The sequence below is a fragment of the Amblyomma mixtum genome, chromosome 2 (genome assembly GCF_055824585.1).
Source record: "Amblyomma mixtum isolate Tamu chromosome 2, ASM5582458v1, whole genome shotgun sequence".
In the NCBI taxonomy this organism is placed as follows: Eukaryota; Metazoa; Arthropoda; class Arachnida; order Ixodida; family Ixodidae; genus Amblyomma; species Amblyomma mixtum.
The window spans coordinates 287290754-287354192 of record NC_143013.1 but is presented as its reverse complement, the minus strand read 5'-3'; the positions used below and the strand labels follow the sequence as shown (position 1 = coordinate 287354192).

At 47.6% G+C, this 63439-nt stretch overlaps 2 protein-coding genes across 2 annotated transcripts; both read left to right on the top strand.

Annotated features, from left to right (window-relative positions):
- The first annotated feature begins 4462 nt into the window (after positions 1–4462).
- LOC149364380 (uncharacterized) lies at positions 4463–30484 on the top strand. Its single transcript, XM_089568674.1, has 12 exons — positions 4463–4470; positions 9896–9970; positions 12631–12729; positions 13629–13727; positions 17374–17483; positions 19771–19962; positions 21702–21916; positions 23452–23546; positions 24190–24301; positions 26415–26579; positions 29272–29391; positions 30329–30484. Exons 1-12 carry the CDS (start codon positions 4463–4465, stop codon positions 30482–30484), a joined length of 1446 nt encoding a protein of 481 aa, XP_089424800.1.
- A 13814-nt stretch (positions 30485–44298) lies between these two features.
- On the top strand, positions 44299–52942 carry LOC149364379 (uncharacterized). The gene is made up of 7 exons (XM_089570099.1): positions 44299–44462; positions 46062–46276; positions 47401–47495; positions 48173–48284; positions 50332–50496; positions 51761–51880; positions 52811–52942. Exons 1-7 carry the CDS (start codon positions 44327–44329, stop codon positions 52940–52942), a joined length of 975 nt encoding a protein of 324 aa, XP_089426225.1. The 5' UTR covers positions 44299–44326.
- Positions 52943–63439: the final 10497 nt, after the last annotated feature.

The window sequence follows — 63439 nt, the reverse complement described above, 5'->3', positions numbered from 1 at the left end:
AATTTCGTGCAGAAGCCAGAATGTTGTTGCGCGCGAGCTCTTAGATGTTCATCACTAGAGGCCGGATTTTAGGCACTAAAAAGAACGTTTTAGGCGTCATAAATAGGCGGCTAAAATTGCATTTTAGGCACCTAACGGAGAAATATAGGCCCTATAAACTTTATCAAAAGTGCACACAGTTCCGAACTTCAGCGCGCAATATCTGCCGTAAAATAAAACAAAAACACAGCAGGAATGATTTGGGACCTTAAGCAAGGTGCGAACATTAGAAGTCGTTTTTTTTTAAGGCTGTCGCGCAACTTTTCGTACAATACACATGCCTCAGCAGAGCAAAAGGGACGCTTACCAGCCCTTTTAAAACACTTTGGTATACCTCGAAACAAACAATTCGCTTGTCGTGTACAAAAGTAGAAACAATGAATACCTTAACAGGAGGCCATGTATTTAGAAATTGATAGAAACATTGTCAATTCAAAGCATCTGACAAATGAGTTCAGTCTTCGCTCACACAGGAATTGAACTTATTTACTGCAGGAATACGCAATGCTTCAACATTAATAAATATGTTGACATTTGTGTAAACAGTGTTTTATAGTTTGTGGCTTCACGTGTCTGGAGCCACGCGACTATCAAATGGTGCTTGCCATTAGAAGGGTCTGGAAACCATAAATACGAGATGCTAGAAAATGAAACACACAGTGCTGCTTGATGCGGAATATGCCGAAAAGAATCATAGTTCTGCACGGGCCTACGTACATCCACGAGGATTCATGGTAAAATAAACAACATCCATCTATAAATCACAGTTAAAGCTATGGAAGCAGTAGCAGACAAGCACCATCTCCAGGTTGATGGACTCAGATTTATGCCTCTTATCAGTAAGAACAAGCTTGTATGCTGAAACGGAACGCTCAGCATCAACGGATGTTACAGGAGCGTGCTTGTACTTAGGAACATTTGATGGCTTTACACTGTTCGGATCATAGAATGTTCACCGGTAAGTACTCCTGAAATTTGCTTGAGGACTGAGAACCCCCCGTTTTTGTCCAAGACTGACTGCAAAAAATAAGGCAGGTTACACAGGTGGAAATTTTAATCAATTAAACTGTTTCCAGCAGGTTTATCGAATATTTTACAGTTGGTTTCAATTTGAACCAACTGGGAATTATTTGGACGAACCTATAACTTACTCCGTATACTTTCCGAAATGTGGTGCCATCTGGCCAACTACCACTTTAACAGCCAAAGTCATCAACAAGCTGCCACGATAAAATGGCAGAAATTAGGTAAAAGGTTGCTTCGATATTTTCGGCTGACGTGGTTGGTATTGTGTACACAGCCGACGTAGGTGCAGTGTTCACCACAGCCAACTGACGAGGTCATCTAATGTTGCCACGTGTGTGTTCTACTCAAAACCGAAATGGATTCGAAAGCAAACTGAATCTGAAAGCAAAACCACAGCGTATTTCAGGCCCCTTTTCTCTAAAATAGGGCTTTTTTAGACACCGACGTCGGAAATAGGCATTTATAGGCACTGACACCCAAAATAGGCATTTATAGGCACTATAAAAAGAGTGTTAAACATATTGTCAACACCTAATTCATGCTCATATGTAAAAATGGTGCGCCTACGAAGCGTTGAAAAAAATAGGCATTTGCCTAAAATCCGGTCTCTATTCATCACATAACAAAAAAAAAGGATGCAGTGTGTTAGCTACACACCTGTATTGCTGGGCGGCAAACACGTCGAGCTCTTTAGGAAAGCTCTTTAGTGATCCTGCTTCTTGACCGCACACTTTTCATTTTGTTTTTGTCTTGTTTCTTTTGCGCATGCGTTGTTGCTCTTGGCCTGTCTCTTTATTCCCATATCTTAAGTATAGCTTTCAACATATGTTACAAGAAGCAGTCAACCAACTAGCACAACAACCCACCCTGTTGAAGTTCTTTCACCGGTACACCACGAAACTGCATCGCCGCAATGCATGTAAATATTTCAGTTTGTTTACAGGAGGCCAGCGCTTGAGCTGAGTATATATTTTACAGAAGTCCTCGATTGACGCCATTGCACTCTCGGGAACCTGAGACACTCGTGGAATCCTATTTTCCCAATTTTTCGGTTCGGCAGCTAAGAACTGGATGCTGCGAGAAAAAAATCTCGCTTTTAAGAAGGCCGCAACCTAACTTGCCTCCTCTTATTGTTGTAGCTGTAGGGATAGCAAGCATTTGTGGTTGCCGACCACTTCAGAGCCTCCCGGCAAAATCTTCACTTGAAAACACACTGAGGCATGTATACGGGCGCCTGTGACAGGTGAAGGGGCTCTAAGAGGTTCTGCAGAAATTTTAAAGAAAATTTTAAGCAGCAAGTGCAGCCGCTGGTGTCACCTGTTTACCTCTAAAATGGGGAGGATCCGTGTGTTCTTTTTTTTTCAAGCCACAGACGCGGGATCCATCCCAGCCGCGGCGGTCGAATTTCGATGGAGGCAAAATTCTAGAGGCCCATGTACTGTGCGATGTCAGTGCACGTTAAAGAACCTTAGGTGGTCGAAATTTGCGATGGTCTTCGCTACGGCGTCCCTCATAGCCTTAGTCGCTTTGGGACGTTAAACCCATAAACCATAAACCATCTTTGTTTTACTTCTTCTGATTCTTCTCTTCCTGAGAGATGGAAATTTGCATCAAAACAACCGAAGCTGCACTCCAATTGGCTCAACGTATGTTGTCAACACGATGAACCACTCCGACCATGCCACTGCTCAGCAAGGCGAGGAATAGATGCAAGCGGTACTCTTTTCCTCAATATTAAAGGCACTCCAATTTCTATTACGCGGCCAGCCTTTCACGCAAAGGCGTATTGAGGAGCAACCACAATCGCTCATTTTTTGACGGTATGCGCCGACAAAGCATGCGATTCGAAACTGCAGATAAAGGTCCCCGTTAATGGCCGACACCCTAAGGTGTTTCTTTTCTAGCAGTCAATCAATATGAGAAATACGATGACTGCTGCCTAAGACCGCCCATACACTACTGTGCACAGCTCGACGCCAACACTGCACTAAAGCCTGGCCTGCATGAAGCGTTTCTTTTTTTTTAAGGCGAAAGCCTTTAAAAGCTCATACTCGCGACCATGACTCTGTTCGTCCGTCCGTTACATATGAAGTGAAGTCGTAACTCGTTATTGCTAGTCACAAGTCATGACTAACTAGTCTTTAACTAGTCATGACTGGTTAGTCATGAGTGGTCGTGAATGATCAGTCACGACTGGTAATGACTAATTGATCATGACTAGTTAGTCATGACTAGTTAGTCGTTAACCAGTCACAGGTCATGACTAACTAGTTAAGCCATGACTGGTTAGTCATGGTTAGTTAGTCCTTAGCCAATCATGACTGGTTAGTCATGACGAGTTAGTCACTAACCAGTCATGACCAGTTATTCATTAAACAATCATGACTAGTTAGTCATTAACGAATCAGGACTAGTTAATAATCAACTAATTAGTCATGAAGAGTTTGTAATTACACAATCATAATTAGTTAGTCAATAACCAATCATGACTAGTCATTAACCACTCATGACTAGTTAGTCACAGGTCATGAGTCATGACTACCCAATCTAGGTCGCCCCACAGCCGCCTCGTGTGTGCCTGTGGCCGTGCAGCCAAAGTCGCGTGGAAAGGCTTTCGCCTCGCGCACTTTATATCGTCGAAGTTCCCCTGAATTTTTTTTCGCGCTAGAACTCGCCGCATGTTAAACACACGCGGCCGCGCCGCCGAACTTGCGCTGTCATGGGCATTTATCGCGCCCCTTTCTTGCGCCCGTGATGGTGCAGGTTTGGCGGAACAAGCGCGTGCGTTTCATAGGCGGCGCGTTTTCGGTTGAAAAATGAAATGCCCCTCGCGGGCCAGGCTTACGCCACAGCTGCGTCGGCGTCGAGAGACATCGAAAGTGAAACGCTTCGGTTCGTCAAGGTCTGCATCGATTTTGACAGCAGTAGCCGCTAAAGCGCAACGGAAGTGATCTATTTCATGGGACGCGTGATATCTCAGCGAACGACATGTATAAGCCGGCGAAAAAAGCATAAACAACAATGTTGTCTCAGCGAGTGACTTACTGGCCGGCCCATTGCTAGCTACGTCAACCCCAGAAAAGTTTCCACAGAGTCCTCAACCCAGTGTAATTTTAAAGGTCAGCGAGCCCACGCGAGAAGCGGAAGTTGGCCAACCACTCCGAATTCAGAACTGGGCCACTGTTTTTCTTCCATAGATATTGTGCGGGCACACATCCAGCATTTACTAAAGGAAATTTCTCGCGCTAAATTCTTCGGGCGCGCCAGATTTTCGCCGCAAGCTAAATTGTTTGTTTGCTCTGAAAACACGCATGCATGGGGCGTAAATGCCCGTCGAACTTCGTGAAAACAGCCCGCAGGTGAGACTATTCCCGGCGTCAGAGCGCAATTCGAAGCAATGGACGGGTGAGTGGACGAAACCATCGTGGAGGATGTGAACTGGAATGAGGCTAGGATATGAGATTGAAATGTCTAGTGGGGATACCGTTTATTTACTTTCCCACTCAGATATAGATGTCGAAAGTTCACTTCCGATGTGTCAACGCCAAGCTATCTCCGCGCTCAGAATAGCATCTCAATATAGGCTGTCGTCTATTTGCGGTTTCATTGCAGATTTAGTAGAGGACAGGGGCACTACACTAGCATCGCAATGTTTGGGTTCACAGGAAGGTCAGGTTACACCGGGCGCTGACAACCGTCGGCCAGCCATGCAGCGCCTAGTACCCTCTTGTGCTGGGCACGTGTGTATTTCTTTCCCTATCTGATCTCTCGCAGCTATTCTTCCACATCGTGAACCAACTCGCCCAGTTGAAAGTACGTCGCTTCGCAGCTGCATACGTCACGAAAAAAATTCTGGATCACTGCAGTAACCCTCACTGAAGTAATGCGGAAGCAATGACGCCTCCTGATTTCAAGTTGCTTTTTGTTTTTAATTGGTTCCTTAATTACCCACTGCATTCACAATTAATTCATTTTAATTCACCATTAATTATCCTAATGTGCCTATAATTCACATTTATATCACATTAATTCACCTTAATTCATAACTAAATCTCCTTTATTCATATTTAATGCATCTTATTTCACCTTAATTCACTCGACACTTTCTATAATCATTAATTATTGATTGGATTTCGATTAACTGCACATTTTCCCTCGTTTCATCTCAGTATTCATTCTGGACTTTCAAATTTGGCGCCACGCGTTGGCTCCGCCCACGCTTCCTGTCACATGGTCCAACACTTTCGGTATTTGCAAATTTGGCGCTACTTTTGCTCTGCCCCGCGCACTGGCCCGCCCGCCACGAAGTTCCAGAGGCACGTGTATTGTGCGATGTCAGTGCACGTTAAAGAAACCCAGGTGGTCGAAATTTCCGGAGCCCTTCACTAAGGCGTCCCTAGTAGCATGAGTCACTTTGGGACGTTAAACCCCTATAAACCATAAATCAAACCAAAAGCCACCTGCCACGGTGCGCAGTTCTCTCACAATCCGCTGGGTAGGTTGTGATGACGCCACAAGGTTGCCTGACCTGGGTGGCCCACTTGCCTCCTAGATATTCTCTCGGTATGTTTCGTGGATTCTTCGCTCACGGTCAACAACCCCGACGCCGACGAGGCCGATGTCGACATCGGATTTTCTTCAACACGAGCTCCTTAAAACTAGCATGTTAAAACATCAAACACCGAAATGGGTCCGCACTCTGCTCTATTATTCCACTTTCATAGTAATTCTATGCAACACCGTCGCTGCCGTTTCAATCCTAGAGGACTTCATGAGATATTTCCCTACTTTCTTCTTTTATATCAGGCTCTACAGCTTTACGTTCGCTGCAGCGTTCTCCAATGTCTCCAGTTATAAGTATGTGCTTCTTCCGGCTTTACATCCCGTGGCTTTAGATGGTGATGTTTTTCACTTGTGGCTGTCTCCTTTGTAACGGGCGGTTGAGGCATAATTACCCTAGCCGGTATATTAGCATATAGTCAAGGCATTACAGTATTAGATTGCTTGCGATGCCTCGATGCAGCATTCCTTGCGTCGGTGCACCCCAAAGTTGGCAAAGGAAGCTGCATCCAGACAGCCTAAGTTTACTGGGAGCGTCCCACCATCTGGTGGCCGCACTGAGAACTAAAAGGTTTCGTTTCCTGTGAGGCTTTATTTTATTATATGGCTTGTCCTAGGCGCCAATTTTTCGAAATGCCTCCCATCAGATACTGTAGAAGCTTGGGCAAGTTGGTGTGACATTATTTTTCGCAGCGCAAGGGGCGCTGCGAAAAATAACGCCTCCCATCAAGCCTGCAAAGAGAGCAGTCAGCTGTTGTTGTTCGTGAATAAAATCGCATTCTCACTGTGTTCAGTGCTCTGGGTACTCCACTACGACCAAACTGCAACCACGGCTGCGTTCCAAGTGCCCGAATGAGAACCGCCGATGGGCTCCACATCTCCAGCAGGGGCATGGTGCTCCAGTGTGATGGCTCCACTATGTGGTCACGGTTATGCTCCAAAGATGTATTGAGATGACAATATTTGCCCGGAGTTTATGCATGAGCAAACGCATTAAGCCTTCAAAGTAAACACAAGGGCAAATCGCACGGGACCAAGCTCTGAGCAATCGAAAAATGCTTTATCACTAAACAAGTATTTGATCGCGTAATGAAGGGAAAGCAGTTTACGGGATCAGTTTCACCATTGGACTCATGTTGTCACACCCTCACGAGAAAGCAGGTGAGCGTTTATTTCTTTGTCTTTACGATGGTAGCAGTATCGGCATCTTTATCCACGCTCTAAACCCGAATGCACCCATATGGGAGTAAAAAGGGTGTAAACTGTCCTCTAGCGCTCACCGTTTCAGGAGAAGGGTATCCTGCCCGAGTACCCGACTGTATTTCGGTCACTAAATATCCGGAATGCTCACTCTCAATGCACTGCTCCCACTGCAAAGCATATTAGCTTGCTGCAGTTAGCAGTGGGTGGAGGCTTTTAAACACGTCACCGGAGGTCCTGAGGTTAGCAAACAGAGGAGGTTGCAACCTCGGTTAAAATCTTTGTAGCTGCCAGAACTTCGCATGTTTTAAAGAGGGGATTTGTTTCTGTTGCCAACCTTAGGTATTCTTTGGAAGCCTATAACTATGGAAGCCTATAACTGGGCTTGGGCAGCATATCCTGCTCCTTAAAGGGCAGCTGCATCACTTTTTTGAGAATTTCGCGATATTCAAGGATTGAAATCTATATAGGCTGCGGGTAAAGCATGCCAAGTGTTTTTGCACTAGCATTTAAAATAGTGACGTAATCAACAGTTGAATTTCGCGCTTCTCCTCAATGCACCGGAGGGGCGCGGGGAAATTCAGCGTGACGTCACGGAAGGTATGATTTTAAATTACTGCTGCCGTCAGCCACACCTTGCCCTGACTCATTAGACGCTGCCAAACAACTCTCGGCAGGGTTTGCCTTCGGTGGCGTTGGTTTTTTTCCTTCAAAGCAGGCGTATGGGCGTTGGAAATGTACCGATACCTTCGATGACGTCATCATGCGCCCCCCCCCCCCCCCCCCACTTGGCGTTGTGCGCTGCGGAGAAGCTTGAAGGGCGTCCGGATTTTAATCGGCGGTTACTTCACTATTTCATGTGCTAGCCCAAAAAGACTTCGGATGCTTTACCCGCAAGTTTCACATATTCGACCCTCTCAAGCTTTTTGATTTATAAAACATATGCAGTTTCCCTTTAAAGGGGGTAATCTAGAGGACAGCTTACTCCCGTGTTACTCCTTTCGTGTTTAGAGAGCAGAGTGAACAGGGCTGCTCAGATCCGCATTTCCAAGTAGTTTGTAGTCAAAGGCAACGATGGGTCGAAATCACATGAAAGCAGTATCACAAGAGAATTTGCTCATATGGGGGCAGGAATGAGATACAGCGATACAATGACTGCCAAGAAAAAAAGGCTTTTGAGGGCAGGAAATTACGCAGTAACTGTCTCACATATATCGGCCGACACCTTAACCGCGCCGTAAAGGAAGGGATGGAGGAGGGAGTGAAAAAGAAAGGAAGAATGAGGTGCCGTAGTGTAGGTCTCGCGAATAATTTTGACTACCTGGGGATTTTTAACATGCACTAACATTGCACAGCACATACTCGCATATTGCGTTTCGCCTCCATCGGAACGCGGCCGCCGCGGTAGGGTTCGAACCCAGATAGTCCGGTAACACTTCTTCATTCCGTGGAAGAGTTATAAGTGTTCTTTTTTTCTCCTGAATTGAACTTTAACTGAGAGTAATCACACAGTCATTTATTGCCCATGAAGCACGGACTCAATTAACCCTTTCGGACATGAATTATGTTCTAATGTCTAGAAAAATCTGAAAATTTCCGCGTGTTTATTTAGAGCACCCCATTCAGACAAAAAACACAGTAATCCCTCGAAAAGTTCAGGAATTCACGCATTTCCTACGGTAGCGGAATTTCAGCCTTATTCTTCTATCAAACACATTTATGTCCGATCAATTATTTTAATTAGTTTCTTTACCATCCGAAGTTTTTGCCGCCACGAAAACTCAGCTGCCAGTGTCCTTTAGTAGAACAGTCCACCGCGTCAGAGAAAGAAGTCATAGCATAACACTACTTTTTGTTTTCCGCGTTTTTTATTTTATACAAATTCTAGCTCTAACTCAAAAAATTATCAAATTACTCCACTCCTTGTACATGAGTGCGTCTGTATCCGCTACGCACCATTACAATTCACCCGGAGTGGGTATGTGCTATTAAGCCTGAAAACATCACCATCATCATCATCATCATCATCATCATCACCACCACCATCAGTGCACCTCTTGAGCGCACCAAACAACTTCGAGACATCCATCTCTATTTCTTGTCTTTGAAAAACGATTGTTTTCGTAGAAAGAAAAAAAAATTACCGACGATTACGTTACTTCCTAATGCGAAATTTGAGCGCAGCAAATAAGCTGTTTCACCTTTTCGATAGATTGAGGCAAAGAAATCGAGCAACACATGTATGCGCTATCACAGAATTTTTTTTTTATTTTTCACACGTATTCGCAATTTCGGCTCGGGCGGTGCACATATATACATATCCGCCGCCACCGATCTGGCTCTCTGATTGCCACCGCACAGGGGTTGCATTGGAGGAGGAGCGAAGAAAGGAATTAAGTTCGAGCCGGCGCTTTGACAACCGGATACTCGCAGGAAGAGGGGGGAGGGGGGCGGCGTGTACACCCAGCGGCAAACGATGGGGGCAGAAGCGCGCGCAGCAAGCGGACAACACGATAAAGGGAGGAGGGAAGAGATAGCAGCGACTGACTGATGCCGCTGACGCCGATAGCGCTGGGGGGATGAAAGGGGGGCGGAGCTGGTTACGAGGCCGACGCCGACGACGACGCGAAACCCAGGAACGGACGCCAAAGAGCTGCGCTCTAAAAAATGAACCTTTTATTCAGTTCAGCGGGGATTTTAAATGTAGCCGCTTCGAAAAAGAAAAACACTTAGAAAAGCCACGCGCACAATCGTAGGCGCCGTGCCGACAGCAAAAGTATAAATCAAAATAAAATGCTAGCAATCTCTCTTAATACCCATTGATAAAATTCCGCCCTTTTTTTTTCCTCAGCCAAGAAGCTATCGTCAACGTCACAACGACCATCATCAGGAGCACACATCCTTGAGCGCAGGGGCGTGGCCGCGAGGCGATTCCGCGCAGAAGAAGAATGGAGAAGATTCTGAGCAGCCCGATTACGACTCAGGCGGTGCAAGTACCCTTATAAGCTATTTACTTATTACGCCAAAATACTGCGCACTGTTCACGTGACTGTGATTCTGGTTTTTACAGATGTACTGCACCGCCCAGCCAGATTACTGCACCGCCAGACGGGGAGGCAGAAGACTGGGATGAAGACCAACCAAAGTGAGCGTTTGTCCCAAATGCTGGCAGAACTGGGGAGGGATGCTTCGTGTTTTGCGAAAGCAAGCGCTTACAGGGCCTGATGAAACTCAGCCGGCGGCTTCTCACTTGACGTGATTTGCGCTGTATTCTTCGTCCTTCGTTGTCGGAGATGATTGGTGCAGCAGAGGTGTTCGTCGTCCCCACGAATAGATCGCAGCAGGCTTGCAGTGATGCGTCGGAAAGAGCCTAATCACAAGTGAATCTTTGTTGAAAGGGACGGGAAAAGCTACCGCCACCCCTAACTTGCATCAGAAGGTGTGTAAGGCAAATACGCAAGCCGGTTTCTGAGCGAGAGCTCTACTCCTGGGGTGCAAGTTCCAGTTTCGATGTGGATGACGCAATGACCTTCAGTGCTTGACAAGATCAAACCGAACTTAACCTCCTGGGGTATGGCCCAAGCTATGGTGGTATGCAGAAGAACTGAGGATTGGGCGAGTTGGTGGTGATCCATCGTAAAAAAAGCCAGCGCTTAAGAACACGGATCAGCGCCGTCAGTCTGTTTCACCTTGTCCTCTGTCCGTGTTCTTAAGCGCTGGTTTTTTTTTTTACTATGGTGGTATGACCACGTGATCATGTGGTTATGACCTTTGGGTACCTTACCGTGACCTTTGACCCTTGACCTTGACATTTATTTCAAAACAGTTGAGGGTGTGCTTAACAGAGCTTTCGCTCGCATAGCTAGCTTCAAGTTACGCTGAACCCAAGCCATTTCTGACATTACACAAACGCACACGCAAAAACGGATGTGACAATCGCCGCGCGCTCTGTTTAGTGAGGATAGGTGAGGGTATACTTTAAGAACAACTTCAAGAACTCAATCCGAGTAAAATTCTATAGCAGGGCCTTTCTTACTCTGTGAACGTTTACTCGGCACGTAAAAACGCTCCTATTTCTGAGAAATTCAAAGTGATGATTACAATTTTTCCCGTAACTCCGATTTAAAATTATGAAAACTGTTATAATGTCTGTGGTGATTGTTGACACCTTAACCCGTTTAGTATGTCCAGTGCGGTGAGTTTTCAGGCGCTTAATTTAGCATGTGCAAACGTGCACTAGTATATCGTATCTACCCAAAACTTGCCTTAATACTCGGACACGTAATTTTTTGTGTTCTATTATATTCAACAAAACAATTCGCTTCACATTACCGTATATTGGACATGTGGAAGCGGTCGGTAATGGCAACATCTGCCTTTCATTTATCGCTCCTGTCTCTCTTATAAGAGGTTCGTCTCTTTAGACCCCTTCCGTCGTGAGAAAGCGTTAGCGCTTTAAACCAAAGCCAGCATCAATTTTCTCTTAACGTCTCTTTAACGAAGGTGCGGGTACGAAATCTGCGTCAGAAAAGCGCTAATATTTCTCAGGTCCAAAATCAAGCTCGTAAAGTACGTCCGTGGAATAGGCTCCTAGTTCGTGGCCACTACCTCGAGACGTTCCAGCGGCCATTGCAGGCCGGCGGCCTCAGGGTCTGTGAGGCGGGGCTTGGGAGACGCGGTGCGAATCGCCTGGAAGTGCCAGACCGTACGGAAAAGATAACGTGGTCGCCGCCTACTGTGGGCCACCCACCCACCAAGGCGGAGTTACATTGCATGAGGACGCCCATGCCCGTTTTTAAAGGCGCGGATATGGTGATCAGATTTAGTTCCGCTCGCAACGAAGACAGATGATTTAATTTCAAAAGAATCAAAACATCACCGCCGTATAGGTTCGGGGCATCGGCCACGGTATAGAGTTTTGTTCGTCGGGATGGGTCGAAAGGCGCAGGCTATGTCACCGAGGAGGAGCAGGAGGAGGAGAAAAATTTATAGCTTCAGAGGAAGCGGTGAGATTCCCCCGGGAGAGATACTCAGTCCAGGAGTCCACCGACCGACCCTTCCAGTGCGGCGCGCCTACTAAGACGAAGCTGCCCCATATGGCCAGAAGGGCGACCTCCCACGAGAAACTTTTGCGGTTAGGTAATGGGAACACTCGTGGGGGGTAGGGGGCATTCCCCCCACCCCACCCTCGACATCTCGTGATTGCTGTCGCCTGCATGAGGCAGCGTCATCACATACTGAGATCACATAAACTAACTAAAAGGGCCGCGTGACCTGCTATTGTCAAGCGCAAGCTGCACCTGTCTTTCTGTTATTGTACGAGGAAGCCATTTTTAAAGAAATATAGACACCAAATCTTGGTGGCACGTGGCGGAAGACACCACTATGCATGAATCACCACGTGATTCCCCTACGACCATTAAATAATTTATAGTGGAATTTTTCTGCATGCTGTTTCGATTTCGGTTTCAACAGCCAAACGATGGCTGTGACGTCAAAGTGTGGTTATATATCACGTGAGGTACGGAAAAAGGCCGATATAATCGCTGCTTCATCGTTTTAATTCACTACAGTGCTGAAGCCAGCCCTCCTCAAGAGCTGGAAAGACAACGAATGTCGAAGCAGCGACTGTATTATAGTTTTTTCGTTTCCTCACGTCACCTATAACCACACTTTGACGGCACAGTCATCGTACGGCTGTTGAAACCGGAGAAGCACGAGAAATAAATTCCACTATGAAGTATTTCCTGCTGATCCTGCTGATCCTGCCGTGCTCTTTCATGGAAGCATCTCGTTCGCACGCAGGCCACCTCCGAAGCCGGACCTAGCAAAATCCAGGAAGAGCAAAAGCACGTCCCCTACGACTACGACGAGGCTGACTCCAGCAGAGGCCGTCCTAGCCGGGTATGTGCGTGTGGCCCGTCTTCCTTGCGTTTCTAGATGCGTGGTCCGAGTGAAGGCCGTGTCGAGTAATCCTTTCAGCGTCGAACCATATTTCAGCCGGAGCAGCATCGCTCATTATGCGTGCGTTTGAGCGGATAGCCTGCGTTCGGGTCAAACGCATGCGGACGAGCATTGCCGCAAGAAGCCCTGACTTTAAGGTTCTTCATCTTCGGTCCCGAATAGACAATTTGGTAAGATCCCTATTTTGAAAAGGGTCTAACGTGTATGTATACTGGCAAGATTTCTGTAGACGGTCATTCTAATTAATGCACCGAGACCCCTATTTTACTTCTCTGGTTTGGTTTATTGGAGTTTAACGTCCCGAAGCAAGTCAGACCATGAGGGACACCGTAGTGAAGGGCTCCGGAAATTTCGACCACCCCAGGTTCTTTAACGTGCACTGACATCGCAGAGCACGCGGGCCTCTAGAATTTCGCCTTCATTGAAATTCGGCCGCCGCGGCCGGGATCGAAACGGCGTCTTTCGGGTCAGCAGCCAAGCGCCGTAACCACTCAGCCACCGCGGCGGGCTCTCTATAACGAAATATCCAAAAGAACTCTTTAAAACCCATTTCGTTCACTTTAAATTTTCGGTCTCATTAAAAGTTAATGCATGGTTCTGATGAAAGATGCGCTGTCAGTAATCCAAGCAATTGCCCTTGTGACAATAACTGTCACTCGCCATGTGCCCCAGGATCAAAAACTTTAGCAGTCCCCTGAGGGAGTGTTGGCGTCGTGACTGCTGCATTGAGATCGGTGCATAACTGTAAACTGCGTCAGCTCTGCTACTTGCTTTGTTGTGGCATTACGGCTGCGCACAGACGCCTGCATTGTTCCTCACCAAACAAATGTCACTTTCAGTGCTGTCATATTCCCGGACTCTGAGGAGCAGGCATGGTTCGAGAAGACGATCAGCCTCCCCAAACAGTTCGAAGGGGTGACGCCGCCAGCAGTCGAAGTGTGAGTGGATCGGCAGATGGTCGAAAGGGCATCTTTTGTTGCGAAAGCAACACTACGGTAGTCGCCGAGCCATTTCGCGGAGCAGAGGAAAAGCCATACTGCGCATGCGCGAGGAGAAGAAACGTCACACGGCGCACAGCTGGTGCGCCGCCGCTGTCGCTGCGCGGGTGACTCAGAGGTGCCGCCGCCGCGCTCGCCAGTTGCGCATACGCAGTAGCTGCGCATAGATAGCGTGCCGGGGCCGCCGCTACTGCCGCGCTCTCCATCGCCTCTCTCTCCTCGTTGCTTTTGCAATCCTCCACGTTTAACCAGAGCTAAACCACAGCCAATGTTTTTCTTGTTCCTCTGGCTTATGATTTGTGATGCCCGTATCGTTTCGTATGTCGACTTCTTACGCGGTTGTAGAGTTTACTCCGCACTCTAAACATAAAGGAGCTAAAAGGAAATAAGCTGTCCTAGTGCCTGTTATAAGAGAGGTAAAAGGGAGTATGACCCCCAGGGGGCGGGGGGGGGGGGGGGGTCGAACATTTCCAGCGACATAAAAGGATGTGCGCTAGAGGGCACCTTACTCCATTTTACTCCCATATAGGCATATTCTTGTTTAGAGTGTGCAAGGAGGGAGCCTCGGATCCTTGTGCAGAGAAGAGAGGGAGAGAGGGATAAAAAATTTATTGCTGAAAATGTTCGAGACCCTCCAGGGAGTCTCTTCACGTTCGGTTTTCCTACCTCCCAGGTGGGGCCCTCATACCAGGGCTCCTAGGGTTCCTTGATGTCCGCGCGCCATACGAGGCACCCTAAGGGCTCTAGTGTCTGCACACATCCGGGCGGCCCTTTCAGTCAGTTTCCGCTGATCTTCTGACCGGTAGATGGACAGAGCAGACTCCCAGGAGGCAGGGATGGCATTTTCTATCGGTAGCGCCTTTGGTGAGGTGCAACCAAGTTCTGGTTTTGAGAAAAAGGGAAAAAAAGAAATTCAGAAATTTTTATCTCGTCCTTATATGTGAAAGTAACAACTGTCAGTTTAATCGTCTAATATAATTGTCACATCAAAAAATTGAATGCATGTTTAGCATATTTCGTGTAACGAAAAAGTACTGCGAGAAAACCTTTTCTTAGTTCCTTTTTTGTTATGCAGCGAGAACAGTAAGGGTGGCACTCGGCAAAAATGCCGATGTTATCTGTGTAAAGACAAGACATTCCCGTTGTGTGAAACCTCGATGGGTGAAGCCTCTTCCCTCCAAAAGCGCAACACCCCCCCCCCCCCCAACCCACCTATTTCTACCCTCAACAAGGCCTCCACACACCAGAAGCCCACGCAGCAGAGGAAACGAAAAAGCGAAAGCGAAATCGTATTCAAAGACGCAGTGAGATGGCCAGTTGCCCTCCAGAAGCAGCACCCACCAGCCAACTTCCCCCGTCACCTCCAACCACTCAGTAAAAGCACCCATTTGAGTAAAACTTCCAAAGTAATCATCGAGGGTAATTCAAGCTCTTGTCTTAGCTTTCTCGCATTAGGATTCGTGATCGTCCTGTCAATTCTTGTAGCGAACGCCACACTAGGCTAGCCAGCGGCGCGTTTCGGGCGGTCGTCGCAGGCCAGTACTGCGCATGCGCCGTAACCATGGCAACCATAGCAACCGGTTGCCATAGTTGTTAGGCGCCGAGCATGTTATGCTTGGCGCCTAACGTATCTTTCGCTATGTATGTCCTGGCCTAGCTGAGCTAAGCCACAGCATTTCTTTTAGAGCGCAGCTCTTTGGCGTCCGTTCCTGGGTTTCGCGTCGTCGTCGGCGTCGGCGTCGGCGTCGGCCTCGTAACCAGCTCCGCCCCCAATGTCACGCTTTTCAATTGGTCGAAATGCTCGTGACGTCACAGTGCGCGAATTTCAAATGGGGCCAATTGTACTTTGGCTAGTAACCATGCAACCAATCAAAGGGATCGTATAGTGATGCTGCAACTAAGTTGGACTGAGTTTAGTTAATTGCTTAATTAATCAATTAGCCTAATTAATATAGAGGAGAATGAAGAGGTCAGAAGAAAAGAAAAGAAAGACGCGCGCCGCATAGACAACAGCGTCCGCGGAAGGAGACGCTGCTGAAAAAAAACAGATAAGTACGAAGCCGCGTTCCCTCCACCACCACGCACTTCCCCACTCAGTAAGACGTTGCTCGTTTCATATACGTTGTGTCGAACATCCTAGACAGTTCCAACAATTGACAGGTTAATGACAGAACACGATGGATAGAAATACAATAATATAAATATGAAAAGCCTAATTAACCTTTCTAGTTAGACCGCATAAATCAATAAAACCGAGAACGAAATTGGTCGAGTTGGGGAATCGAACCAGGGTCTCCGGAGTGCGATACGAGCACGCTAGCCACTCCGTAATGCGAGCTGAATGGTTTGGAATGAACAAAGGCGCGTCTAGCTAATACGGCGTCTTCGTTCACTCCCATCTTCCCCCTTTCCCTTACGGCGAGGTGCAGGTGTCCACCCAGATATGCGAGAGAGATACATTTCCTTTCCTCAAAAAATAAATTTACCGTCCAGCAAGGCGTACAGCCGAATTGGCGATGGCGTTCTGTGGACTCCCTGGCAGCGTTGCAAGACGCTGTCGCGTTCCACTCTTACAGGCGAAGCTTAACATGTTAACCACACATCAGTAACACACGCAGACAGCCAATGGACGCGTCATTCGCTGGCAGCACTTGATTCATCATTCACAACCACATTCTTAACGTACGCTCCCTTGCCGCACATGCCAAGGACGTACACCACGATCACATTCTGCGCCATTCCTCTGTACTTTGCTTTGCTGAAACCTGGATGGATCCCGAAGAGCCTCTCGAAATCATAGATTTCCTATACTGCTGTGGTGCTCGCAGAGACCACAACAGAGCGGCGGGAGTCGCTATCTACTTGCGCACAGGTCTCTCTGCAATACCAGTCGAAATGTTTGGCACGTCACATGAAGTTGGCGAACTGTGCGCCGCAAAGTTGCCCAACGGCTTGCTGGTAGTAGCTGCCTACTTCGCCCCTACCGCACTCACGAAAGACGTCGTGCACTTCCTGCAACTCGCATTAACCGTCCATCGATCCACACCGATGTTAGTAGTGGGGGACTTTAATGTTGACATAAAGACAAACAGCAATTTCCTAACACTTATGCGGGAGAACATACCGTTCCTCTCGCTCGTAACGCGTCCCACGGCTGTGACAACCTCGCGAGGCACTTGTATAGATCTCGTCTTTGAGAATCAAGCATTGGTGTACCAAGTCGAACATATATCAGTCTATTTCTCCGACCACAAAGCTTCCTTCATGACTGTCAAGAACTGTTAGTGGAGTCTTTGTTAAAGGAATACGTGTGAAAAATAAAAAAAAAATTCTGTGATAGCGCATACATGTGTTGCTCGATTTCTTTGCCTGAATCTATCGAAAAGGTGAAACAGCTTATTTGCTGCGCTCAAATTTCGCATTAGGAAGTAACGTAATCGTCGGTAATTTTTTCTTCTTCCCTCAAGAAGTACGATGTCCAGATTAGCGAAAAGCGCAGCCGAAGTAGACCCCAATGCAAACTGACATTTTGCTGTGGGAAAAAGAACAACAGAGGTGGAAAGTTAAGCTGCGTCCGTCGATGCAGGGAGGACGGCTCCGTGACTCCATTCTCGTACATTGTGTACGTCATCTTCAGCGGCTTCCTCGTGCTGCTCGTGCTCATCGCTATCCTCGCCTACCTCATCTCTTTCGCGCGTAAGTGCCTGTTCTCCTCACTTCCTTTCTTTGCAAGTTTATTTAAATGTCCCAATGTTATATTGTTTGTCCCTGGGTGTGCGATGATGGCATGATACGGTATGGTATGGTATGGCAACGTATGGTATTGTATGATATAGTGTAGTGTAGAGGCTTAGCGCGTCTTTCATCATGTCGTAAATTTTTGCCTCCAGTTCGTTAAGTCTGCCGCAATCAGTATTTGAATCCTGTTATAGGGTATCTCTAAGGTATATTAGCAATTCAAATAAAAGACGAGACTGCATGGCGTATCATTCTTCATTTACGCTGTTAATTGACCCCTGGATGACATGAACCAACTGCAGCAGCTTGTTTTATTGTCACCTGTCTATCGTTTCTCAAGTGCCGATCACCAAGAAAAACCGCTCTTGCTAACTGCCGCACCTTATAAAAATCGTTCTTTCAAGTATGTGCACATCAATCAGCTGGATGCACATTCTCACAATTAAGGCGTATTATGCGCTTTTTCTCAGGCGTTGTTCGCGCTCCTTTCTGATGGTGTTATTTTAATACATTGGTACTTTCAATTCTGCCGCTGTGATATTTTACACCCTATTTACTTTTGAGTGTATTTTCTATAATTTATTTTTGCAACTTCTATGCCGTATATTCCCTCTTATAGTTCATTGTCCTCTCCAATGCTTGGGCGGCTGAGCGAATGTGAAATAAATGCACTATCGAGACTTTTTCTCCTTCTCTTTTATTGGCAGCTGCTCCACCACGTAAGCATGCACTGTCCCTTTATTTTTAACTAGCACTTTTTATTTGATGATCGTCGCTTGCTTCTGGGAAGCAGGCATTTAAATATAGGCTTTGCACCTATTGCTCGTTCTTATGGCTTGCCAAAATAATACGTGAGTAGATAGTTAGGGGTGCCTTATTTATTTTTAATTTATTCTTTCCTTCCTACTTTAAAAAACTCTCATTTCCATCTTTTGAGGGCATTCTACGAGAGGGTAATGCAGGTAGCGCATTCCTAAAATAAAGTTGACATTACAGCCGAGTAGGATATTCAAATGCAACAAAACTACAAAATTCATGAACCTAAATCTGTGGGACGACAAAAATCGCCTAATAAAGTAAAAAATAACCCCGGGAAGTACGTCATTGGGGCTAACTAAATATATTTATAACAGGGAGAAAGAAGAGCATTACTTTCGGTTCTCCATCTTTTACTATCCGCAATACAAGGAATCGGCCACTAGGATGCTAGTGATGATGATGATCAAGACTATTTGATCCTAATGTCGCAAGAACCCCTTGGCCAAAGCGCGCCATCCCTAACGTGTTTTGGTCTGCACGAGTTGTCAAAGACCCATTTTTCGGAACATTTTGCACGACAGAAGCCGAGTGCCAGATCAAAGGGAACCTTTGTAGCCATTTAGAACCTCTCAATACTCTGCACGGGAATGACACAATATGCCGCTCGGAAAGACGATAAGTATGAGATAGATCCGGAAGAACACAATCCTTATCATACAGCTGTCCAGGTAGAGCATGTTTCTCAGCACGTACCTATAGAAGGCCGTAGGCAAAGTACAAGTGGCGAATGAATATTGCATTTTCGTTGCTGTCGAGTCCAAGAAGTTTGAACAAACGCTTCTGTTTTGCGCGCCCACCACCACGTGTTGCAGGGTACGGAACATCAAAAATTATCGCAGGAATTTTTGGATGTTTGGTACAAATGATTCATTTCTTATGGCCGATTGAATTAGCCGATGCGAGCGCGGAAAGCATTTTAGAAGTGGTATTGTGCAGCACATAGGTAGAGAAGGTCATCAACCTCTTCGGGCCCCATTTCATCGTACTCTTTAGTCAAACACAAGAGAAACATACCCATCAAGTTACGCGGTTTTCGCTACTGGCAGCCGACAGGTGGCGGTAGTTGGTGATGTATTGGTATCCATCCGTATTTCAATGCAGGCACAGCCACTCTTCCTGAGGACCTGGGGTTTAGAGATAGCAATGCTTGTGTGAATGAATCTTATGTGGGAGTTAACAAAAAGCGATCGGAAGATTTGTGGCTCAAAAGCAGCGACGTGACATAAGGTTAGAAGTGTAGCATTAAAAATGTATCTAAAGAAAATGGAGAACTTATAGACCGATTGAGAAAACCTGCGAAGGAATATAAAAAAAAGGCAAAGGATGATAGCAACTGCCGCCACCACGTTTTAAAGGGGACGCTCCTATCTTCCATTCATCCATCGAGCATGTCCCGGAGAGCTGGCCGTGTTCTTTGCTGACGCAGCGGCGAATAACGCGACGAGCACGAGTCCTGCGGCTCTCTGCTACTACGACCCCACCATGAGCACCAAGCACAAGTTTCCCTTCACTCGGACTCAGCTGTGCGTCGAGTGTTGTTCCTACGTCGTCTACGACGGCCTCGACATCGACGCCACGGGGAGCATCCAGGAGCGGACAGGAGCCGCAACGCCGCCCGGTGAGCGCCGCGATTTCAAGACTTAAGACTTTAATGGCTCACACACGCGGCCACAACTCTGGGCGTTCGTTCATACGTCCGTTACACGTTTGTGATTTGTGGCGTTTGCAATAAATGGCGCCACACATCCACATGCTACGTCGACTTCTTGTCAACTCATATGCAATGCTCCTTGTCTAGCGTAAGGACGCTGGAGAGCGTTGCGGGATAGGCTTTCCCATCACCGCACTTTAGTCACTTTAGATCACCAAAGCGCCCCCTCGAAATTTTTGTGCTTCCGTATCAGAAACCTCACTCGAAGCGCCGGCAGCTACCAGCAGCGCTCAACATATTACATAACACTTTCATTGTTTAATTTTTTAACGTTTTGAATTTTAAGGAAATAGCTGTAACGGAGACTCCCTCCTCGGTGAGCCGAGTCACCATCTACTTAGGCTCTCGGAATTAACCTCTCCCTCGTTCACCTTCTGGTCAGTGAGTTATCCAGAATTTACTGAGACGAATGGGACATGTCAGAGCTCTTTGATCATAGCTGTTGCGAAATGGCCCTAGATCCGCTACAAATAAATCCGGCAGTCCTACTGGGCCAAACCTAGGCGGTTAACAGACTATCACGACGCCTATGGACAGTAAAATGGACTGCGTACAAGTACGGTTGATAACCTGATAACTGCGGTACGGTTGATAACCGCTGTGGTGTCTGGCAACAAAATCGGTGGAACAGACGCAGTAACGAAAAGTCTCGATACATCATCACCATCATATGTAGATGTATCATCATCATGATCCATCTGACTACGCCCAGTGAAGCCCAAAGGCCTTTCCCATATCTATCCAATTAATAAGACCCTGTGCCAGCTGCGGCCGTCGAATCCCCGGCGGCATTTTTACCTCAACCTCCACCTCCGCTAACTTCTTGCCACCCCCTCTGTTTGCCTCCTCTTGAAATGCAGTCCGCTACCCTTACTAAATGAGCATCGGTTATTTTGCTATCGCAGTTCATGCTCTGCCAACGCCCAATTCTTTTTTTTATATTTATTGTACCCCAACATACAAATTAAAAGCTAAAACAAGCAGCCCATAGTAGCGTTTTTAAAGTTAACGAAAACGAACAATTATAATTCTTGTTTGACGTTCCGAACTGGTCTGTCTGTCCGCTAACCTCCGCGATGTGCTCGTAGGCCACCGGTTGCGCAGAAATAAAGGCCTCAAGAAGGTGAGTACTTTAGGAAGTTGAACCCGCGGCCACTAATTAGGAAGACCACTTTATGTGGATGACGCGTAGAAACAACGCCGGCGCCTGGCTCGTTTTCTGCACGAAAATAGCCACCAGGATTTTACCTGATACAGTATGATAGTCCATGAGCCACATGGCAGGTCATCGCATCGCGGTTCCCCTCTAAACTCGCCCGATGTGATCCAGCCATCACAGTATGCAACCTGTACCATCTTACCACTGTCCCCACCCCTCTATTCTGATTGACGACAGGTTTCCCTCTCGCCACCCACTTATCCTCTCTCCTTCTACGACTTTGAATTCTCTCCCTCAAGGCTTCACACGCCGCCATAGCTGGGCACTTTCTGCGCGCATAGGAGTATTAATGCTGACGAATTAAAAATTTTTAGAGAGCTTTATCTGCTTTTGTGCTTAACTACCAAACTACTGTAACTATATATACGCGCAGTGAGCAGTAGAAGCTGGTAGAAGCAGTAGAAGCAGTAGAAGCTTGCCCTCGCAGTGGACGGCATCGCCGACTGGCTGGCGCTGAAGCAGACGGCTCACCTGAAAGTGCTGGCCGGTCTGCGGTTCGCGGCACTTCCGCAGTTCACGACGGCGGCGGACCCGCTCCTAGTGGGGCTCATCAACACCCTGCGCACCAGCTACACCGGATGGGACGGGGCCGTGTTCACCAAGCCGCTCGGGGACGTGGCAAAGGAGATCGTCCTTTACGAGGCAATGAGTGCGGCGCAGGCAGTGCGCGTGCTACTAGTCAGGGCTACTAGCCGCATACAACTCAAGAACAAAGCGGCAGATGCACCTTAAAGGAGCCCCTCCAGCCAATAGTCGATCGATTCTCCCCCTCTCCTCCTTCACCGATCCCCTTGGACCCGCTAGGGTGAAATCGCAAGAGGTGGGAGATTAATGGGGATTAACCCATCGGCGGGGAGGCCTCCTTTGAGGGGCATCTGCAGCTTCGTTCTTGAGGTGTGTCCGACGCCTGAAGACCTTTCACAACACTGTACTACCGGTCAGCTTTCTGTGGCACTGCATCAGAGGCTATAACCAGGAAAAGGAAGGAAGCGGGCCTTTCTCCTTATGTGTGGTGAGTGGGCTACCACAGTCCTAGCGACCGCGCACTGCCTCCCCAACCTCCCCCCCCCCCCCCCCCCCACCCTACCTTCAACCCTCCTCGAACAATGAACAATCCACTCCCTACGGAACGGGGACAAAGACTAGATGCCTTCCCTTTCCTTTCTGGCCTCTGCTGTAGGGCCACAGAACATTGAACTGGAGTATAGACACCCTGTATATATGTTATTGTGCACATAGAATACTTGCGTACAGTGCCTGTACCCCCGCCATCATTTCTGGCTGTCCCCTGACATCTTTCATTTGACTTCTCCAGTCTCCCTGCTATCCCTTCATTTCCGCTGCCCCAGCTCAGGTGCTTTCACTAGCAATGGCAGATGCCGGGACTAGGAAAAATATTTTCTTTCCTTTTAATTATTATTTTAACAACCCACTCCTACTATAGACAAGGAGAGTACCAAGACAGGGACACCCGGACAACGACAAGAAACAAACACTTAATTGGGCGGATTAGCAACTGTAATCACTAAGCAATGAATAAGGAATACTAGTTGCTGGCGAAGGAATACTATAGTCGAATACAACTCAAGCCCGCAGTGAAGCTTCGCCCACATTCAGGCGAATAGAACTCCTCGCTGACGGAACGTAGTCCACTGTTTAACTATTTGTTACCTAAACAAGAAGCTAACCACGAGACGAAATTGTAAGCTCAATGACTATGATGCTTCTGGCTTATTTGATACAGTCAATCATTAAACTAATGTAATTCACTGTTGTTAGTCAGCAAAATAATGCAGGGGTCCGCGAACCATAGCCCAGAGTCACTTCCTGCTGTTTCTTTTTTTTTAAGTTATATCATACTATAGATATGCATCATACACTTTATAGCCGTGCATTTGTGGCGAAAGTACCTGGTGCCGCTGTTTATGTGTTCTCGTGACATAAGATAACACTTCTTACACTCACTCTTTTTCAGGCATCACTCATTCGCTCTTGTGCTCGCTCACTCACTCACTAGCTAATTAGCTCACTTCGTCCCTTTATCTTTGACGCGATCGCGTAATCTCATTATCGCTTCTGTGGAGTTGCACTATATTAGTGAAGCAGAGGGCAGCTATCGCGGCTCGTACTCCGCAAGCATGGGAAATGATGCGGGCTCCTCTGTCGTACCTTTGCAGGCGCTACACAAAGAAGTCGCCAACAAGGGCTTCAAGATATGGGCTCACGTCTTGCCAGCCTCCATCGAATCTTACGACTGGACCTCGTTTGGCAGGTTAGTAGCGGCTCATTTGCCTCTACACACTTTGAAGTGTCGTCTCAGCGCTATTGTCCTAATCAAATTTAAAAAAACAAAGCTTTGCAACCTTGGATGAGCCAGTGTTGCCATTTTTACTATCATTGAGCACCAAATTAACGTTTCCTGCAGCTTCCCTCGGGGAATATTATTGAACCCAACATTGGTGCAAAGTGCGCCAGGCCAAACTGAAGACACAACACTGAAAACAAAGTATAGTGGATTGTTTATTGCGAGATTTTAACTCCTCGAAGCGATTCAAGCTATGGGGGACGCCGTAGTGGAGTGCTCTTGGTTGATTAGAACCTTTGGGGCTCCTTAACTTTCGTTGATACCGCACAGCACGCGGGTTTTGTTGTAATTCGCTTCCGTCGAAATACGGCCCCGTGATCAGGATCGAACCCACGACCTTGAGGTCAGCAGAATACAAAGCATATGGGATGGTAGGTGGGACCGAAGAGACCGTAAAGTCTACTCTGAATCCTGAAGCGAACCTTCAGTTTGCTCCGTCAAATTCTAGACAGCAGCATTTGTAGCATTCAAGCCAACAGCATTCTTCATTAAATGTGTTCTGCCGATAGCAGGCGCTCCTGAGACCTTTTGCTTTATGTTCATACCTCAGCGACTTGGACGCCATCGTTGTGGAGACTCACAACTTCGTAGTACAAGGAAGAGCCTACCCGCCTTGTATGTACGAGTCGGGCGGCAACATCAACGCGCTCAACAAAAACCTGGTGCGTAAGCCAGCTCATCACTCTCATTCTGCTCGCGCCATCTCGCGTGCACTTCCGTCATGTCTTGGCTTATTATTGCGTTAGCATTATAACGATCTCTGCAAGCGTAAATGGCGACCGCCGTCATGCTTGACACGTGACGTGATGCGAACCTTGTGACGTCATCACAACCTGCTCACCGGGTTGTGTGCAAACTGCCCACCGTGGCAGGCAGGCGTTAAATTCATGACTACTCTCGAGAAGTTGTTCAGAAATAGCAAATGGGTGCTACAAGCCTATCCGGTGGTTTTGTTTGAAACAGCCACCTGCCGGGGCTGTGGCGCTTCGCCTTACCCCTCATGTAAAGCCCATGCCCGAGGGCCCTTGAGCTGTCTGTAATAAATAATTAAACCACTGCGCAAGGAGTGTTACGAGGATTCTCAGCGACCTATGATGCAAAAGCGGGGAATAACCAATTATGCATATATGGGCATTAACCCTTACGCTACCGCGTCCTAACCTGTAGGCTGGGCAACAACAGAATCAGCAGTAACGGAGAGTGCTAACGCATTTAAATGGTCCACCGAGGATCACCTTAGAATTTTTAGCTAAACATATCAGTTGAGTGCAAAGCAGACTCCTGTAAGTTACTTACACTGCTGAAAAGCAGCGCGATGTTGCCATTCATTGCCGTTAACTAATGGCTCATTCCAATCGGCGATCCGGAGAAGCGCGATACCCGTAGCGGTTCAATTAGAACTCAGTATCAGGATCCAAATAGTCCGTTGAAACACGCTCCTCGGTTTCTGCGAAACCGAGGAGCGTGTTTCAACCAGAGTGCCATGACCCTAACGCGTCACACTCGTGCAAATGGTGCCCTCGTATAGCTTTCTTTGCCCAGAAAGCAAACTAGACAGCCTAGATGGCGCACCAAGACCTTGCGAAAACGACCAATTTCCTGAATTAGGGTTCCTGGATCTGCACACACGTGCGATAAAATTGTTTTATTTGTTCTAAATTATCAGCAGGGCTGAGAAAAACATTCGGTGTGCACACGTGGATGTGGTGCGCATTGGATGCCGTTATAGTCGAGAACCTATTACTGTGCTTCACAAAGGCATAAAGTACATGGCCTCTCCGGTGATCTGCCGGCGATACCAAAATGATGATTGGCGCTCTTTTTAGTTTTTGTTATTCTGAAGGCTCGACACGCGGCTCTTTAACGCATACCGTATACGTATATACCTGCTTCTCGATGTCTGCGGAGACTAGCCTAAAATTGCATTTACTTTTAAGGAGTGGTCATCCGAGCCATTGCCAATTCGCATTTTCATGCGCTTGCCCATCAAAGTGTTTTGCCAAACATATTTACGCTTCGTAGAGCGAACAATTGTTTGCACACTCTGTGAACCTGTTACTGAAGATAGCAAACAGTGAGAATGAAGCAACACACGAAGAAAAATCATCTACAGAGCGCAGATATAGTATTTGTCCAGTAGCTTTTTTTCTTATAGTTGTCTCGTGCTCTCCATTTTTTTTTATTTAATCCTTTTCTAAGACAATTGCATACCAACCAGTCCAACTTGGCTTTCTACTAAAGCTATGAAATACGTTAAGCAGGCGCAGCAATGCAGCAGTTTTGCCGATCGTGCCTCCTCAAATGCAGCGCCCTGCGTGAGCAAATCGCTGCGAATGCTCCGCGGACAGGAAGGCTTGTGTACAAGCGCTTTGCGAGATGGCGGACACTTGAGACTGTCGTATTTTACAGCGACATCTGTTAAAGGCGTATTTCCTTGATCTGCGGCGTCGGTCGTCGTATAACAGCGCACCTCACTTATTGGTTATCATGCAGCGGCATCACGCGTTACGCCCCCGCAACGCACTACGCTGATTGATCCTCATGCTGTGACGTCACACATGACATCGCGGCAATGTACCATGGCAACGCACCACGCTGAGTGATTCGTATACAGTGATGTCATCACTGACGAGACAGTGACGTCATGAACATTCTCCCAAAGCAGAAGACAAATAGCAAATAAGCGACACTATATTCAACGCAGCAAACAGCTGTTGCTAAACCTCACTTTACAAAGGTAACTGTTGTGCGACTTTCTCTTTATTTTTTCTACAGGTAGACGTCCTTAACCTCATCCTGGGCCCCGCACCGCACTTGAGCAGCAAGCTGGTGCCCACCGTGTCGACAGTGGGGAAAAAATACGTTTTCGCCGACCCAACCAAGGAAGACTTAGGCGACCTGGTTGTCAAGTCGACACCTGACGACGTGCCCCTTGTCGTGGTACGTACTACCACGCCGCGTGTACAAACATCGTGACGATCGACTGGCATAGGAACATGCGCTAACTTGGTCCGGACCACGTCAGGACGTAACATGTTGCCGCAATTTTGTTGCCTCGTATTCCTTTCAAGCGAAGGTGAATTTCGCAGCATGCATTTTGCGCGCGTCTTCCCCTCGCGTCCCACCGCAGCTACCTCATCAACTGTGTACGCTAGTACGTCGCTGCTATGCTTGACCTCTCTCTTTCTCTTTCACTCTCTCTCTCTCACATACACACGCTGTGTATAAAATTAAATGAGAGGAAAGCAGGAGAATCCGCTCTTGTAGAGAGTTTTAGCATTGCAAGAACGTACAGGTGTGGCAAAATATTGCGAAGCAAGCTTCAGAGTTTCAAATTTTCTCACTAGTTCTGTAGAGAAGATATGATGGTTTCTTGGCTGCATGCGCTAACGCATCAGCGGCATGTGCTAACATATGCTTAAAGTACTTCATAATTTTCTCAAGGTAATGCGGGACAGTAGCTCGATCGCCGATGCGCGCTCCGTAATATTAAAACCGGAACTGTACGCGTATGTACATTGTGGACTAGCCTGGTGCCGTGAGCATGCGCAGTGGCGTGCGCGTCCCTGCCTGACACCATGCCGATCCGCTGTAGTACATACAAAGATGTACGCGAGTACACCTGCGCTGTGCTAAAACTCTATATTGTCGCATGCAGCCCGGCGTGCTAGTTTTCATGCAGCGACACAGTGAGGAGTGAATTTGTACGTGGAATCACAGCAATGCACGAGGACAGAACAGTGGCGGGACGAGTGGCACTGCTTCGAGAAAAATATGTCTTCCTATCCGCAGTACAGATTCTGAGGGTGTAGAGAATACCGAAATAACCCCGGTCCTCAGACTACGTAGCTAGTCATAGTGGTGTCTGCCAAGTACGCCTCGGTTACTCTGTTGCGCACACAACGCCGAACTTAACTGAAACAGCGCTTAGGGGAATTTAAGGGAGCGTGGGTGTACGCGATCTGGGTGGTGGAGCTCGAGCTTCCTTTGAAGAAAGAAGCCTGAGGTGGGGAAAGGAAGCAACTTCAGGGTTGTGTTCAAGATCTTCCTAAGCATCCTGCTGTATATCACTTGTTATTTGCTTCGGTGTGCTGTATTTTTGCAAAGTCTCTGGCTAGCCACTTAATTTTTCTCCCATACCTGCAAATTTGCTATGCCTGCCTGCAGTGCCCCTATAGGGCCAAATGCTTGACTCATAAAATTATAGCTTGAAGGAAACATAGATCCCCGAGCCTGTTTTTGTGGCCTACTCGGAAACACTGCAATGCAGCACTTTATACATTTTCCACCCCAGCTCGTTCACTAAACGACACTCTGCGCCCTCAGCCACGTAAAGAATGTCGCATGTACGGAATTTCAGTAAGAAACCATATAATCCACCCTTTTCACAAGGCCGCTGTGCGCATGCGCACCCCTTCCACTCCAGCTCCACTGGTTGAAAATAAAGCTGCCAGCTCCTACTGCGCACGCGCAGTTCATGTTAGTGACAGGTGCATGCGACAGATGGCGGCAGCTGTCAGGCACACACACTCGCCACTTCGGTGAAGCAGCTGCGTCCTCGTGGAACCAGATCGCACCTGTGTCTCCCACATGTATTTGCTTTCAACCAGATGATTTATCACAGATGATGTATCACCACTCCGCAGAGGGCGCCACATCTTGTGAAAAAGGCAGATTCAAAGGGGCGTAATGTGGCTTCGTGCTCACTGAAATTGAAGCACACGAATACCTAAAACACTGCGTTGCGTGTCGGACGTAAATGCTGCTTTCTTCTTTTCTTTCGTTAAAATTTAAGCAGCGCTAACTTTTAGGACGAAAACACAGAGGACATGACAGGACGGGCGCTGACTCCAACTATGTTTATTGAACACGTTTTTCGTAGAACATAGAGCGCATGCGCATCTGCGACAGACCACAAAAGGAAAGGCCAAGATGACAAAGATCAGTCAGCAGTAGTGGCCCTGCAACATCCGGCTGTGGAACAAAACACGCTAAGCCCTTTGTCCGGTGTGCCACGGGTGTGGTCTATAAGATCCCCCTTTCTTGTGGCAAAGTGTATGTTGGCCAGGCAGGGCGTTGTGTTAACGAACGTGCCAGGGAACATGAACGAAGTTTGGGAAACGCATCGGACTCGTGCCTGAATCTACCCGCCCATTGCCGTTCTTGCAAGGACCAAAACGATGAGAACTGTGAGCCACGGCTTGACAAAATCAAAATTCTAACCAGGAGCAAAGATAGATTAGCTCGGGAATTATCCGAAGCATTTTTCATCAAGGCAAAAGGCGACATGTGTGTCAGCACCACTTCTGTCTCCCTGCATGCCAGCGAATTCAGATTGCTTAAAAATAAGGGGCGAAATGCGTGCCGCCCCCATTAATCTACCTTTGCTGTCATCTTTGTCATCTTGGCCTTTCCTTTTGTGGTCTGTCGCAGATGCGCATGCGCTCACGGTCGTCTTTTCTTATATGTTCTACGAAACACTTGTTCAATAAACATAGTTGGAGTCAGCGCCCGTCCTGTCATGTCCTCTGTGTTTTCGTCCTAAAAGTTAGCGCTGCTTAAATTTTAACGAAAGAAAATGCATAACCAACTAGCCCCGCAACGTGTTTTACTGCTTTCTTCCATTGCGCAGTTTTGCGAAGAACTGGCATCGTGGACATTGAAATGGGAAAATAATACGAAATGTGATACGGCCTCCAACAGCAAGCATGAATGGATTGGCTTCGAAAGCGCGAGGTCTGTCGTCCTCAAGGTACGTAAACGCCAACGTGTATAAACGACCGTTCTGTGACCACGGTGCAGAGTAACAAAGTTAATAGGAGGAGGAGCACGATTTATTGAGGAAGAAATGCGTAACTGGAAGGTGGTTACCGTGGAAGGAACTGGAGGATGGTATGGCGAGGGCGGAGGGTGTTTACCATGGAAGGAGAAGGGTTATTGTGAAAGCAGGCATGGCCGAAAGGGGGCTATCGTAGAAATTGGAGGTATGTCGAGAGCGGAGGCATGTGCCACTCTCCCTCTGCGGCGGCTGCTGCAAAATTCATCGCCAAAAGTGTGGCTCCTGATTGTAGAGGAGTGCTAGTCGAACAGCGAGTATGAATGAAAAATAATGCTGTCCAACTGGTACTATATGCATGTCGCTCTCAAATTTTTTACTTTAATATTTCGCGAAATTAAGATGCCTCAACATCTGTCTTTCAGTCTCGTGTTACACTATGGTAACCCACCTGTGAGGTGTTTTGTTTGGTTCTTCCAGTACCCAGCTATGAACAGAACTGTGATGCTCTCGCACACTCAGCAGTCCTGATTCTCGTGTTGTTGTTTTTTGTTTCTTTTTGGATCTATGATAGCTCATATCTCTCCCCCAGCATTACTACTTCATTCTTCTCTTCCACCGATCCTCTAATCCCATCTTACTCACTTCTACTTTCTCAAAACTAACTGCCCCTTGACTGTTCTGAGAACGCCTTGTCCCAGGACTATTATGGAGTTTTCGCTAACGGCTTACAATGCCGACGGCAACAGCGCTAGTAACGCAGATACCCACCGAGCGTTGGTCCCTTAACGTTGGCTTTTATAGCTGAACGTAATTTACTGCGTCTTTACCAAAACTCTGTTGGCACAGCTGCTATGGCGATCAGCTCTCAACGTAGTGTCTTGCTTGCGTGAAACTCCAACCTTTCTCGCAGACCGAGCTCGTTAAGAAGAAACACCTGATGGGCCTCGCCGTGCTCAACGTGGAGCAGGATGACCTGGCCGCCTGCAGCCAGGACACGTCGTACCTTCTCAGCGCCGTGCACCGGGGGCCTCACCACCGACTGAGAACCGGCGCGGCCGGCGTTTAAGAACAGTTCCTCCGGATTGGTTTCATGATCACTTTGCCTACTTCGTTTAGATAAGAGTTATTCCTTCCGCCGAGAAATAAGACACACAAAACTTTCACCATGCACAACGCGAGTAAAATACTACGCAAAGTGTCGGAAGTCGCTCTTATTTTCAGGTATTGCGTGAACTGCTTATGCACGAACGTTTATTCGTGACCGGTATGCAGTTACTGCGCACATAATACCGATATTTAGTGCTAAGCTTGCTCTCCGTTTCTGTGCAAAGTTCCGCGTGCTGTACCTCCTCACCTAGCACCAGTCGCATCCTTTGTAGGCCGTAGGCGACATTAGCTAAGCCAAGAAACTTTTAATGCGTTAGCATCAGAGCTCCAAGTTAGTAAAATCTGTCCGTCCGTCCGTCCGTCCGTCTGTAGCCTCGGTTGGCCAGCGGCAAAGTTAAGAGGGGGAAATCTCCCCTTTCAGAGGGGGAGAGGAGGGAGAGGGAGAGAGAAGATGAAAAGAGGGTGGGAGGTGGCGGCTGGCGGTGGGGAGAGGGATTACGCTCTGTCTCACAGTGATTACCGTATTGGACCGGGAGAGCGAAGAGGGGGTACAGTACGTGTCACACTGCGACTGACGAACTGGATCACGCCATCCGTTCGCACGGTCTGAACCTCTCAGTGGCAGCGGCTGCTCTGTACTTCGGGAGCGGTAATGCTAGCGGATGCTCTGCAGCATCATTCGCATTGATCGTCTATCATTGTTTTTAAGCATGAAATGCTTTTAGCTCCCGTTGTCGGCAGTGTAGTGACGTCACGCGAAGACCGAGCCAACATCTGGGCACTGAATTCCACTCATCCGGGCACCGTACGAGATTTAACGAGGCACTCTAAGCCCTCCTACAGGACCGGCATACAAGCGCCGGTATCGCGCCAAACGGGTGGTGGCGTTCCTCCCTCCCTGTACGGTGCGGTTCGGGTGTCCACCGAGATGACAGAGAATTACTGCGCAATTTCCTTTCCTCAAAAAGCGTCGCGTTCGAAGGGCAATGCATCGCGCCGAACGGGTGGTGGCGTTCCGTGGACTGCCTGGCAGCGCTACAACACGCTGTCGTGTTCCACTCCTAAAGGCGAAGCTTAAGCGTCATTAATTAGCAGTTATTAATTTAGTTATTAATCAGTAATTAGTCCCTAATTAGTAAAACTTCATTACTTCGTCATCGATTCTATGTGACGTAATCCAGTGGTGATGTCACCAGTGTCACACAGGTAAAGTGGTCCGGAAAACGCTTTCGCCTCTACGCAATTTAGACAGTTTCGAACGCGCTGCATATGCATTCTTGTCACGCCTGCGTCTCGTCGTGTCCGCGTACGCTTCTGCATCGTCCTGCATTTCATGCTTACTCTACTCTCGGTTACGTGGGAGGCAGAGATCTTTTCTTGCTTTGTTGTTCTGCACCATGATGAAAGCAAATGCTTTGTTACAAGCGAATATGAAGTGGGAACAGTGTTGACCAAACACTGTTTGGTCAACACTGTTCCCACTTCGAGTTATTGATCAATTCGCTCTCGCCCTACCATAAGCTTGCCGTCCCGGTTAGCTCAATTGGTAGAGCGACTGCTCCGGTGAAGCGGTGGTCCCAGGTTCGATCCCCGGACCAGGACGAATTTTTCTTTAACTACGAGGTTTCTGTGGAAGCTGTATAGCTTTCCTTTGTAGCCGTATGGCTGCGCTCGGGTGGACGTCAATGAGTAATTACTCCCTTATTACAAATCTACTCCACCTTGGGGGATTCCCCTAAACATTTGGTCAAGCTGATCTGACTGGTATATCAGCTGTTACGTTTCCCCTTACCCCACTGTGCCCATTTATATGATATTCAATTCATTTCCTTTCTGGAGCTTCTATTTTAGGTCATGAATGAATGAATGAATGAATGAATGAATGAATGAATGAATGAATGAATGAATGAATGAATGAATGAATGAATGAATGAATGAATGAATGAATGAATGAACTATTAATTTAGAAAGGGAGGCTTGAGGCCGTTTGTTCGGGATATTTGGCTTGTCAAGGAAAGAAAAGTTAGGACCTATTAGGTACAGTTGGGGGGGGGGGGGGGGGGGGGGGGACGACGTTAATGACTAGATTGTAGTTGTTAGGGGTTTTATAGACTTCAAAGTAGAGAGACCATCTTTGAGTATTTGAGACAGATAGACAGACATAAAGACAGGCAGGCGAACGGGCGGGCGGGCAGGCAGAGGCAGGCAGGCTGGCAGGAATAGGCTGGCAGGCAGAGGCATGCAGGCAGAGGCAGGCAGGCAGAGACAGGCAGAGGCAGAGGCAGGAAGAGGCAGGCAGGCAGAGGCAGGCAGAGGCAGGCAGAGGCAGGCAGAGACAGGCAGAGACAGGCAGAGGCAGGCAGAGGCAGGCAGAGGCAGGCGGAGGCAGGCAGAGGCAGGCAGGGGCAGGCAGGCAGGCAGGCAGGCAGGCAGCATAGCCTAGGCGTTATAATGAAGTTGCTTGGGATGCCTCGATGCAGCGTTCCTTGCGTCGACGTACGCCACAGCTGGCAAAGGAAGCTGCATCTAGATAGCCTAACTTTACTGGAAGCGTCCCAGCATTTGGTGGCCGCACTGAGAACTATAAGGTTTTCTTTCCTGTGTGGCTTTATTTTGTTATCTGGCTTGTCCTAGGCGCCGTTATTGTGAAATGCCTCCCATCATGCCTGCAGAAAGAGCAGACCGCTGTGTTGTTTGTGAACAAAATCGCATTCTCTCTGTGTTCAGTGCTCTGGGTACTCCACCACGACCCAACTGCAAACCACGGCTGCGTTCCAAGTGTGTTATGAGAACCGCCGATGGGCTCGAGATCTCCAACAGGGCCATGGTGCGCCAGTGTGATGGCTCCGCTATGTGGTCACGGTTATGTTCCAAAGATATATTGAGATGACAATATTTGCCCGGAGTTTATCCATGAGTTAACGCATTCGACCTTCAAAGTAAACACACAGGCAAAGCGCACAGGACCAACGCCTAAGCAATCGAAAAATTGTGTATCACTAAACAACATCATTTCATCCCGTAATGAAGGGACAGTTATTTCCGGGATTCGTTTCTCCGTTGAACTCACGCTGTCACAAACTCACGAGAAAGCAGTTGGGAGTTTATTTATTCGGTCCTTTCCTCTTTATCTGCTTTCACGACGGTAGCAATATCGAGATCATTATCCACACTCTAAACCCGAATGCACCCATATGGGATAAAAAGGGAGTAAACAGTCCTCTAGCGCACATCGCTTCAGGAGCAGGGTATCCTGTCCGAGTTCCGGAGTGAATGTCCGGAATAATCACTCTTGACAGCGGAGGTGTATTTTCACTGCAAAGCATATTAGCTTGCTGCAGTTAGCAATGAGAAGCGGCTTTTATACGCGTCTCCGCAGGTCCACAGGTTAGCAAACAGAGGAGGTTGAAACCTCGGTTAAAATCTTCGTAGCTGCCAGAACCACGCATGTTTTGAAGACGGAATTTGTTTCCGCTGCCAACCTTAAGTATTGTGTATTTTAAATGATAGAGACCTATCACTGGGCTTGGGCAGCATATCCTGCTCCTTAAAGGGAGTAATCTAGAGGACAGCTTGCTCCCGTCTTACTCCTTTCGTGTGTAGAGAGCATGGTGAATAGGGCTGCTCGGACACGCATTTCCCAGTAGTTTGTAGTCAAAAACAACGACGGGTCGAGATCACAGGAAAGTTAGTATCATATGAGAATTTGTTCATACGGGGGCAGGAATGGGATACAGCGATACAATGACCACCAAAAAAAAAATGCTTTTCAGCGAAGGAAATGAAGCAGGAACTGTCTCGCATATCTCGAGGGACACCCGAACCACGCCCTAAGGGAAGGGATGAAGGAAGGAGTGAAAGAAGAAAGAGAGAGAGAGATGCCGTAGTGGAGGTCTCCGGAATCATTTCGACTACGTGGGGATCTTTAACCTGCACTGACATCGCACAGCACATAGGCGCATTTTGTGTTTCGCCTCCATCGAAATGCCGCCGCCGCGCTTGGGTTCGAACCCGGATAATCCGATAATACTTCTTCATTCCGTGGAATAGTTATAAGTGGGTTTTTCTCTCCCCCGAATTGAATTTTAACCGATAGTAACCACACTGACATTTATTGCCTATGAAGCAGGGACTCACTTATCCCTTTCCGACATGAACTATGTTCGAATGTCTAGAAAAATTTGAATGTCTGCGCGTGTATATTTAGAGCCCTCTGTTCCCGCAAAAACAGCAGGAATGCCTCGAAAAGTTCACGAATTCACGCATTTCATACGATAGCGGAATTTCAGCCTTATTCTTCTGTCAAACATATTTATGCTTTTCTAGTCAGTTATCTTGATCAGCACCACAAAAATAAATAAATTGAAAAAAAAACCCCTGTGCCCCTTGGTTTCTGTGGCTGTTGGCTTCTGTCATATTTATAACGAGCCCCTCATTCCCCTTCCCTTGTTTGCTTAATTGCTTAGCGAGGGCCTCGGTTCTGGCAGCCTTGACGCCATAGGAAGCATAAGAGGGTTCTCACACAGCTTCCACCCTCGCCGTTCGATGGCGTTCTACGTCACACCAGCGGTAACTCAGGACGTTCTACGTCCGCCGCTTACGAACGTGGGTGGCCCTGATGAACACTCTCTCTCAAGGTTAGGTTATTTGGAAACATAAATACCCCCGAAAGCAGAAGATTTGACAGCCGTCGCCGTAGCTCAGAGGTAGAGCACCGGACGCGTAATTCGGAGGTCGTGGGTTCGGATCCCACCGGCGGCATGTGGTTGTTTTTTCTTCTGCTTTTCTAGTCAGTTATCTTTAAGTGATAACGTATTCAGTAATATTCTAATTGATCAGCACCACAAAAATAAATAAATTGAAAAAAAAACCCTGTGCCCCTTGGTTTCTGTGGCTGTTGGCTTCTGTCTTATGTCCATTTAGTTATTTTAATTAATTTCTTTACCATCCGAATTTTTCTCCGCAACGAAAACTCAGCTGCAATTTCTTTTAGTAGAACAGCCCATCGCGTCAGAGAAGGATGAAGTGATAGCATAACACTACTTTCTCTTTTCCGTGTTTTTTGTTTTGTAGAAATTCTATAGCTCTAAGTCCCAAAATTATCAAATTACTCCACTCCTTGTATATGAGTGCGTTTGCATCCGCTACACACCCTGGCCAATCCCCCACCGTGGGTATGTGCCATTAAGCCTGAGGACATCATAATCATCATCATCACCATCATCAGTGCACCTCCTAGGTGCGCCATAGAACTTCGATACGTCCATCTTTATTTCTTGTCTTTGAAAAGTGATTCTTTTCGTAGCAAAAAAAAAAAAATGGCCCCTTTAGTCTGTTCAGGCTGGATATCAAATGTAGCCGACTTCGAAAAAAACATTTTAGAAAAGCAGCGCGCACAATCGTAGGCGCCGTGCCGACAGCAAAGGGATATATCAAAATAAAACGCCAGCAATCTTTGTTAATACCCATTGATAAAATTGAGCCTTTTTTTTTCCTCAGCCAAGAAGCTCTCGTCGACGTCACAACGACCATCATCAGGAGCACCCATCCTCGAGCGCAGGGGCGTGGCCGCGAGGCGATTCCGGGCAGAAGAAGAATGGAGAAGGTTCTGAACACAACGTTTACGACTCAGGCGGTGCAAGTACCTTTATAAGCTATTTACCTATTGCGCCAAAATACTGCGCACTGTTTACGTGAGTGTGATTCTGGTTTTTACAGAAGTACTGCAGCGCCAAGCGCGATTACTGCACCGCCAACCGAGGAGGCAGTAGACTGGGATGAAGACCAACCAAAGTGAGCGTTTGTCCTAAATTTTGGCAGAACGGGGGAGGGAGACGCGGGTGGCATGCTTCGTGTTTTGCGAGAGCAAGCGCTTAAAGGGGCTGATGGAACTCAGCCGGCGGCGTCTCACTTGACGTGATTTGCGCTGTATTCTGCGTCCTTCGATGTCAGAGATGATTGCTGCAGCAGAGGTGTTTTCATCGTCCCCACGAATAGATCGTAGCAGGCTTGCAGTGATGCGTCGGAAAGTGCCTAATCAAAAGTGAATCTTCATTGAAAGGGGCAGGAAAAGCTACCGCCACCCCTAGCTTGCATCCAGTGCTACCAACCCTAGGGATTTTCCCCTAGATCTAGAGAATTTTGACGTTAGGGGATAAAGAATTTTTTGCATAATCTAGGGATATTTCATTTGCTCGGAGAGTTCTTTTTTTTTCTCTCGCACATTAGAAAGACAGTACAAGCGTTTCGTTGTTTTTTCTCTACAATTGAGGAAGGCGCGCACAACACCACCACGCGCTCGAGTAAAGCCTGTTTCACACGCAAGTGAAAACGCTTTGTTGCTGCGACACAAAAGCTTTTTAGAGCCATCTCGGTGGCTCCAGCGGTCAAGGACGATGTTCCAACAAGTTACAAATTTTTCGCCGCGCTGTGCTGCTCAATTTTCAGTCGCTTGCATGCATGTGAACAAGCTTTCTCATGGACGTAGGCGGATGTGTATAGTCCCTTAGTGGACAGTGGCACCCGCTGCTGTGTTCTGGCGCACCACCGCCTTCCCTCAACACGCGCACCTCTTCCTCATGCTGCATGTATTTGGAGCTCGCTGCACGACGTGCAATTCCTATTTATTAAGCATACCTGCATGTTTATTTTGATAACTAGGAAAGAACAAGGGCATCATTTTGTTTTGTTTTTTTTTTTTGTAAAGAAGTGCCGTGCTGGAAATCTTAGCTAGTCCAGCTAGGGAAACATTTCCCAGTTCCGTCACCGCGGTAGCTCAGTTACGGCGCTCGGCTGCTGACCCGAAAGACGAGGCTTCGATCCCGGCCTCGGCGGTCGAATTTCAATTGAGGCGAAATTGTAGAGGCCCGTGTACTATGTGATGTGAGCGCATATTAAAGAAACCCAAGTGGTCGAAATTTCCGGAGCTCTTCACTATTTCATCCCTCTTAGCCTGCGTCGCTTTGGGACGTTATACCCCTCAAAACCATAAACCATAATTCCCAGTTCCACCACGACGAACAAAGTGAGTTGAGGTCACATGAGGCGTACAAGAGCTGTAACAATCATTGCTTCATTGTTTTAATTGACTCGCATTGTTAGGTCAGCGACCTTCTAGAGCAATCGCAGCAAATAAACAAGCACTTTTTATATCGCACTTTCCGTACAGTCCTCAAGCGACCTCCAGGCATTCTCTACGTGGTATATCCTTCGGCTGAAGTCGAAACCAGCACATGAGGGCAGAAAATTCAGTTAATTCCATATGCCGATGCATGTTTAGTAATATCTTGTGTTCAGTAAAAATAAGAAACACATACGCGATATAGGGCCTTTAATTCGTAATTTCCAAAGGCCGCTATGGTTTATCTTGCAGCTTCATTTAGAAGTTCATTTCAGATCTTTCATTTCAAACCCGCAGCTAATCTGCTTACCAACGTCTAGCAATAGGGTAGCTGCATTTTAAAACTTGATACTGAACTTCGCATAAATATATATTTTTTCACAGTTGAACACTATTTTTCGTATCTAGAGAAATCTAGGGAATTTTTGGTTGCAGATTGGGGGAGAAGCGGCTCTGGATGTTGCTCTGGTGGTTGCTGGTGGTGGCTCTGGAAAAACGCCGATATAATCGCGGCTTCATGGTTTTAATTCACTACAGTGCTGAAGCCAGCATTCCTCAAGAGCCGGAATGACAGAGTCTAGAAACAGCGACAGTTCCAGTTTGTCGTGCCTCACGGGACTTATAACCACACTTTGACATTACAGTCATCGTTCGTCTGTTGAAACCATAACAAAAAAAAAGAAATTCGACTATAAAGTATTTAGCGGTCTCCGGAGGATACCACGTGGCAATCCATGTATATTAATGTCATATGCATCATTACCAATACGAAAACACGCACCCAAAAGTTAGGTGTCCATACTCCTTTAGGACTCCCTTGCCTGTACACACAGTCACATTGCTGATCGCGCAGTATTTCATGGAAGCATCTCATTCGCACGCAGGCAACCTCCGAAGCCGGGCCTCGCAAAAGCCAGGAAGAGCGTAAGCAGGGCACCTTCGAGGAGGCTGTCCCCAGCAGAGGCCGTCCTAGCCGGGTATGTGTGTCCCGTCTGCCTTGTGCTTCGAGATGCGTGGTCCGATTGAAGGGCATGTCGAGTAATCCTTACAGCGCCAACCCAGGCTTGAGCCGGAGCAGCATCGCTCATTATGCGTATGTTTGACCGGATAGCCTACGTTCGGCTAAACCCATGCAGTCGAGCATTCGCGCAAGAAGCCCTGACTTTAATGTTCTTCCCTTCATTCCCGAACAGACAATTTCGTAAGATCCCTATTGTGCAAAGGATCTAACGGGTGCGTTCTGGGAACATTTCTGAAGACGGTCATTCTAACGAATGCACTGAGGCATCTATTGTACTTCTCTATAACGAAATATCTAAAAAGAAATTCTCTAAAACTCATTTTGTTTCCTTCAAATTTCCGGTCTCATTAAGAGTTGACACACGGTTCAGATGAAAGATACGCTGTGAGCAATCCAAGTAATCGCCCTTTTGACGCTAAATGTCACTCGCCATGTGCCTCAAGATCGAAAACTTCAGGTCTCAGCTGCAGCAGTGTTGGCGTCATGACTGTCGCAATAAGATCGGTACTTGACTGTAAACTGCGTGAGCTCTGCCACTTGCTTTGTCGTGGCATTACGGCTGCGCACAGGCAGTGCTTTATTCCTCACCGAACAATTGTCACTTTCAGCGCTGTCTTATTCCCGGACTCTGAGGATGAGGCATGGTTCGAGAAGACCATCAGCCTCCCCAAACAGTTCGAAGGGGTGACGCCGCCAGCAGTCGAAGTGTGAGTGGATCGGCAGACGGGAGAGAGGGCGTCGTTTTGTTGCGAAAGCAACACTACGCGAGTCGCCGAGCCATTTCGCGGAGCTGAGGAAAAGTCATACTGCGCATGCGCGAGGAGCAGTGACGTCACACGGCGCACATCTGGCGCGCCGCCGCTGTCGCTGCGCGGGTGTCTCAGAGGTGTCAAAGATGTCAGAAAATTTTGTCATTCTGGCAAGATGACATCTCACCCTTTTGTGTGAAAGTAACACCTCTAAGTTTAATCATGAATATAATTGTCACATCAAGAAGTGAAATATGTATGTTTAACGTGTCTTGTGTAGCGAAAAAATACTGCGAAAAATTCTTTTCTTAGTTCCCTTTCTTTACTGCGAAAGCAGTAACAGTGTCACTTGGCAAAAATGCCGGCGTTATCTGTGTAACTGCAAGACATTCTCTCTGTGTTAAGCCTCGGTCGGTGAAGCTTGTTCCCTCCAAAAGCGCAACACACCCGCCCCACCAACCCACATACTTCTACCCTCCGCAAGTTCTCCGCACACCAGAAGCCCACCTCCCTGCACCGCCTCCAACCACCCAGTAAAACCATTCATTTGAGTAAAAGCGCCAAACTAATCACCGAAAGCAATTCCAGCTGCTGTAGCAGATTTCTCGCATTAGATTTCGTGATCGTCCTGTCAAATTTTTTTCTTATTGCCTCAAGAACCGTGACCGGGTTAGGAAAAAGCGCAGCCGAAGTAGACCCCAATGCAAACTGGCATTTTGCTGCGGGAAAAAGAATAACACAGGTGGAAAGTTAAGCGTCAATCCGTCGATGCAGGGAGGACGGCTCCGTGACTCCATTCTCGTACATTGTGTACGTCATCTTCAGCGGCTTCCTCGTGGTACTCGTGCTCATCGCTATCCTCGCCTACCTCATCTCTTTCGCGCGTAAGTGTCTGAGCTCCTCACTTCCTTTGTTTCTAATTTTATTTAAATGTCCCAATGTTATATTGTTCGTCCCTTGGTGTGCGATGATGCAATGATACGGTATGGTATGGCATGGTATGGTTAGACTTGTATACGGTGTACAGTATGATATGGCAACGTATGGTATTGTATGGTATAGTGTGCTATGGTTTGGTATGGACCGCTAAGGTATGGTATGGTATTACATGGCATGGTATGGTATGGTATGGTATGGTATGGTATGGTATGGTATGGTATGGTATGGTATGGTATGGTATGGTATGGTATGGTATGGTGTGTATGGTATGGTATGGTATGGTATGGTATGGTATGGTATGGTATGGTATGGTATGGTATGGTATGGTATGGTATGGTGTGGTATGGTGTGTTTAACGTCCCGGAGCTGATCATGAGCTGTGACTGTAAGGGATCAGTAGTGTACGCGGGGTCATCGGAACGCGGCTGGGGGCGCTCAAAGCGAAGCGTCTCCTATTTGGAACGCGGCCGCTCGCGAACGCGCCAAGAAGTACGGGTGTCCACCCCGCCCCGCGGTACCGATTCGCACACGTGCTGGCACGAATGTCTATTTGTGTTTGTTTTTATTTTGTGGTGGAGAGAGTGCTCTACCTTACGGAAGCTGGAGGGCTGGCCATGCCCTGGATGAACCAATGATGTTAAGACCGCAACATGATTGGAAGCTACGGAATGTGGGCCGGGCCTTTAGGGCTTTAAAACTGGGCCCCGGAGCCGGAAGCGGGGTTCTGCGCTAAGGTGAGATGCTATGCATCTTCGGCTATGCCGAGTAGGGGCCTCCCCTAGTGTTAGCCAGTTCCACCTTTTTGTTGTTGTGTATCTCTTGGCTGTTTAATGTCTGTATTGTCTAAACTTGTATATGCTGTAAATATCTGTATATAAACCTTCAAGTATTCGCCTTATCCCTGCGTCTCATCGCAAGAGCGTCTCTGACGGGGCACCCCTGGTGCGAAGGAACGCTTCAGTCTTCGAGTTAAACAAACCGTCTCTGGCAGTGCACCTCTGGTGCAAGGAAGATACAAGAACCTGTGAAATTTACTGTGACAGGCTCCGAAGTGGAGGGGCGCTTCTGATCAATATACACCACACCAGAGGTGTACTTCCTTTACAAAGCAAACGGGACAATAACATTTCGTGGACATTTCGTGTCGGGTCGGTATCGAATCGACGGGAGAGGCAATGCGAACAGGCCTTGACGACAAGACGACACAAGCTGAAAACTGCAGTGCTCCCTTGGCGATTGTTAAAACGAGGCAATTAAAGAACCGACAAGACAAGTCAGTTGAGTGCTTACTCGCTGCATTGGTCTTGTCCTATTCACTCCGTCATCTTTGGGCGCCTTTGTATCGTGCTGGTTCCCGCAATGAAAGTCTCGATCTCTGAGCTATTGTTATCTGGAAGTTCGTTTAATGTGCCGGCTACGGCGCGAGGATGAAAGTCCCTCAGCCATGTGCAATCTAAACACAAATACGCCCATATGGAAGTAAAAAGGGAACAAGCGGCCCTCTAGCACACTTTCTTTTACAAAAGGGAGTGTGCTACAGGGCAGTTTACTCCCTTTTTAGTCCTTTCTGATTTAGAGTGATGGTGGCGTAATCCCCGGAATATATCTTCCTCTCTTTATAACTGTTGGACGCCGAAAACTATGCTGCTTACCTCAGAGATCCTAACGTTGTAATGTTACTTCTTCGATTCAAGGGTCCAGATTAGCGCCATTTGTTTCGGACCGTCTAATTACATTCTAACAACCCGCATAATATCAGTGCGGTCTAGAGGCTTAGCGTGTCTTTCATTACGTCGTAAATTTTTGCCTCCATTTCGTGCAATCTTTTGCAGTCAGTACTTGAATCGTGTCATAGGGATCGATCAAAGGTATATTAACAATGCAAATAAGAGACGAGACCCGAATGAAGACGAGACTGCATGGCGTCTCATTCTTCATTTACACTGTTAACTTACCTTTGGATGACATGAACCAACTTCAGCAGCTTGTTTCATTGTCACCTATCTATCGTTCCTCAAGTGCCGATCACCTACAAAAACCACTCTGGCTAACTTTTCCGCAGACAACTTTTAAAAATCGCTCTTATGAAGTACATGCGCATCAAACTGCTCGATATATATTCCCACAGTTAAGGCATATTATGAGCTTTTTCTCAGGCATCGTTCGCACTCCTTTGAGATGACGCTATCTGAGTGATATTTTATTGCTTTGTAGCTTTTAATTTTGCCGGTGTGATATTGTGCACCCCATTGATTCTTGAGTGTATTTTCTATGATTTATTTGTGCAACTTCTATCCATTATATTCCCTCTTATAGTTCCCTGTCCTCTCCAATGCTTCGGCAGCTGAGCAAATGTGATATGCACTATCGGGCATTTTTCTCCTTTCTTTATTAGCAGCTGCTCCACCACGTAAGCATGCACTGTCCCTTTATTTTTAACTAACACTCTTTGTTTGATGAAGGCCGCTTGCTTCTGGGAAGCAGACATTTAAATGTAGGGATTGCACCCTTTTTATCGTGCTTATGCCTCGCCAAAATTATACTTGAGTAATTAATTAAGGGCGCCTTATTTATATTAATTTGTTCCTTAATTTTAAGCTCTCGTGCGACATTTCGAGGGCATTGTAAGAGAGGATAATGCAGGTAGCGCATTACTAAAATGAAAGCGACATTACAGCAGAGTAGGATATTAAAATGCAACAAAACTCATGAACATAATATATGTGAGGCGACAAAAATTGCTTACTAAAGTAAAAACTGACCCCGGGATGGGCGTCATTGTGGCCAACTAAATATATTTATAACAGGCAGAAATAAGAGTATTACTTTCGGTTCTCCATCTTTTACTATCCGCAATACAAGGAATCGGCCACTCGGATGCTAGTGATGATGATGACCATGACTATTTGATCCTAATGTCGCAAGAACCCCATGGGCAAAGCTCTCCATTCCTAACGCATGTTGGTCTGCACAAGTTGTCAAAGATTCATTTTTCGGAGCATTTTACACAACAGAAGCCATGTACTGAATCGGAGGGAACCTTTGTAGCCATTTAAAACCTCTCAGTACCCTTTATGGGAATGACACAATATGCCACTCGGAAAGACGATAAGAATGAGATAGATCCGCAAGAACGCAATTCCTGTCATACAGCTGCCCAGGTAGAGCATGTTTCTCAGCACGTACCTATAGAAGGCCTTAGGCAAAGTACAAGTGGCGAATGAATAATGCACTTTCGTTGCTTTCCAGTCCATAAAGTTTGAACAAACGCTTCTGTTTTGCGCGCCCACCATCACGTGTTACAGGGTGCGGAACATCGAAAATTATCGCAGGAATTTTTGGATGTTTGGTACAAATGATTCATTTCTTATGGCCGATTGAATTAGCCGATGCGAGCGCGGAAAGCATTTTAGAAGTGGTATTGTGCAGCACATAGGTAGAGAAGGTCATCAATCTCTTCGCGCACCATTTCATCGTACTCTTTAGTCAAACACAAGAGAAACATACCCATCGAGTTACGCGGTGTTCGCTACTGGCAGCCGACAGGTGGCGGTAGTTGGTGATGTGATGGTATCCATCCGTATTTCAATGCAGGCACAGTCGCTTTCCCTGAGACCCTGGAGTTTAGAGATAACAATGCTCGTGTGAATGAATCTGCGGCGGAAGTTAACAAAAAGCGATCGGATGTTTGGTGGCTCGCGGTGACATAAGGTTGTATAGAAGTATAGCGTTAAAAATGTATGTAAATAAAATCGTTAATTTGTAGACAGATTTAAAACACCCGTAAATGAATATAAAAAAACAAGACTGACGATGATAGTAACTGCCGCCACCACGTTTCAAAGTGGGCGCTCCTATCTTCCATTCATCCATCGAGCATGTCCCGGAAAGCTGGCCGTGTTCTCTGCTGACGCAGCGGCGAATAACGCGACGAGCGCGAGTCCTGCGGCTCTGTGCTACTACGACCCCACCATGAGCACCAAGCACAAGTTTCCCTTCACTCGGACTCAGCTGTGCGTCGAGTGTTGCTCCTACGTCGTCTACGACGGCCTCGACATCGACGCCACGGGGAGCATCCTGGAGCGGACAGGAGCCGTAACGCCGCCTGGTAAGCGCCGTGGTATTCTGCATCCGTATCAGAAACCTGACTCGAAGCGCCGCAAGCCCCCAGCAGCATTCACCATAACGCCATATTACATTACAGTTTCACAGTAAAATTTTGCAACGTTTTGTATTTCAATGAACTAGCTGTAGCAGAGACTTCTTACTGATTGAGCCGAGTCACCGTTGGTGTACGCTGTGCAAACTAACCTCTCCCTCGTTCACCAACTGGTCAGTGAGTTATCCAGACGGGACTGAGACGAATGGGACATGTCAGAGCCCTTTGAACATAGCTGTTGCGAAATGGCCGTAGATCCGCTATCAATAAATCCGGCCGTCTTAATGCGGCCAAAACTAGGTGGTTAGATGCTTGTGAACAGCAAAACAGACTGCATACAGATTATAAACTCCGGTATGGTTGATAACAGCTGTGATGTCCTGCAAGAAAAATCAGTGAAAGAAATGCAGTAACGAAAACGCTAGATATATCCTCACCATCATGTATAGATATCAGCATCATGAACCACCTGACTGAGCCCAGTGCAGGACAAAGTCTTCCCATATCTATCCAATTAATAAGGTCCTGCTCCAGCTGCGGCCGCCGAGTCTCTGGCGACATTTTTACCGCAACCCCCCCACCCCAGTAACATCCTGCCGCACCCTGCTACGCTTGCCTTCTCTTGGAATCCAGATCGTTACCGTTAAGGACCAGCGGTTATCTTGCCATCGCATTTCACGCTCTGTCCATGCTCATTTCTTTTTTGATAGGTATTGTACTTCAAAAAAGAAATTAAAAGCTAAAACAAGCAGCTCAGCGTTTTTAAAGTTGGTGAACGCAAACAATTCTAGTTCTTTTTTGGCGCTCCCATCTGGTTTGTCGTTCCGCTAACCTCCGCGATGTGCTCGTACGCCACCAGTTGCGCAGAAATAAAGGCCTCAAGAAGGAGAGTACTTTAGGAAGTTGAACTCACAGTCACCAGCTAGGAAAACCACTTTATGTGGATGACACGTAAAAACAACACCGGCGCCTGGTTCGTTTTCTGCACGAAAATAGCCTCCAGGATTGTACATGACAGTGTGTGATAGTTCATCAGCCACATGGCAGGTCATCGAGGTCATCGAATTAAAAAATTCACTCACGATAAATGTGAATCATGCTGCAAATATGACTCAGCATTAGTGTTGACCCCTGACCTTGGCGAGTGGCGTGATCCAGTCCACCAGTCACAGCCTGACCGCCGTTCCTCTCTACACTCCCGATATCCAGTCATCACAGTATGCCACGCTGTACCACTTTACCACTGTCCCCACCCCTCTACACTGATTGCCGACCGGTTTCCATCTTGCCACCCATCGCCTCCAACCCACTCATTCTCTCTCCCTCTCCCGACTTTGAAGTCTCTCCCTCAAGGGTCCACGCGTCGCCATAGCCGGACATTTTCTGCGCGCATAGGCGTACTAAAGCTAATGCATGAAAAAATCTATAGAGAGCCTTATCTGCTTCTGAATTTATCTAGCAAACTCTACTATAACTATAGTAGTATGTATATATGCGCAGTGAGCAGTAGAAGCTCGTTGGAACTAATCGTCGGCCATGCCCTCGCAGTGGACGGCATCGCCGACTGGCTGGCGCTGAAGCAGACGGCTCACCTGAAAGTGCTGGCCGGTCTGCGGTTCGCGGCACTTCCGCAGTTCACGACGGCGGCGGACCCGCTCCTAGTGGGGCTCATCAACACCCTGCGCACCAGCTACACCGGATGGGACGGGGCCGTGTTCACCAAGCCGCTCGGGGACGTGGCAAAGGAGATCGTCCTTTACGAGGCAATGAGTGCGGCGCAGGCAGTGCGCGTGCTACTAGTCAGGGCTACTAGCCGCATACAACTCAAGAGCGAAGCGGCAGATACCTCTCAAAGGAGCCCCTCCAACCAATGACGTCGATCGATTCTCCCCCTCTCCTCCTTCAGCGATCCCCGTGGACCTACCAGGGTGAAATTGCATGGGGTGGGAGATTAATGGGGATTAACCCATCGGCGGGGAGGCCTCCTTTGAGGGGCATCTGCAGCTTCGTTCTTGAGGTATGTCCGACGCCTGATGACCTTTCACAAGTGTGTACTACCGGTCAGCTTTATGTGGCACTGCATCAGAGGCTATAACCAGGAAAAGGAAGGAAGCGGGCCTTTCTCCTCGTGTGTGGTGAATGAGCTACCTCAGTCCTAGCGACCCCGCACCGTCTCTCCAGCCTCCCCCTCTTCACCCCTCCGCACCCATAGCTCGAACAATGAACCATCCTGCAATAACAAAATGATGAATAAGGAATACTAGTTGTTGGAGAAGGATTACAATAGTCGGACACAACTCAAGTACGCCGTTAAGCCTCGCCCACATTCAGGAGAATAAAAATCCTCCGTGCGTAGTCCACTGTTTAATTATTTGCTACCTAAACAAGAAGCTAACCACAAGACAAAATTGTAAGCTCAATAAATGTGATGCATGTGGCTTATTTTATACAATGAAACATTAAAAACTAATTTAATTCACTGTTGTTAGTCAGCAAAATAATGCTGGGCGCCGCGAACCAACACCCATAGCTACTAACTGCTGCTTTTTTTTTAAGTTTTATCCACTCTATAGACATGCGTCATAAACGCTATAGCCACGCATTTGTGGCGAAAGTGCCTGGTGCCGCTGTTCATGCGTTCTTCTGACCTACGATCACACTTCTTATACTCACTCTCTTCTTCACACATCACTCATTCGCTGTTGCGCTCGCTCACTCACTCATTCGCTAATTAGCTCACTTCGTCCCTTCGTTTTTGACGCGGTCCCGCAATCTCATTATCGCTTCTGTGGAGTTGCACGATATTATTGGCACAGACAGCAGCTATCGCGGCTCGCACTCCGTAAGCATGGGAGATGATGCGGGCTCCTCTGTCGTGCCTTTGCAGGCGCTACACAAAGAAGTCGCCAACAATGGCTTCAAGATATGGGCTCACATACTGCCAGCCTCCATCGAATCTTATGACTGGACCTCGTTTGGCAGGTTAGTAGCGGCTGATCTTCCTCTACACACTTTGAACCGTCATCTCACACACAGTGCTCTGAACGAAGAGCGCCAGGAATGAAGCGCGATCGTACTAATCAAATTTACAAAAAAAACTTTGCAACCTTGGATGAGCTAGTACTGCCATTTTTACTACCATTGAGCAGCAGATTAACGTTGCTTGCAGCTTCCTTCGGGGAATATTATTGAACCCAACGTTGGTGCAAAAGGCGCCAGGGCAAACTGAGGACACAACACAGAAAACAAAGTACAGTGGATTGTTTATTGTGAGATTTTAACGCCCCGAAGCCAGTCAAGCTAGGAAGGACGCCGTAGTGGAGGGTTCTTGGTTAATTAGACCCCCGGGGGTCTCTTAGCGTTCGTTGACACCGCACAGCACACGGGTTTTGTTGTAATTCGCTCCCGTCGAAATACGGTCCCGCGATCGTGATCGAACCCACGACCTCGTGGTCAGCAGGATACAAAGTAGACGGGACGGTAGGTGGTACAAAAGAGACCGTCAAGTCTACTCTTAATCCTGTAGCGAAACTTCCGTTTGCTCCGTCAAATTTTAGATGGCAGCATGTGCAGCATTCAAGCCAATAGCATTCTTCACTAAATATATTCTGCTGACAGCAGTCACTCCTGAGACCTTTTGCTTTATGTTCATACCTCAGCGACTTGGACGCCATCGTTGTGGAGACTCACAACTTCGTGGTCCAAGGAAGAGCCTACCCACCGTGTATGTACGAGTCGGGCGGCAACATCAACGCGCTGAACAAGAACCTGGTACGTGCAGCAAGCTCATCGCTTTCGTTCCGCTCATGCCATCTCGCGTGCATTCCCGCCATGTCTTGGCTTATTAATGCGTTAGCATTATAAAGGGCTCTGCAAGCGTAAATGGCGACCGCCGTCATGCTTGACACCTGACGCCATGCGACCCTTGTGACGTCATCACAACCTGCCCACCGGGTTGTGTGCAAACTGCCCACCGTGGCAAACAGCCGTTAAATTACTGATTGGTGGCGAGAAGTTGCTCAGGAAGACCAACTGTGTTTCACAAGCCCAACCGGTGGCTGTGTTTGAAACAGCCACCTGCCGGGGCCGTGGCGCATCGCTTAACCACTGCAACACTGCGCAAGTAGTGTTACGAGGACTCTCAGCGATCTATGATGCAAAAGTGGAGAATAAACAATTGTGCATATATGGGCGTTAACCCATTAACGCTACCACATCCAACCCTGTAGGCTGGGCAACAACAGAATAAGCAGTAACAGAAAATGCTGACGCATTCAAATGATCCACCGAGGATCGCCTAAGAATTTTTAGCTGAACAGATCAGCTGAGTGCAAAGCAGACTACTGTAAGTTGATATACAGAGCTGAAAAGCAGCGCGATGTTGCCATTCATTACCGTTAACTAATGGCTCATTCAAATCGGCGATCCGGAGGAGCGCTCCGAATCCGCGAAAGAGCACGATACCCGCAGCGGTATCGGTTCCACAGAAGAAGAAAACTCGCTCCGTATCGCCGACTAAGATATGCCATAACTCACTAACACATCACACTAGTGCAAATGGTGCCCTCGTGTAGCTTTTTTGCCCAGAAAGCAAACTAGACAGCCTCGATGGCGCACCAAGACCTTGCGAAAACGACCAATTTCCTGAATTAAGGTTCCTTGGTCTGCGCACACGTGCGATAAACTTGTTTTATTTGTTCTAACTTATCAGCAGGGCTGGTACAAACATTCGATGTGCACAAATGTATGTGCTGCGCATTGGATGCCGCTATAGTCGAAGACCTACTACTGGGCTTCACAAAGGCATAAGGTGTGTGGCCTCTCCGGTGATGTACCGGCGATACCAAAATGATGATCGGCGCGCTCTTTAGTGTTTGTTTGTTTGATGGCTGGCACGCGGCTTTTTAACGCATACTGTATGCGTATATACCTGCATCTCGATGTCTCCGGAGACCAGCCTAAAATAGCATTTACTTTTAAGGAGTGGACATCCGAGCCATTTTCAATGCACAATTTCATGCGCTTGCCCATCAAATTGCTTTTTGCAAACGTATTTACGATTCATAGCGCGAACCCCTGTTTGCACACACTGTGAACCTGTCACTCAAGTTAGCAAACAGCCAGGAAGAAGCAATACACGAAAAAAAATTATCTACAGAGCGCAGATTGGTATTTGTCCAGTAGCTTTTTTTTTCTTTTTCTTGTCTCGTGTTCTCCATTTTTTTATTTAATCCTTTTCTGAGACAACTGCATACCAACGAGTAGAACTTGGGTTTCTACTGAAACTAGGAAATATGTTAAACAGCGCAGCAATGCAGTAATTTTGCCAATCGTGCCTCCTCAAATGGAGCGCCCTGCGTGATCAAATCGCCGCGAATGCTGCGCCGACAGGAAGGCTGTATAAGCGCTTTGCGAGAGATGGCGGACACTTGAGACTGTCGCATATTACAGCGACACCTGTTAAAAACGTGTTTCCTGGCTCTGCGGCGTCGGCGTCGTATATAACAGCGTACCTCGTTTATTGGTCAGCAAGCAGCGGCATCATGCGTTACGCCACCGCAACGCACAACGCTGAGTGATCATCATGCTGTGACGTCACGCATGACGTCTCTGCAATGTACCATGGCAACGCACCACGCTGAGTGATTCGTACACAGTGATGTCATGAGTGATGAAACAGTGACGTCACGCACATTCTACCAAAGGAGAAGACAAATAGCGGATAAACGACAATATATTCACCGCAGAAGACAAATTCTGCTAGACCTCACTTTACAAAGGTAACTGTTCTGCGAGTTTTTCTTTATTTTTTCTACAGGTAGACGTCCTTAACCTCATCCTGGGCCCCGCACCGCACTTGAGCAGCAAGCTGGTGCCCACCGTGTCGACAGTGGGGAAAAAATACGTTTTCGCCGACCCAGCCAAGGAAGACATAGGCGACCTGGTTGTCAAGTCGACGCCTGACGACGTGCCCCTCGTCGTGGTACGTACTACCAAGACGCGTGTACAAACCTCGTGACGATCGACTGGCATAGGAACATGCGCTAACTTGGTCCGGACCACGTCAGGACGTAACATGTGGCCGCCATTTTCTTGCCTCGTATTCCTTTCAAGCGAGGCTGAATTCCGCAGCATGCATTTTGCACGTGTCTTCCCCTCGTGAATTTGTACGTGGAACCACAGCAATGCGTGAGGACAGAACAGTGGCGGGACGAGTGGCACTGCTTCGGGAAAAATGTTTTCCTATCCGCAGTCTAGGTTCTGAGGGTTTAGGCAATATCGGAATAATCCCGGACCTCAGACAAAGTAGCTACTCATGGTGGTGTCTGGCAAGTACGCCTCGGTTACTCTGTTACGCACACAATGCCGAACCTAACTGAAACTGCACTTAAGGGAATTTAGGAAAGCGTGCGTGTACGCAATCTCGGTGGCAGACCTCGAGCTTTTGCTTTCGAAGAAAGAAGCCTGAGATGGGGAAAGGAAGCAACTTCAGCGTTGTGTTAAAACTCTTCCTATGCTGCCGGCTGCATATCACTTGTTCTTCGCTTCCGCGTGCTATATTTTTGCAAAGTCTCTGGCCAGACACTTAATCTTTCTGTTATAAATGCAAATTTGCTATGCGTGCTTGCAGTGCCCCTATAGGGGCAAATGCGTGACTGATGAAATTATAGCTTGAAGGAAACATAGATCCCCAAGCCTATTTTTGTGGCCTAGTCAGAAACACTGCAGCACAGCACTTTATACATTTTCCACCCAGCTCGTTCAGTAAACGACATTCTGCGCCCTCAGCCACGTAAGGAATGTCACATATACGGAATTTCAGTAAGAAACCATGTAATCCGCCTTTTTCACAAGGCCGAAGTGTGCATGCGCGCCTCTTCCACTCCAACTCCACTGGTTGAAAATAAAACCGCCAGGTCCTACTGCGCATGCGCAGTCCATGTTAGTGACAGGTGTCTGCGACAGATGGCGGCAGCTGTCAAGCACACACACACACACACACTTGCCACTTCGCAGGCGCAGCTACCTCCTCGTGGAACCAGATCGCACTTGCGTCTCCCACAAGTTGTTGCTTTCAACTAGTAGCAGACGAATTATCACCACTCCCCAGGGGCACCACATCTTGTGAAAAAGGCGGATTCAAAGGGGCGTAACGTGGCTTCGTGCTCACTGGAATTGCAGCACGCGAATACCTAAACCGCCGGGTTCAGAGTATGACGTAAATACTACTTTCTTCCATTTCACAGTTTTGCCAAGAACTGGCATCGTGGACGTTAAAATGGGAAAATAATACGAAATGTGATACGGCCTTCAACAACAAGCATGAATGGATTGGCTTCGAAAGCGCGAGGTCTGTCGTCCTTAAGGTACGTAAACGCCAACGTGTATAAACAACCGTTCTCTGACCACGGTGCAGAGTAACAAAGTTAATAGGAGGAGGAGCACAATTTATTGAGGAAGGAATGCGTAACTGAACGATGGTTACCGTGGAAGGAACTGGAGGACGGTGTGGCGAGGGCGGAGGGCGGAGGGTGTTTACCATGGAAGGAGAAGGGTTATTGCGAAATTAGACATGGCCGAAAGGAGGCTATCGTGGAAATAGGAGGTACGTCGAGAGCGGAGGCATGTGCCACTCTCCTTCTACGGCGGCTGCTACAAAATTCATTGCCCAAAGACAGGCTCCTGATTGTAGAGGAATGCTAGTCGAAGAACGAGTAGGACTGAAAACTTATGGTGTCCAAGTGGTACACATATGCATGTCGCTCTGAAATTCTTCACTTCAATATATCGCGAAATTGAAATGCCTCAACATCTGTCCTTCAGGCTTGTGTTACACCATGGTAACCGACCTGTGAGATGTTTTGTTTCGTTTTTCCAGTACCCAGCTATGAACAGAACTGCGATGCTCTCGCACACTCAGAGTCGTGGTTCTCGTGTTTTTTTTCTTTTGTTTCTTTTTGGATCTATGATAGCTCTCCCCAGCATTACTATTTCATTTTTCTCTTCCACCGATCCTCTAATCCCATCTTACTCACTTCCACTTTCTCAAAACTAACTGCACATTGACTGTTGTCTTGTCCTGGGACTGTTATGTAGTTTTCGCTAATGGCTTACAGTGCTGACAGCAACAGCGGTATTAACGCAGCTACCCACTGAGCGTTGGTCCCTTAACGTTGGCTTGTATAGATGGGCGTAATTCACTGCGTCTTTACCAAACCTCTGTTGGCGCCGCTGATATTCTCGATTAGGCCTCAACGTGTGGCCTTGCTTGCGTGAAACTCCAACCTTTCTCGCAGACCGAGCTCGTCAAAAAGAAACACCTGATGGGAATCGCCGTGCTAAACGTGGAGCAGGATGACATGGCCGCCTGCAGCCAGGATTCGGGGTACCTTCTCAGCGCCGTGCACCGGGGCCTCACCACCGGCTGAGAACCGGCGCGGCCGGCGTTTAAGAACAGTTCCTCCGGAGTGATCTAAGGATCACTTGGCTCACTTTTTTAGATAAGATTTCTTCCTTCCGCCGAGAAATAAGACACAGAATACTTTCGCCATGCACAATGCGAGTAAATTACTACGCAAAGTGCCAGAAGTCGCTCTTATTTTCAGGTATTGCATGAACTGCTTCTGCAAGCACGTTTATTCGTGACCTGTATGCAGTTACTGCGAACATATTACCGAGAGTTAGTACTGAGCTTGATCTCCATTTCTGCGCAAAGTTCCCCGTACTGTACCTGCTTACCTAGCACCAATCGCACCCTTTGTAGACTGCAGGTGACATTAGCTAAGACAAGAAACTTTTAATGCGTTAGCATCAGAGCTCCAAGTTAGTAAAAATCTGTCCGTCCGTCCGTCTGTAGCCTCGGTTGGCCAGCGGCAAAGTTAAGAGGGGGAAATCTCCACTTTCAGAGAGGGAGAGGATGAGAGAGAGAGAAAGAAGATGAAAAAAGGGTGGGAGGGGGCGGCTGGCAGTGGGGAGAGGGATTACGCTCTCTCTCACAGTGATTACTGTATAGTATCGGGAGAGCGAAGAGTGGGCACAGTACGTGTCACACTGTGACTGACGAACTGGATCACGCCATCCGCTCGCACGGTCTGAACCACGGTCTGAACCTTTTAGTGGCAGCGGCTGCTCTGTACTTCGGGAGCGCTAATGCTAACGGATGCTCTGCGGCATCATTCGCGTTGATCGTCTATCATTTTTCTTTTTTTTGCTTTGTTGTTCTGCACCACGATAAAAGCAAATGCATTGTTACAAGCTCATGTGCAAAAGATTAAAGATTGAGACGTCAAGTTCATCGAAATTTTTGGTTCACTTCTATGTTTCTTATGTTCCCTACATACCAGAGAACCAGCTCTTAAATCCGGAGGGAAATTAAGTTAGTAATGCTTTTCTCCCAGATTTTCTTGGACAGTCTATCAGCATTCCACTGATCTATTTTTTATGCTCGCTATTTTCGGCCCCCACGATGTCTGCATCGCCCACGGATGTCTCTGTCAATCGTAAACTTTCGGTACAGCTCGCCTTAAATGCCTCTCAAAACGTGCGACAATGTGCGCCTCGAAAAATGTCATCAGGTGAATCCCCCCGTCTTTGTCTGAATGCTGCGGCAGTCGTAGAAATGATGGACTAGTGTACACTGTGCATGCGTCATGGCAGTGAAGAAATCGCTGTCCATGTTCAGTGAGTGTACTGTTTTCTTCCCATGGAGGCAAACATTAAGAAAATTTCCACAGAGTTCCTTATGTTCCAATTCCTCTACTGAGAACCGGTCCGCAGTTGCTTAATGAATAAAACATTCGCAGTCGAAATCACCGCGTTTTGTTGCCGTTTAGTGCACGTTAGGAACTATGGCCACTGACATTCCCTGCGGCACCGCTGATGCGGTGTACAGGTTAAACTCGCGATGTCATCGTATATGCACGAGATGGCGCCACAGGCTTAGTGGCCCCACTTCTCGCTGGGAGCGCGGGATTATCGGTGTTGTCAACACGCTGAGACAACCAACGTTACCAGGAGACAACGAATAGGAGGAGGCGCAGTTTCACTTGCAACCAGAACACTCGCATATGCACACAACATTTCCAAAAGGCACCTATCAGGCTCGTGTCCTTAAGAGAATTGAATATTGCTGTTGTTCCATGTGATGCCGGAGGTTCGCCATGCCAGAAGCCAAGTGTATGCACCGTCCACTTAATTACATTATTTTGATGGCAATGAGAGCATTTGAAGCTGCTGATGCCTTTACCAGAAATCCCGTACGGTCTGGTTGACGTCACTAATCATCTAGTAGGAATTATCCGGTCTAGGGACGTCAGCTTACCAGCAGAAACGACGCTCACTCGTCAGATTGTGAAGGAAGATCTTATGAAGTAGTCGCCTCACGCACCACTGATGTATCGCGGGAAAGTGGGCACAACAGGATACGATAAATGTAAACTGCTTATTACGAAGAGGTAGTTGGCGACCTAAAGACTTCAAAGGTTTATTGTGGTGCATTGGGGAGCCACCAGCGACTACCCAGCCAAGGAAACAGGTCGCGCTTTCACCAACAGCAAATTGTACAGCCACGAGGCTTAAAACCCTGTTTATGGACCACGCTACTCAAGAGTGCAAATGGGGCTTACCTAAGACCTGAAAGGAATAACAAACCCCAGAGAGCACGTAAAATATATATCAAGCTTGTAATTTTCACCTTAGAACCCAAAAATGATTGTCCAACCATGTGGCCAATTTGTGAGGACAGACGGCAGAGAGTTCAGCGCAGAGTTTCCTAAACTATGTTATAACCAACCAAGTAACCAGATTTCAGAGCTAGATGGTTGAAAATACCCAGGGATAGTTATGAGTGAGCAAAAGAAAATTTCATTAAAGAATGCAGAATCTATCTGCCGTCCCAAAGCGGTTTAGGCATAGTAGGGGAATCAGCCATGTCCACCCAGGTTTGTCGGAAAAAGTGGTGATACATTCTTAACGTTTTTAAGCCCTTGAAATATGTAGGTTTGTGTGCCTCTCTTCACGCCATATCTCGTTTCATTTGTCTAATACTTACTCTCTTCGCTGTTTTCTTATACATATAAATCCCTTAGTAACCGGTACATGGACAATGTTTCCTTCGTCTCAAGCTGATCTGACTGGTATATCAGCTGGTACGTTTACCCTAACACCACTGTGCCCATTTATATACGTAAGTAATATTGGATTCACTGACTTTTTGAAGCTTCTATTTTACGTCGCGAATGAATGAATGAATGAATGAATGAATGAATGAATGAATGAATGAATGAATGAATGAATGAATGAATGAATGAATGAATGAATGAATGAATGAATGAGCTATTTATTTAGAAACGGAGGCTCGAGGCCTTTTGTTGGGGATATTTGGTTTGTTAAGGAAGGGGAAAGTTGGGACCTATTAGATACATGGGGGGACGACGTGAATGAATGGTTTGTAGTTGTTAGGATTTTTATAGACTTCAACGTAGAGAGATCATCTTTGAGTATTTGACACAGACAGACAGACAGACAGACAGACAGACAGACAGACAGACAGACAGACAGACAGACACAGACAGACAGACAGACAGACAGACAGACAGACAGACAGACAGACAGACAGACAGACAGACAGACAGACAGACAGACAGACAGACAGACAGACAGACAGACAGACAGACAGACAGACAGACAGACAGACAGACAGACAGACAGACAGACAGACAGACAGACAGACAGACAGACAGACAGACAGACAGACAGACAGACAGACAGACAGACAGACAGACAGACAGACAGACAGACAGACAGACAGACAGACAGACAGACAGACAGACAGACAGACAGACAGACAGACAGACAGACAGACAGACAGACAGACAGACAGACAGACAGACAGACAGACAGACAGACAGACAGACAGACAGACAGACAGACAGACAGACAGACAGACAGACAGACAGACAGACAGACAGACAGACAGACAGACAGACAGACAGACAGACAGACAGACAGACAGACAGACAGACAGACAGACAGACAGACAGACAGACAGACAGACAGACAGACAGACAGACAGACAGACAGACAGACAGACAGACAGACAGACAGACAGACAGACAGACAGACAGACAGACAGACAGACAGACAGACAGACAGACAGACAGACAGACAGACAGACAGACAGACAGACAGACAGACAGACAGACAGACAGACAGACAGACAGACAGACAGACAGACAGACAGACAGACAGACAGACAGACAGACAGACAGACAGACAGACAGACAGACAGACAGACAGACAGACAGACAGACAGACAGACAGACAGACAGACAGACAGACAGACAGACAGACAGACAGACAGACAGACAGACAGACAGACAGACAGACAGACAGACAGACAGACAGACAGACAGACAGACAGACAGACAGACAGACAGACAGACAGACAGACAGACAGACAGACAGACAGACAGACAGACAGACAGACAGACAGACAGACAGACAGACAGACAGACAGACAGACAGACAGACAGACAGACAGACAGACAGACAGACAGACAGACAGACAGACAGACAGACAGACAGACAGACAGACAGACAGACAGACAGACAGACAGACAGACAGACAGACAGACAGACAGACAGACAGACAGACAGACAGACAGACAGACAGACAGACAGACAGACAGACAGACAGACAGACAGACAGACAGACAGACAGACAGACAGACAGACAGACAGACAGACAGACAGACAGACAGACAGACAGACAGACAGACAGACAGACAGACAGACAGACAGACAGACAGACAGACAGACAGACAGACAGACAGACAGACAGACAGACAGACAGACAGACAGACAGACAGACAGACAGACAGACAGACAGACAGACAGACAGACAGACAGACAGACAGACAGACAGACAGACAGACAGACAGACAGACAGACATTAGTAGGCCGGAGGGTAACGAGGAGTAGGCGGTCTTCAATGTTTGCACGGTCATCAGTCGTCTCACATTGCTCTGATAAGGCTACTAAGAGAGCCATGCAAACACGATATGGATATTAGAGTCAGTTGATAGAAGGGAGCACTAGTTCAAACTGTAGGGGTGACGTCAAATGGGGTGACGTCAACAAGAGGCCATAGGACGCACACAGAAAGCCGAGCACCGCCACTTCAGGCAATCCTCTACATGTCGTTCTGTATATACTCGCCACTGGCCTGCCTCCATGTGGCGCCAGTTTTCCCGACATTCGTACTAAAAGTGACGCAACCATTTGTCGAACAGCGTGCGGGGGATGCAAAACGATTTCTCGTTGCATATAGCTTACATATGTTATTCAAGTTGTAAGTTAGTTTGCGAATGGGATTCAAACCGACGACATATGCACCTTCAATTGTATGCCTGCCCGGACTCTCGTATCAAAATTGTGATGCAATCGTTCGTCTTAGATTGTTCTGGGTGGTGTCATAGGCGCGTGTTTGTAGGTGGGTGGTGTCACACATAGGAAAAAAATAGACGTCCAGGTTTCGCTTACCAGAACCTCGTTCCTCCTTCTGTGCGGAGATGCTTGCCGTTCAAGAGGCACTATGCTCAGTGGCCGCCGTTCCCCTACTACCTACGGCTCGCATTGTCATCCGCACCGACGCTCTTCAAGTCATACACCTACTACGACGCGTCAGTCGCACCCCAGGCATTTGCCAGGACATCCATCGTCTCGCGGCACGCATCCCGCAGCCAATCCAAATTCAGTGGGTCCCACGAGACCTCCTGAGTTCGCAAAGCCGTGCAGATTCTGCGACCCACCTTGTGACCCCAACTTCGTCTTCGCCTCGAGTCCTAACACTGGATGACACCACCCTCCTTTTAACAAAAAAGGAACTCCTCCGGCGCCGCACACGTGCTCTAATCCCTCCGTGTGCGGTAACCCTCCCCCGTGGTCTTACCCGTGCAGAGGAGGTTGCGCTTCGGAGGATCCGGGTCGGGGTTGCCCTAACTCCGGCCGTTACACGACAGTGGCCGCAATTCGAAGGTGTTTTTCCCCGCCCCGGGTGTCCAGTCTGCAAGAACCGAAATCTTGAGGCCGACATTCATCACCTGCTGTGGGTTTGCCCGGCGTTGAAGCCGACAAGAATTCGGCACCTGGCGGCAGCGGGTCTTTCGCCCGATAATAGTGCTTCATACACCGCTTGGATACAAGGACCTCATCATCGTTCACTGCTCGATTTCATTAGATCAGCGAACCTTTACTCATCTATTTAGGCATCCTCATTTATCATTACATGCCGTTTTATGCCCTGAGGCAATCAACATCGCATTAAAAAAAATAGACTCATCGCCTTAAATAACCTCGGTTCGTAAACCGCAATCATGCGTCTACGTCTCGCATCCACGACATGCTCTCGCATTCCGACACGTAAGCAGTCATAAGTGTCTCTCCGAATTTTTTTACTTTACCTTTGTTCATTTCGAAGCGCTCCTCATTATTTCTCCTCTGCCAGCCCGTTAATCTAACGAGAAAGAAGAATAGCGGTGTCCGTTCACGCGTTCACCGCCTTAAATAACCTCGGTTCGTAAACCGCAATCATGCGTCTACGTCTCGCATCCACGACATGCTCTCGCATTCCGACACGTAAGCAGTCATAAGTGTCTCTCCGAATTTTTTTACTTTACCTTTGTTCATTTCGAAGCGCTCCTCATTATTTCTCCTCTGCCAGCCCGTTAATCTAACAAGAAAGAAGAATAGCGGTGTCTTATACATATAAATCCCTTAGTAACCGGTACATGGACAATGTTTCCTTCGTCTCAAGCTGATCTGACTGGTATATCAGCTGGTACGTTTACCCTAACACCACTGTGCCCATTTATATAAAAAACCATTTATACAAATGGTTGCGTCACTTTTAGTACGAATGTCGGGAAAACTGGCGCCACATGGAGGCAGGCCAGTGGCGAGTATATACAGAACGACATGTAGAGGATTGCCTGAAGTGGCGGTGCTCGGCTTTCTGTGTGCGTCCTATGGCCTCTTGTTGACGTCACCCCATTTGACGTCACCCCTACAGTTTGAACTAGTGCTCCCTTCTATCAACTGACTCTAATATCCATATCGTGTTTGCATGGCTCGGACTCCTTTCACAGTGATCTGCTCGATATGGGCCGCCCAGGAAAGAGAAGGATCATAAATATATCGACAAAAGATATATTTGTCGATATATTTATGATCCTTCTCTTTCCTGGGCGGCCCATATCGAGCAGATCACTTTGAAAGGAGTCCGAGCAGTCGGTATGCTGCGTAGGCTGAGCAGTATTCGTTCTGGCATGAGAAGGCACTCACTTCTTATGATTTATAGAATGTACGTCCGTCCAGTCTTAGAGTTCGGCTGTGTTTTATTCTCTGGTGCGCCAGCGTATAAACTTCGCCCCTTGATTCTCTTGGAGCGGGAGGCGTTGCGCCTTTGTTTGGGCCTTCCAAAATTTGTGGCGAATTCCGTTTTGTACCTGGAAGCGCGTACTCCATCATTGACTTCTAGATTTCGGCTCTTAACGGTGAAAACGTTCGTAAGAATGTGCGATTCTTCGCTCCATGCCTCCAATTCGATCTTCCTTCGTCAGCCTAGGCTATTTTTCAACGAAACCTGGTCTCGTTTCCGTACCATCAGATATGTTTGGTGCAATCCCTCCTGGACCCCTTAAACGTCCGCATTTCGGACATCCGTCCGGTATGCGCCAACTCATCTATTCAGATTGTCTTCGATGACATCTTTCCAAAACATGCAAAGTTAATGCCTTTTCATTTGCTCAGCGGTTTATTGCAGGATTACCTGCTGTGCTTTAAATCTCATGTGCTCATAGCGACAGACGCCTCACAGTGTGAAGAAAAGGCCGGTGTTGGCATTTTCTCCATCTCCCTTGACTGGTCATTCTCACTCCGCCTTCCCGATTACACCCCTATTTATTTGGCCGAATTTCTAGCAGTAGTCTTAGCGTTGCGCAAATTAAACAGCTCCTTGTCTTCTGTCATAATTATGACAGATTCATTATCGTTGTGTTCCTCTCTCACCGCGCCTACAACATCTCAGGCACTTCGGTTACTCAAATGCTTGGTTCCACCCCACGTGTGTTCATTACGGTTGGTCTGGGTGCCTGGGCACAGAGGAATCCATTTGAATGAGGTTGCTGATACCCTGGCGAAGGCATCTCTTCAAGGCCCAGTCGTATCTGTGCTTCCACCCAGCGCATATATTACCGCGGCCAGGTTTCGCAGGTATCTGCTCTTGAAAGAATTCGCAGCATCAGCTCTGACCTCCTCTCCCGAATTCCGGCATTTCCTTTACCCGTGGTGCAGTAAAGGATGGCGATCACGCAAGCTTGAGGTTTCCTTCACTCGTCTACGTTGTCGCGTGCCTCTTTTAAACTTCTACCTTTATAGATCTGGTCTGGCGGTCTCCCCATTGTGCCCGTTCTGCGGAGAACCCGAAACGATAGATCATTTCTTGTTGACCTGCCGCCGTTTCTCCTCTTTACGGAGCCGCCTGCTGGAGCTTCCGTTACGACAGCTTGGTCTAAGTCTGTCAGCTGGGGTTGCTCTGTCTCTTGGAGCTTTCTCCCTTGGGCACAGCAACTGGAATGTGCTCTCCGCCATGCAAAACTTCCTTACAGACACTAAACGGCTGCCGTCTTAAGCTCTGCTCTTTCTCATGATCAATATTTCTCTGGAATGAAAGCTTTCTGAAACGTGGAATATTTAGCCCCGTTCTCTATTTCAGTCACCGATCTCACAGCATTTGTTTAACCTATTTCAATTACACATCTGAGATCCTTTCATTTATTTCCTAATTGCTATTATTATCATGATTATTTTATTTTTCCCCACCATTATTTTCTTGTTTAACATTTTGTACACCTATCAGTTGCCGCCTGTGTCTTGGCCAATCCCCCGCAGTGGGTATGCGCCATTTTCTAGAGGACAACAACAACAACAACAATCACCGCCTGCGTCGTCCAATCTGTCAGCCTATACCCTATTAATACTCCTTTACCTCTAAAGCTCCTAATCATTCCAACAGTTCACCGCCTGTGTCTTGGCCACTCCCCCGTAGTGGGTATGTGCCATTCTACTTGAGGCCAACCAACCAACCAACCCGCGTACGCAGCTCTGCCAGAAGAAGAGAAGAAGGAAGGATGGATCAGCCGAACAGCCCCAACATCTCTTCGCCTATAGTGTAAGCACACTGTATCGTGCTGGGTCATGCCGGCATATGGCACGTGATGCGCACCGTGTTGCGCGTCAACCGAGAACGGCCTATATAAGCGTTCACAATAAACCCAGCGGCAGCATTGCCTCTCCCGGATTCGTAGTCGATTGTCAGTCCCTTATCAGCCTGTCTGGGGCTGATACATGGTGTCAGAAGTGGGATACGAACCCACGCCCACATTTGTGGACCAGTTTGAACTCCGACATTGCGGTTTGAACTCCGACATTGCAGACGTTGTACGCAAATGTGCGGTTTGTAAAACCTATGCATACAAACAGCCGAACGAGCCTCTCATGCTACGACCCCCTCCGGATCACCCCTGGTACCGAGTCGGCGTAGATCTCTTCTACTATGCTGGATCCATGCATCTTGCAGTTTTTGACGCATATTCAAATTTTCCAGAGGTCGAAAAACTCGGAGACACGTCTGCGACTACGGTCATCGACAAGTTGGCAGCCATCTTTGCAAGATACGGAATCCCGGTGGAAGTCTGCACCGACAACGGCCCCCAGTTTTCAAGCCACCAATTCACCGCCTTCGCGAGACGGTACGATTTCAAACACATTACTTCGAGCCCCGAGTTTCCACGTTCCAACGGGCTTGCGGAAAAGGGTGTTCAGATCATCAAGCGGCTTCTTAAGAAGACCGGGAACGCACATGAAGATTTTTGGTTAGGTTTACTCGCATACCGCTCTGCCCCATTGCAGGATGGTCGGTCACCGGCGGAACTTCTGCAGGGCAGGCGCCTACGCACCAGACTACCAGACTTCAGCCAGGAGCCCAAACCACCCGTAAAGAAGCGCCAGCAGCAGTCGTCGGGCAGGCCGCTGCACCAACTGCAACCAGGACAGATTGTTCGCGTGAGAGGCCAGGCCTGGACACAAAAAGCGAAAGTAATAGAAAAAGTAGCACCTAGATCCTACAACATTGCAACAGAAGAGGGCAGAACGCTGCGACGTAACCGTCAGCATCTGCTGGCCACCTCGGAGGCATTCAGGCACTCCAGCTACAGCGACGACAGTGACAGTGACGTGGGAGACGCTGATGCCGAAGAGCCTCCGCATCGGTCTTCACCTCGTGCGACTACGCCGGCACCTAGAAGATCGTCAAGGACTACGGCTGAACCACGGCGTTTAGCATACGGTTCCAACTTTGAACAAATCTCTTAGTGTCTCTTATCTCTGTAGCGTTTGTTGTTTCAATATTTCATTGCTTGTCGCATTATTCTTTCTTTGCTGTTCTGTTAAAAAAAAAAAAAAGATGGGAAGATGTATCGTGCTGGGTCATGCCGGCATATGGCACGTGATGCGCACCGTGTTGCGCGTCAACCGAGAACGGCCTATATAAGCGTTCACAATAAACCCAGCGGCAGCATTGCCTCTCCCGGATTCGTAGTCGATTGTCAGTCCCTTATCAGCCTGTCTGGGGCTGATACACACACGTTATTTTATTGAGTATGGCCAGTCTGCTCGCTTTGTCTTGCTTTTTCCTTTTTATTAAGTGTGCCGCTCTTTCCTTCCTTGCATCGCAGGAGCGGACAACAAAGCCAGGACACCCCCAAAGATATATTTGTCGACAAGAAAGGGTAAGCATGCAAACAAGTAGGAAGGGGTCAACATGTGCATGCGTTAGAGGCATTTTTAAGCGTCAGATAGTACGGCGC

Bases quoted from the DNA above. Each gene is read 5' to 3' on its own strand.
- LOC149364380 (XM_089568674.1), top strand. The intron at 23,547-24,189 runs GTTAGTAGCGGC...TTCATACCTCAG, and splicing joins GACTGGACCTCGTTTGGCAG to CGACTTGGACGCCATCGTTG. The intron at 24,302-26,414 runs GTGCGTAAGCCA...TTTTTTCTACAG, and splicing joins ACGCGCTCAACAAAAACCTG to GTAGACGTCCTTAACCTCAT.
- LOC149364379 (XM_089570099.1), top strand. From the start codon at position 44,327: ATGAGCACCAAGCACAAGTTTCCCTTCACTCGGACTCAGCTGTGCGTC. The intron at 44,463-46,061 runs GTAAGCGCCGTG...ATGCCCTCGCAG, and splicing joins AGGAGCCGTAACGCCGCCTG to TGGACGGCATCGCCGACTGG. The intron at 47,496-48,172 runs GTTAGTAGCGGC...TTCATACCTCAG, and splicing joins GACTGGACCTCGTTTGGCAG to CGACTTGGACGCCATCGTTG.